Raw genomic sequence first — 72,089 nt, forward strand, 5'->3', positions numbered from 1 at the left:
GGATGGAGAGGGGCCGGCTGCAGGGCCCCTAGGGGCCTCCAGGAAACCACCAGCACACAGCTATGAGTTGAAATGCACACATTGTTTCACTCAGAAGCCAGACCAGAGGAACTCTCCTCATGAACCTCCTGGAGGGCTCCAGGTCCTGATGAAGGGCCACTCCTACCCCCACGCTGCAAAAACTAGTAAGATTAAAAATCTTAAATTGAGTACACATATGCTTATTTTTTTTTAAAGGTAAGATAATTCTTAGTTTTTATGCCAGAGAATTCCTCTTGTTTTAAGAGTATTTTTGTTTTGGGAAGTCTTCTTCTGTTGGCAGATAATTTATCTTATTTTAAGCAACATTTACCTTATTTTTGTATATTTTTTGTTTTTTAAGGCTGAGTTTTTGCAGTGTAGTTAATGTGCTCCTTCTAAAAACTGACAACAGAGTGATTAAACGAGTATCTTCCAACATTCAAGATCTTTATTGTCTTTAAACTCGCAGTGAAAGTTTGAGGCGTCTCGATTGATTATCCTTCCTGACTACCAGTAGTTCAATTTGTCTTCTGTGGAGGACCTTTGTAAACCTAAATATTTTCATCTCCCTGAAGGCTACTGAACTAACACCTTTTGGTCTTTAAAGAGGACATTTAGTGCTTTTAAATGGTACCTCATGTGTGGGGGTGGGGCTTTGTGAAAAATGGCCTCCATTGCAACAAGCATGTTTTATGGGAAGAGCAAAAGTGCATAATACTTTTCTTTTTGCTGATTTTTACTTTAAATTTTGTAGTTATATTTTCATTGAAAATCTTATAAACACATTAAATCATTTCTTAGATAAATATAACTATATTTTACCACAATATTTAAAAGTTTAAGCACTGTCCTCCGTAGTGGACATTTGTAGTTACACATTTTTTTTCCTGGTAGTCAGGAGGGTATCTAAGAAAATAGAAATATTAGAGGCAAATCTAGATAAGTAAAAATAAAAATATCATATAAATAAGAGATAGAAACACGCCTATTTAGAGGAAATGAAAGAAAATGTTTAAGATGTATATAAAATAAAACTGAGAAATGTGATGAACTTTGTGATAAAAAAAAATCTGTTGCGCAAAATATCTTCATTTTTGTTTCATATTATGAAGAAAAAACATCCAATTAAAAAAGGAGAAAATGTGATCAGGTCCCCCGACATGCCTGTCTGTAGGAGGAAGCATGCGAACACGGTAAGAACATGCAAACTGCACACAGAACAGCGTGGAGTCAGAGCCGAAACTCTGAGCTGAAACTCTGGGTTAACCTAGTCTCACGTTCTGCTTCCAGATCAGCAGCTTTCAACCCAGAGCTCGGCACCACAATACAAAACCATCATCTCTGACCCCTAGTCGCCATGGTAACTGCTGACAAAAACAACTACCAGTTATTACATCCCATTGGTGGGTTGCGGTCAGAAGTTCTTAGTCTACAAGAACATGAAGGTTTAATGTTAACGCTGCTGCTAGGCAGAGAGATGCATGATGGGAGAAAACTGCTGCCTGAATTCATGTGGAAGTTGCATCTTTTCTCCACGCAACATCCAGAGGAACCAAAAGATGAAGACTAAAAACATCGAATGGCAACGTAACAAACCACACTGAACACATTCAGTCTGTTTCTGCCATTTAAACCCCTGCAAACCTCCAGAGTCGGCAGGAAACCCCGCTTCTGTCACATTCAGCCACATGTGGTGGCTTCAACATCATGAAACAGACTGAGCTCCTTCATGGCAGGAGTGAGGAAGAGGATGGCGAGTAGACGCCGTCTGCTGGGATCCAGATCCGTTTGTTGGGATTTAAACGACTGAGGTAGAAATAGACACCGGATATTTACTTTGTACATCAGCCAGTGTAAAAGAAGCTGGAAGAATACGTTACTTCTCTAAAAGATGTTTTTATTTCTACTTTGCTTTGCTTCACGGCTCTTCTCCAGTGGGTTAAAAGTTTCACACACGTGCAGTTTTAAGAAGTTAAACAGCTAAAATGAAGTGTTTTAGAAAATAAGATTATGATCTTAATAACAAATGATCCTTCTGGAAGCACGAAGCTAAACTTCCAACTCTGTAGCTGATTTTAACGGACCGGTTTATCTGACTTGGTAGGAAAACATCCTCATCAGACCTTCTGTTGTCTGGAGGCACCATGAGAAGTCGCTGCAGTGGAGGTTTTTTCGCTCCGCTCCGTCTGTTCTATCTGGTGATAATGAAGATAAAGGCTTTAATTAGCAGATCCAGGTTCACCAGCTGTTAGCAGCTGCCTCTCCATCCTCTGCTCCATCGTCAGGTAACAGCTCACCTCCACCCACCTGCTGAGGGCTTCTGTCACGCTGAACGCCTGGACTCGGCACGGTGACACGACGAGCGGATGTTTGGATGCAGGCGGAGCAGCAGATTAAAGCTGTGAAACATTTCCTGTGGTGAAGTTTTCATGCCGCAGCTGTTGATGAAATCTGACCTGGAATCAGTCTCATCCTGCAGCCTGACGCAGGTTTACACCCAAACATCCTGAGGAAACTGGAAGCAGAACATCTTCATGCTTTTGGCTTTACGGAATCAGTTTGTCAGGGTTTGTTGTTGCTGTTTTCTGCAGAAAATACACAAATATAAATAATCCAGAATAATCATTATTATATATTTTTGTGCAGATATTCAAAACGTATTAAATGTCTTGTGGCCGGATGGTCAGCGGTTCGAGTCCTGCTCCCTTACACAGCTGCAGCCACGAGGAGGACTGTCCTCTGAGGGCCGGTCCCAAGCCCGGATAAATGCCTCAGGATAAATACATGATGGGCGGAGCCTCCGTGACGTCACCCGTAGGTTTCTGAAGATCTGAATTGAAACTCGGTGGGCGGTTCCTACCATCGCCATCTTGGGAGGGGCATGCGCGTCGTCTCGCCCGGAAAATACAAATATGGGCAAAGAGGTGGAGCTGAGAGGGGGTCTGTGAGCGTCATGGTGGATGATTGACATCGATCAAACTCAGAGCTTTCTGTAGCTAAGAGCTAACTGAGCTAACCTGGAGATAACAGGAGCTAACCAGCTAACGGAGGTAAGCGGGCTAAAGCTAAGTCACGTTGTTAACCGGCTAAAAGCCACAGTTGTTCTACGTTCTTCTGATTTGAAGCGGGAGATCGGGTACCTGTCAATCAAAAGGACACGTGCCTAAATATGCCGAACTTCAAGATTAAATTACTTTTAAACGGGCGAATTAGAAAGAAATTCACTCCCCCCACAGCTGACATGAAGGTAAACCTGACCTATTAAACCTAAAATGGATTTTTCAACCAGGCTGTAAACATGTTTTTTTCTGCTATAAACATGTTTATTTCTGCTGTGAAGTTGGTCTTTTTAACATGGGAGTCTATGGAGATTTGCTTTGTTTTGCAGCCCCTAGTGGATGAAGGGGGGACTGCAGTTTTATGCACTTCCACATACGCTTCACTTTTAACCGCCGGAGGTTGCAGCTTGGTCAAAACTGGCAATGATGTCACGTCAGCATCTCTTTCAGACTCGCGTCAAAACATGACTAAGACGTTACGTCAGCGTCACCTTCCGACTTTGATAAAGATAAAACTCCTGCATGTGGATGTGGTGCAGCAGCAGGTCAGCCTGAAAAGCTTGGATAAGACACATTTTACTGTGATTGGTTCCTCTGTAAGCAGAAACAACAGATTCTTTCCTTCCTGGAGAAGCTCGTCCAGCAGTCAGCGTCTCACATTTACGTCCATCACCACAGACAACAAACCAGCGGCAGAGTCAGTAACTCATTACCGATCTTTATTAGGTATTTTTCATTAAATTATCAGAAACTACATCAATAAAGAGACGCAGCAGAGCCGTGAAGTCTTTTTTTTTTTTTTCCTTTTAACTCTGATCATTCTGTTTCCACTATGGGAATAAAATAAGGAACATTTGGCTCCTCTTCCTTCAGCTGTGAAGGGTTAAAGTCCACATTCGCCAACAGCAGGTGAATCCAGGCGGCCATTCCTCCTGAAAATGTTCCCACTGATGACTTCTACATTTTTATCATCGTCTCAGATAAATAGCATTTTTTTAAAAGCCGCCGTCTGGACTTCCAGACGAAGCTGAAGCTTCCTGGACCCTCTTGAGAGTTCTGCCCCCGCTCAGTCCGCAGGGAAGACGTGATGAAGGCAGCGCGGTGAGTTCACTGACCTGTCAATCAGCACTTTTATTCTACCTGAAACGTGGCTTTATAAATCCTCACTCAGTCTGTAGCGGTCCGGCTGATTCCAGCGTGGCCGTCGTGCTGGTAACTAAACCGTTTCCATGACAACCAACCCCCGTTCCCCTCTAAGCCAGGAGACACCAGGGCGTCTGGCTCTGGTCGCACAGCAGTTTGGTGTTGATGATGCTGCACGGAGCGCCGCTAATGGTCAGCTCCTGTCGGGACTCCACCTCGTACTGAAGGTTCGTCAGCCCCCCCTCAGGGTCCACTTTAAACTGTTCCTGCAGGACGAGGAGGAAGAGGAGGAGGAAGAGGAGTTTAACACTTGGAGAGGTGGAAATTATACTTGTTTTAAAAACTACAGAACGCCGAGCTGGCTCCAGTCTGAACCAGACGAAGAGCTGCTGCTTCCTGTCGATCTGAAGATTGTCTTTCCACACGGCGACGAACAGAGAGAGTGTTTGCTTCTGCTCCCAACTTCCCTGTGCTCGCTTCTCTGCACTGGCTTCCAGTTAGTTTTAGGACCCAGTACAAGATTTTATTGATTGTTTTTAAAGCCTAAAATGGTTTGGCTCCCTTGTATCTGGCAGAGTTGTTACATCAACATGCTCCAGCCAGGACTCTTAGGTCCTCTTCTCAACTATTACTTAAAGGTAGAGTATGTAAGATTTTCAATATTTTCAAAATAAATTAAAAAAATAACTACAATCATAGATTTAAACATGTAGGTTCCAGTCTGTCCATATTTGACGTGTTATTAAATTACAAGTTTTATTAATGACAAAGACCCTTCTTGAATGTTTTCTGACCAGTAAAAAATAAAGTACTTTTTTTCCACCAGTAGGGGGAGTATAAGCCCATTTATTGCAGAGCGGCTCTGAGCTACAGCTCACAAGCGATTCCTGCCCTCATTGGAGCTGGAAAGGAGGAGGGGTGAGGGGTCAGTTTTGCTCATTACTGCCAACCTGTGGTCGTTTGTGGAGGTAGCAGTTTTGTGGTTTTGCTCATGACCTGGTGTTTGCCACCTGGTGGTGGAAAGAATCGCCTTGAAATCTTACATACTCTGCCTTTAAGGTCCCATTGGCCTGATTAAAATCCAGGGGTGATAGAGCCTTTTCTGTTGCAAGCTTCCCCTTCACATCAGAGCTGCTCAATCTGTTTTTGATTTTAAGTCTGTCTTTAAAACCCACTTTTTTGCGCTGGCATTTGGTCATACCGGAGCTTTTTTCTCATGTATTTTAATTTTTACTTTTATTTTAGATTTTTAATTTGTGTCCAGATTTTTTTTTTTTTTAAATGTGCAGTGTTTAATTTTAATTTGTGGGGTGTGTTGTTTGTTGTTTTATTGTTCAGCACTTTGGGCAGCTGCAGCTGTAGAAATGTGTTATATAAATAAACTTGAACTTTAACAACTTCTTAAAAAAGCTACCAGTACCGGGGACACAGAGGTCTGGGAATGTAGAGAAGATTAAAACACTGACTCAGTTCCACGTGATCAATACGATGCATCAGGAAAACATCACAGGTCAGGCTAATCGAACACCACCAGATGTTTCCCCGGCGCCATAAGAACGGCGAACAAACCCTGGAAATAACGACGTCTCCTCCACCGAAGACCTCCTCAGTCCCTTCTACATCGTAATGTCTCCTGTATTGTTTTTAATTATGCTTATTTATTTCTGTGTCTTGCACAATGAACTGGCTGCACCTTCATTTCACTGACAGCAAAGAATATTTTATTCTGTTTTATTCTATTGCAAAAAAAGAGTTCGGCACAGTAGGAAGTGTTTTGTTCTGTTGGATGATAAAACAACATAAGATGATGATTCAGGACAGATTCAAGCTGTCTGATGTTGTTTCACCCAAAACTATACACCTTCAGATGGGTCGGGGATGGCTGACTGAATCTTACAGCTGACTGGCTGCATGTTGAACTGAAGAATTGACCATATAAAGCATGACTGCATCCAAAATCTGAACATTTCTAACAGATCTGATCAGTTTCAAAGTGCCATACCTGCTTCTGAGCGGCGACCCGCTTCTGGTCTCTCTTCCTCCAGGCCGGGTCGTGGATGTGGAGGAAGGTTTTGTATCCTGTCGTGATGCCGCTCGGTCGGAAGAGCTGCAGAAGACACATCATCATATTTCAGCTTTAATAAACAGAGTCTAGATTCCGGTTTGGCCTGTCTGCAGGTGAGAGAAGAGTTTTACCTGTAACTCAGCTTTTCTGAGCCGCCTATAGAACTCGTCATCCTCTCTGCCCCAACCCCAGAACCGGTTCGACATCCCGTTACACTGCACACACACAGAAAGAGGAAAAATAATGTGTTTAGCCAAAAAAACAAAACAGTAACAGCAGATGTGAGAGGTGAGATGACCAGCAGGTAACTGGTGCCAGACCAGCGCTGAGGTTTGTGGCCTTCTTTTCTGCGAACATTTTCACCTGAAAACACAAACTCAGGTGGTTTAATAATAAATCCTGCCTAAATGCAGCTCTCATTACACCTGAACAGGTGAAATATCTCAACCAATCATCAGCAGGGAAAAGGTTCTGCATGCGGCATCAGCTTCATCGTTCAGCAGGGGAAACAGCACCACCTGGTGGAGCGTTTGGATCACTGCATCACATCTAAACCGGGACCTTTCCAAACAGAATAACTTATAGTTTGATGGGTTTTTTTTCCAGATACCTTTTTGGAAACAGACTTTAGAAACGCTCAGAATGCCTTCTAGGTCTAAGACGGGTTTGTTACCATGTGGTAATGCCTCTTAGTGAGCAGCAGGATTCCTCCCACGTAGGTCTTGTAGTGATACAGCGGATGCAGCTCCGGCGAGGCCACATGGAACGGCCCGTCTGCAGGAAAACCGTAGTCCAGAGCCTCGTTCTGTGGCAGCAGGTCCACGTCATGCATGGCCAGGTAGTCGGTGTCGTTCCCACTCTCCAGGTATCCCACGTTGATTAGAGACGCTCGATTAAACCTGAAAAGAAAAGAAAAACACGTCAGAGTCCGCTGGTTGTCGTGGAACCCTCCACCATCCTGCTCTGGACCCAGTTGGAGCCCAGTGTTGTGTTCTGGTCCCGAGATGGACGCGGTTCCCTCACCTGTAGTGGTCCACCTGGTTGACGACGAGAATCTTGTGGCGAATCTTCTTCTTGTTGAGAAAAGTGTGCATGAAAGGAACGAACACCAGCAGCTCCTCGAAGCGTTCTCTGAACGGGACCACCAGGGCCAGTTTGTGAGGACCCCAGGAAGGGTCGTCCGCTGCAGATGCCATGTGTTCGGCCGGGCAGGGCGGCGGTGGCGGCGGCTGGGGGATGTGCCTGGCTTCGTGGGAGGCGGAGGACATGTCCCCTGAACAGCTGAGCTGCAGCCAGAGCAGAGAGACCAGCACCAGAACCATGCAGAGTCCAAACAGCTTGTAGACCGTGCACTTCCCTGACAGCAGCCTGGAAAGAACGGGAGGGCGTTAAAGGGGTCTGGGATCTGGTTTCATCATGCAGAGCAAAGACAGAACCAGAGCTGGACGTCAGAACCGACATGACATCTGACGAGCTTCGGGGAAGTTCACCTTTAACCTTTGTGAGGAAAATAAAGCAGCAGCAGCTTCCAGGTCGGATCTGAAATACGCCGTTGTGTTTAAAGTCAGTCGAGTTTAACTAACCTCCTTTTTTCTGCCTGATTTTTCACATTCAGTTTGGAAATTCCTACTTCCTTCGTCCACTGACTGACCAGCTGGTTCCAGCTCAAACCAGATCTACAAACACCTCACAGTCTGGACTCAGCGATCCCTGGTTCACACCTGGAGAACCAGATCCGGAAGAGAGTCGCTCCACCTTTACAGTCCACACAAACATCAGGATGTTCTTCCAGCTCCGCCTGATGAGAAGAACATGTAGCCCCTCCTGCGCTGCGAGAACACCGACAGGTCTCATGGTGCCAAAACCCCCAAGAAATGAAGACCACCGACGGTCTTCATCACTCAAACTGCTTCTGTTCTGGGCCCTCATTTGTAAAATGGTGCGTAGCAACGATGACTACAGGTGGCGCACGCACGTTCCACGTCAGTTTCCATCTACAAATCAGGATCGACACTAGGGCTGGGCGATTAATTGATTAATTCGAATTTGCTGTTTATTAGGATTTATTTTTATGAAAATTTGGATTTGTTTTTTGCCCCGCCAGCACCTTTTGGGCTTCCGTACCTTATAGTGACATCAGCACACTCCTGCTGGTTTCCCACAGAACAGGGCGGCTGTAGCTCAGGAGGAAGAGCAGTTGTCAAGTTGGGGGATCGATTCCAGGCTTCCCCTAACAGGCCGAAGGTGTCTTCCTAGGGCAAGACACTGAACCCCAAGCTGCCTATCGTTGTATGAGTGTGTGTGTGAATGGGTGAATGTGACAAGTAGTGTAAAGCGCTTTGGGTGGTCTGCATGACGAGAAAAGCACTATAGAAGTACAAGTCCATTTACCATTTACCACAGAAATGCATAAACACAAGGGGCCAAGATGGCGGCTGATGACTATACGCTAATCCCAACTTTCCTCAAACTTTTGTCAAAGAAGGCTCTTACAAAAAGTGGTGATGTCAAATAACTCATTTTCTAAACGTGAGTGAAAAAGTGAACCTATTCCTGCTTATTTCACCAAGAAAACCTTGTGCAAAGAAAGGAAAAAATGTAAGAAGATACGGCCGACAACATCGTGGCAGTGTTGAAGCTAGCTATTGAGGAGCAAGGGGGCACAATCGGTAAATCTATCGAGGAACTTAAAACATCGTTACATGTTGTCGAGCTTGACGTTCATATTAACGTTCCAGATCCAGATTTTTTTTCGTCAACATCAAATAAGCATTTTACAAATTTTTGTACATAATGGTAATCGACAACATTTTGTGTGGAAGTTTATATATGATTTGGAACAAATGTCTCAGATTTCCCACTGTTTCTTTGGTTCTATTTTTCTGCAGGTGGTGTCGCCGTTTCCCACCAGGGTCAGAGTTGGCGTGTAGGTCGGGACATTTTACCGCCAAGTCGTGTTTTCATAAACCCATACAGTTGACAATAATTTGCACCCGCTGGATTTTGTGCGTGCGACTGCTTTATAAATGAGGTCTTTAAATGTCTTTCCAGCAGACCTGGATCCATGCAGGAATTTGCTTTTATTCGACCCGGCTGATCTGAGACTTTCTCATTCCGAGCGGATGACACAACGACCTCTGACCTTTTCCTTTCAGCAGTCTGGACTGTGAGAAGCTGCCACTGATGTCCGTCTCATCAATGCTTCATTTATCAACATCGTCACCATAAAACATAAGATTTCCAGTTCCAGACCAGTCAGAGGTGAAACTGTTCAACCGTTAAACATGGAGACGAGTCCAGACGGGTTTGTGACGTTAATGCTGATCATGCGTTCACACAGCAAACCAGAGTTTCCCAGACTGTGGCTCACCATCTTTGTGATCAATCACGAATTTCTCTAATCAATCACATCAACTTGGTAACTTATTTTCTGAAAACAGTAAGCAGCTTTCTCTTCATGCAGCAGCGGTTAAACGTGTCCTGGAAGTCTATGTGGGATGAAAATGTCAGGATTTATGAGTTAAACGTAGGATGAATAAAGGTGACGACCTCGAACCGGTGCAATGATTCAGCTAACCTCCAGTTTATCCTAAAGTTCTGGTTACGACACAAACGGCAGGAGATGACGTGACATCACAACATTTAGTCTGAACTTATTCAACAACTTATTAAAACATAAAATCTCATCTGCAGCAGGTCACAACCAGTAGCCAGTAGCATCCCTCCTGATACCAGGGATACTATTGATATCTGGATCGATCCAGATACTATCGATTAATCACTATCGTTCCACCCCAGCGTGATGAGACTGACGGTTTTCTTGCATTTTTGGCAAAAGCCAAAAACGTGATTTTTGTTTTTTTTACATCTATTGACTTTTCATCACACATACAAATGCCAGTTTTGCAAAGAATAAGTTGTTTTATTATTCTGTTACACTGTTGAGTTTATAAGTATATTTTTAAAACAAATAAAAAAAAGCTGGAATTAAAATTTCTCAGTTCTTCCATTTTCTTACAAATGCTGCTTTCGTACATAGGTACACACACACACACACATACATATATATATATATATATATATATATATATATATATATATATATATATATATATATATATATATATATATATAAAAACAAAAATAAAAAGCAAAATAATTCAGTTTAACACAGAAAAATGGCAGATTTAAAAAAGAAAATCAGTTGTCCATGTGAGGGAACCGGACAAGTGATGAACATAGGAAGTTTTAGGACTTAAAAACAAATAAAAATAAAAAATAAAACCGGATCTGTCTGGAGGAAATAAACGGAATGTGAACGTGGTGACATCTGGTTTAAGTCTGAAGGATGGTGAAGACATGACTTCTTACCTCCTCTCCTCTTTGAAGTAGAGCACAGGTTTTCTTCTGGATGAGTACATCATGTTTACAGACTGTCAGCTGATCCCAGGCAGTAAAAACAACAACAGCAGCAGCAGTGCGCATCAGAGGAGCCACATTTCTCCTCCATCCCTCCTCATTTGTCGGTGTGGACGGAGACCAAACTGTCCTCCATGCTGGCTCTCTGCACACCGCTCAGTGAACCGGTAAAGGCCATGTCCCGAACCGAACCGGACCGGTTCTGGACGCGTTAGTCGGGTGGAGCTAACAGGCTGCTGCTGCTGGACACGTAGCAAGCAGCGGTGCACACGCACCGCCGCTCCGGGTCCGCACGCTCTGATTCCCGGCTTTGTTTCGGTTCAAGACGCGACACTGTTTCTCATCCACAGCCAATAAACATTTCAGTCCGTTTTATGGCTGCGGTTTACAGAGCAAGAAACGTCTGAGGAAATAAATTAATCCAATTATTCTCTGGCAAATTTGCGACAAGGCGTTAAACGCGAGTTCCAACCTGTATATGAATCCGAGAGAAACAAAGGGTTTGCTAAAGGTTCCTACAGGGTTTCTCCCCCCCCCCCCCCCCCCCCCCTTTTTTTTTTAACCGCGTCAAGAAAAACTAAACGTACTTAATTTCTTTATGTACTGTTTTTACTAACAAAAACTATTTTTTAAATGTTACAATTGTTTCTTATATAAAACATTACACAGGAAAGTAATATTTGCCTTACAATATTTTGTATGCATTTGTTTAACAACCTTTCGCAAGAACTACACTTAAAGAAATTAATAATTCATTGGTTGGTGTAAAACCGAAATAATTTTTTTTTTTTTTTATCAGTTTTTTGCATACAGTTTTAGTATGTACTCTATACCTGTGTTTTGTTCTTAGTGTTTGCCGTAGATGATGCCATCCAGTTGGTTTACTTTGAAATGCGGATTAGGTAGGATTTATGATTCTTCTTCCTAGTCCAATTTTCTTTTCTTCTTTAACATGAAATGGACTACAATGGTTGTGTAGCAGTTGTAACTCTAGAGTATATTTTCTGTAGTTTTTTGGATTTGCCAATGTATTATGGAAAATAAAAGAGAATAAAAATGTTGAAATGAAAAAAATTAAGTATGAAGTATATCAGCACAACAGCTTCAATAAGAAAACCTTTACTGACAGGAAATAATCCAATGAACCATTTAAACAGTAACTTTTTTAATTTTATTACATTTTGCAGTCAAATTTCAAATTGGTTTCAAATATATTTCCCCTCAAAATACAATAATCATAAAAACCTCTAACAGCAAACGAACCTTGTTTTGCTGTGAACTTTGAGAAAAGACACTGCGGATCAGTCGCATCCTTCGAAACAAAAACCTTTATCCTGAGTGCAACCTCTGAGCAGTCTCACGTGCACTCTAACATATCACTTCAAACCTCTCTTCCAAAACAAAAGCAAGAAAAACCTCACCATGCGATTTCAATTCTGCAACAAAATATCTTTTAAAACATGGAAATCAGCAGATTCTTAAAAAAGATCTAAAAAAATAAAAATAAAAAAAAAAACAGGAGGAAAAAAAGAAACAGGAGGGTTTAAATGTCAAGTGTGTGCCGACAAAAACCTTCAACTAACAGGTTTAATCAATAAATGACAAGTTACAGTTTTAAAGATGAAAAAGATCCCAGTTTGTATTTATGGCAGAAACTGGATCAGAATGGCTTCCTGAAATGTTTATTCTGGATGTTTGCTGTCAATCTGCAGCTCTGAGGGATCGTCTGAATTTTACATTGGAAACCGCAGACGGAAGAATAAAAAAATAAACATCATCACACAACGTAGGAGAGGAAAGGTTCTGCTTCTCGGCTGCAGGTTTTTCTGCAGGATAAAATAAAGAACGAGGTTCACAATCTACAAAACCTTTTTTTTGTCGTCCTCTTACTCAGACGAGTCAAACATCCGTCTGTGTTCATCTGCTGCTTCTGACAGGGTTTCAGGAGAAAGACGGCGTCAGCATCTGCTCCAGTTTCCTCTGAGCCACATCCAAGCAGAGAGCTCAGAGTTCAGCCACATCGGTCTTTCCCAGCCGTCAGGTCACATCTGGCCGGAATAAGTAGCCTAGATCAGGCCCAGATGTGTCCTGGAAGCCAGAAAAATGGAGATTTTTCTCTTCCTGGGTCAATCAGGATGTTAAACTTGTTGATGGACTCATACATGCAACACTCGGGATAAACAACAAATAAATACTTTAAAAAAAAAAAACAACTTTAATCTGTTTAATCATTTCTGTGATTCATGACCAGAAGTTTAAACGGTGGAAATCTGTAGCTGAGCTGAACGGGGCAGTTTGAGAACCCAAAAATAAACAACAAAAAGAAAAAAATCTTTTTTAGACACAAATCTGTGAAAGTATTTTAGTTTCTGCTCAAACTGATTCGCTGAACAACTTCTGTCCACGTTTCCTGTTGGTTGGATTTCTATCGATGGATCTGGATGCCAAGGCGCCGCTCTGAACTCGCCTTCAGTAAACACACTCGTAGTTCTCTCAGTAATCCGATTACATCTCAGACGCGTTTCGTTTCAGTGCAGCAGGAAATCAGCTGGAGCAGAAAATATGAGACAAAGTTGTTTTGTAATTCGATGGATCTGCTGAAGAAGAGCCCTCATTAAACCTGACTTCTGCTTGTTTGTCAACATCTCTGGTGGCCAGTAACACGGTGGGTTCAGGAACCTGAACAGGGAAAGCTTTCCCCGCCTTTCGGTGACACACACACACACACACACACACACACACACACACACACACACACACACACACGCTGAAGTCAGCTGCAGGTGTGACGGGCTCGCCACAAACAGGACTGCGGAGGAAAACAACAAAGATGCTTTCAGCTGGACTTCTCTGCATCCGTCTCCTCTGCGGTCTCTCACCCGACAGCAGCGACCTCCGCCGCTCAGAACTGCATTCATGAGCAGAGACAAAACATACACACACACACACCCCAAACACACACACACTTTCCCATGGAGTTACACCAGCTTCTTGGCCTCAAAGAAGCTTTTGAGGTGTCTCATCTGCCAGATGCCGATGGCAACCAGGATCAGGGTCTGGACGATGGACCACCAGAGGACTCGCTGGTTGGTGCTCTCGCTGGTCTGACGGAAACGCTCCTCGCGGTACTGAAAGGACAGACGGATGGCGAGGCATTAGATAGTGTGAACAATGATGCATAAATCTGTGATATTTCTACAGGAAAAACTTATTAAAACTATTAAAACTTTACGAGTCACCTCTACAGCAAGGCGTAGTGTGTAAAGATCCTGTTTCTGTGGAACGAACAGCTAAACATGGCGGGGATGCCCCCAAAATTCCTGCAGCATTCCCCTGATGGTAAATTCCTCTGTAGGTAATTATTCTTGCTCAGAATTTCTTCGTGGACCTGATGATGGCGCATCTGCATCCTATGCGCCCTCTCCTATCCCAGAATTCATTGCTGTCCTGATAGAAAAGAATGAGCAGCAGAGCGCCGGTGTAGGTACCACACCAGCCAGACCGTTTATTTATTTTTATGTATATACACACACATATTTATCCCAGCAGACAAGCTGGGAGGACAGCAGCATTGTGTCCAATAACCACAAATGAATTTCATTCCAGTCGTCCTCAGATGTCTTCGTCCCCTTTCGTTAAACAAAAGGCTGAATTTATTACAGTCACTCAGATAACTGGAGACTGGAATAAGGAACAATAATTAAAAATGTGCTAAATTATAATTCAGTGATATTAGACACTGTTTTTTCATTTAATCGAGTAAAAGGAGAAAAACACACAAATCAGTCTTAGACAAATCAACAGGTGCAGAAGTCTAACTGAGAGGAACAGAAAACACCTGACTGGAGTGGAAACATTAAAGGACTGTTTTGAGTGATGTAACGTGTTATTTTATCATATTGGTTTGCTTTTTAAAACAAACTCTTTCTATTGAACCAGAATTAGAAAATGTCATGGTTTTCATAACACGTTTATTTATTATTACTATTGTCAGTTTAATCTCATTTCCCAGGCAGCAGTTTTCTCCTTCTTTAATGGGAGGGTATGAATACATATGAGGACGACTGTACATGTGTCCAACAAGGATTATTTTCCACTGAAGTTAACGTCAGATTGACAGGATGAGCTGTCAGCCAGAGGAGAGCTCGTCTGAACCGCCTCCTCCTCATGTTTTTACATTTAAGACACAAAGGAAAAGGAAAGTTTAATTACTGGCACCATTTTGTGAAAGAATGGGATCAGTAATTAGATGAACTTGGCATACGTAGTTGCTAGGCAACGGAGGATCGGAGCACTATGGGTAATTCTCGTCCACTAGATAGGCCGTCTCATTTTACTGGCAGTAATCACACTTCGGTGTGTGTAGACCACGTAGAACACTTCGTTGCCTACGCAGTCTGCGCACTTGGAAGTGTGCAGACCCTGAATTGAGAAACACCCGTTGAGTTAACAGTTCAGTCCTCCAGACTTCCTTCCTGTTTGTCTCAGCAGCTCTTTCTGCTTTTACATCAGGCTGCAAGATGTTATGAGAGCATGAAATATGTGACAGCGATGTTGAAAGTTACCACGAAGATATTGACAATAAATAAAATGTGTGCAGTTTTCTCATTCAGAACTTTCCTGGTAAAACTCGAGCATGGACGTCTGTTGAACTTTCTAGCTTTGCTTGACTAAACGTCTTAACGTTAGCTTAAACAATGCAGTTAGTGAACAACTTGTGTTTAAAACCACAGAAGCTGTGTAAACCCTCTGCACATGTAAAAGCCGCGCAGATGGGATTCCTGTAAACACAGTATCACAACATGCTAGTTTAGCTGCTAACAAAACAACTAACCCACTAAATTCTCATTCTCTGGTTTGTATAATAGTTGAAAAAAGCTGGTTGGTTTGTAAACAGGGTCCAAAGGAACCTGCACAACCAGGATCACCAGGTCTGGACGACAGCATCCTGCAGATATTGAATGTTCCCCTACAGCAACACCTGATTCACATAAAATGGATCAACATCTATTTAAGTTCTGCATAAGTCTGTTAATGACTCATTCATGTGAATCCAGTGTGTTGCTGCGGGGACCTGCAGGATACTGGCCCTCGAGGACCAGATCTGGAGATCCCTGACTGGCCGGTCAAAAAAAAAAAAAAAAGACAAACTTAATCGTAAGTAAACTCACTTTTCTATTTAATGCTTTAATATTTAGGGTGTGTGCTGTAAAAAGTAAAACACACTCCGGTGGGAATGATGAAAAATCGTGATTTTTGTTATGCTCACACGGCGTCGGAGCTTCACATCCCACTTCCAACAACATCCCACTTTCCTCAAGTCAGCAGGAAAAGGAGAAGGAGATTACCAGAGAAGGTAAAAGCTTGTTGCTGGTCAGCAGAAGATTACAGCTGTATTTTCTGCTTCCACTTCCTCTGCATGCCCCCCTGACTGATCAGCACACAGAGAGGACCTCGCTGGAGGTCTCTGGTCATGTTAAACTCAGAGGAATTTAATAAAACAGAAGAGTATAAGAAATAAAAAAAAAAGAATAAAAGTTGAGAGTCATTGAATTTTGCAGGGACCCACTCATATCGCCCCCTGTGGGTCCCAGACTCGCAACACTGAAGACCCACCAACATCATGGGTAAATGTGCGGTTTTTACTCAGGACTTCAGGTGAAATTCCCAGGTAAAATAAAAAATGTGGTACATTTCAAGCCCAAAGTCTTAAAGAGTCTACATTCAACTCGGTCCACAAAGGTTCCTGAATGATTATTTATCTTTACACTAAACCTGCAGCCGGTTGGACTTTTCTCTGCTCGTACACCCCATGTTTTTTTTTAAAACAAAACACAGAAACAGATAAGTTTGTTTAGGATCAACGAGTCTCTTTCATGAACATCAAGTAAACACTTTATTTTTACCTTTTGGAATGAAAACAGAGGTATTCCTGCAGCTACCACCACCTCCCAGAAAATGAATCAGTAACTATGGCAACATGGACAGATGGCGTCACATTGATCCTGCTGGTATGGACCAGATTTTAGATAATCATGACTCTTTAAAAAAAAAAAAAAAAAAAAAAAAAAGGCTTTATAAGTGTGTCCTGCTCAGGCCCAAACCAACCAGGTTGTTGTGATACTGCCCTCCAGTGGCGACACCATGCAACGACATGCAGAGATGCATAGTAAAGCTGGTTCTGTTCCAGCTTTACAGATCAGAGTAAAACATGTTTTGGCTGATCAGAACTTTTGTTTAAATGTCAAACGCAGCTGACAGCAGATGACGGAGGAAGAGGATGTTTTACTGTAACACAGCTGCAGTGAATCTGTTTATAATTCCTTATTTGATGCTTCAGCTGAGTGAAGGTGAAGGGGCCAGAAATCACCCCTGAAACTCCTTCAGCATCGTCTCCAAAGTCGATGTCTCAGCAGACCTAAAACACTTCCTGACTCACCCTCTGATAGTTCTGCTCCTTCTGGATCTGGTCCACCTGCTCCACCAGCTGTCGGACTCGCAGCTGCAGCTCCGTCAGTTTGTCCTTAGCAGCGATCTCAGCGTAATTGTTGGCGTGCTCGCCCACCTGGATGTCCAGATGAACTCTCTGCAACAAAGAAGCGGTGGTCAGTGACCTGCAGACCAGAGTCCAGCTTCAGGAGCACCGAGCTCCAGCTGAACACGACAGGTCAGCGTTTACGGGTCAGAGCAGATAAAAGTAAGCATCTGGTTGTCAGGCAGAAACGGACGCTCTGAGCCGAGTCTGAGAAACTTCTAGGTCCTCAGTCTTCAGCATATGTAGCGAACGCGTGCGAACCTCCTCACCAGCATGCCTCCAGCAAACAGCGAGAACTTGGAGGAGTTGGAGTGGAGGCATATCTGGTGCTCTCCCGGTGTGTGCGACGTGAAGGTGAAGCGTCCCTCTGAGCCGTACTGCCGAGACAGAATCACCTGCAGGAAACAGAGAGGTTAAAATCTGGTCGCCTCACTGGGATCAGGAAGTCCTCTTACAGCAGAGACCCGCCACAGGAAGCATCAGAACAAACATAAGCTATAAAACATGCAAGTAAACTTCCTGTTTAGGCCTCTGCCACCTCCTGGGTGGATGCATGGTTTGCTTTGCTTGGGGACGGCCGCCAGCTGCCCGGGCCTCGGGTTTCTCCCGGCCTTCCTCTCGCCTGCGTGTGGGCAGGGCCACATTGTGTGGGCGGGGTCACATTGGCATGATCACTCTTCTCTGAACACGTTCCACTCTGTATGTTCTGCATGTGACACAGTCACTGAGTCGTCTGCGGGTTTATTTACCAACAACTGCTGGTTTTCTTTCTGTGTGTCTGATTTAGCTTGGGAGTTCTAGGAGTGTTGATGGCTTCACCCTCCCGCAGGGGGAACATGACTCCAGTGTGTATAAGTGTATGGATGTGTGTATATATGAGCGGGTGTGTGTGTGTGCTTATGTACATACAAATGTTTGTAGGTTGTTCTCTTTCTCTCTTTTTCTCCTCTCTTTCTCTCTCTACAAGGTGTATTTCTGTTTTCTCTTCTTTTCGATTCTCTTTCTGTTGCTCTTCTGGCCTCTCCGGTCCGTTCCAGCAGTACAAACTTTGTAATACAAACAATTATGCAAAATAAAAAATTAAAAAAAAGATAAGAACCCAAAATATCAAGGGAAGCATATCTACGACGCTTCCTTAGGCAAAAAAAAAAGTTCCTATTTAACATATCAGATGCTTGTTTGCAGGATGCCAACAGAAATAAGAGGTAGCAGAAGAAGAAACCAATTACTGGTCTCCATCAGTCAAAGAAACCATCTTAGAGGAAGCGCTTGGCGATACTGGACTGGGTGAATATAGACATCATCAGTTCATTTTAATTCATTGTTGATGAGTTGGGTTTCTGTAGTTGAGAGTGGACTCAAACATCCCCTCGCTTTCAACAGACACAAAAAAAAACTATCCAAAATAAAAAAATCACTGTATAATCAGTTATTAGAAACTGGTGACGTTTTGCGACCTTAGACTTAAAACAAGCAGCAACTCATTAATAAAGTAGTTTACAGGTTGTTTCTACTGATCAGTCATCATCGGTTTATTTCGTGCTGCTGAGTGGGAGAAATGGCTGCGATCAACTGAGCTGACACTTATCACAGCTTATAATGGAACCTGATGAATTAACCATGACATTTCAGAAATACAGGTTCATCTCAGAAAAGATTAATATCTCTGAATATTAGGAAAAAGTTAATTTTTTGTCACACATTTCAGAATGTGAAGCCTAAATATTGTATAGATTCATTACACATAGAGTGAAACATTTCAAACATTCATTCTGTGAACTTTTGTAGCTTATAGATAATAAAAACACAAAATGTCTCAGAAACTTTGAATATTGTGAAAAACTTCAATCTTAGAAAGTCATGGTGTCACATCTTGATCAACTAATTAACTAAAAATACCGGCAAAGGTATCCTAAACATTTTATTGGTCTCTCAGTCTGGGTCAGATGGCGACACAATCATGGGGAATACTGCTGACTTGACGGATGTCCAGAAGACGATCATTGAGCCTCCACAAGGAGGGAAAGCCATTAAAGGTCATTTCTAAAGAAGCTGCTTGTTCACAGAGTGCTGGATCCAAGCATATTAATGGAAAGTTTAGTGGAAGGAAAAGGTGCACCAGCAAAAGACAGAACCGCAGCCTGGAGAGGATTGTCAAGCAACATCCATTCAGGAATCTGGGGAGCTTCACAGGAGTGGACAGAAGCTGGACTCAGCGCATCAAGAGCCACTATGTACAGGCAAATCCTAGACGTGGGCTACAAATGTCCCATTCCTCGTGTCAAGCCTCTCCTGAACCAGAGACAATGACAGAAGCAGCTCACCTGGGCTAAGGAGAAAAAGGACTGGGCTGTTTCTCAGATGAAAGCTAATTTTGCATCTCATTTGGAACCCAAGGTCCAAGAGTCTGGAGGAAGAGTGGAGAGGCACAGAATCCATTTTTCTGGAAGTCCAGAGTGAAGTTTCCAGTCAGTGACGATGTGGGGAGCCATGTCATCTGCTGGTGTTGCTCCACGGTGTTTTCTGAAGTGCACAGTCAACACAGCATCTACCAGGAAACTTTAGAGCACTTCATGCTTCCTTCTGCTGACCAGCTTTATGTAGATGCCTTTTTTCCCCAGCAGGACTTGTCACCTGCCTATACTGTTAAAGGTACCAAAAGCTGCTTCAATGACCATGGTGGTGTTACTGTGCTGGATTGGCCAACAAACTCTTTTGTATTGTATTGTCAAGAGGAAGAAGAGACACACCACACCCAACTATGTAGATGACCTGAAGGCTGCTGTCAAAGCAACCTGGGCTTCCATGACACCTGAACATTGCTACATGCTGATCGCTTCCATTGCCACGCCGCATTCAAGCAGTAATTCGTGCAAAAGGAGGCCCAACAAGGTACTGAGTGCATGGAAATGAACATACCGTTCAGAATCCTGACATTTATGTTTAAAAATCCTTTTTTCATTGATCTTATGTAATATTCTAAGTAATATTCTGAGACACTGCATTTTTGGGTTTTCATTATCTATAAGCCACAATCATCAACATTTCAACAAATAAATGTTAAATATGTCTCACTCTATGTGTAAAGAATCTATATAATATATTGGTTGCACATTCTGAAATGAGTGATAAAAAATATTGAACTTTTTCATAATATTCTAATTTTCTGAGATGTACTTCCAAGATCTTTATGTTACTTCTGCAGAGTAAAGTCTTCCTTATTTGGTTCTGGTTAAGCTGGTGTCAACGCGGGCCGGTTCGCAGGAAAGCACCGACGTTCAGAGACAACCGAACGGAGTCCAAGCCAGAAGCAGAAAGCTGTGTCTGAACGCACTAAAAGATTCACAGCTAAACTCATTGTTGGAATTTAGCAGCACATTGACCACAGTGAGATATACTGCCAGGTAGTAGATGAACAAGACAAAAGCAGCCCCTAAACTCCTGCTAACCAGCATCAGAAGAACCAGATTTACAGAGTATCCAGCCTGATGTAAAAGCCACCTAGAGGAAAGGCATCATGGATACAGCTGAAATGCATATCAAGATAAGATATGTTACTCTTTTAGGAAGTTAAAAAGACCCATTTATTTATTATTTACAAAAACTGTTGATACAAGAGACACAGTTAACTAAAAAATAGTAAGATTAAGATTGAGAATTTCACATTTTATCATGACTTTATCTCTTTGTGTTGTTATTCTTATGTTTACCTTGTCATCAGGGTCTTTGACTTCAACGAACATACCCAGACCCTGAGTGGCCGGCATATACTCCTCTTTTTGTTTATCATACAGCTGAGTGCGATAGTTGCCTGCACAGAAACACAAAGAAAAACACTAGAATTAATCTCTTATATGGAGTCAGGCAGCAAAATAACACCAATATTCTTCACAGAGCACTTTCTGACCATGAATATGGTCTTTTAAGTCTTTGCTGTGTGAATCATCTCTAACTAGTACTACAGATCTGTGACTTAAAATGTAAACTTTGTGTCAAAACAACAAGAGTGATGAAGGAAAGGTGTGAAAGTAATTGTTTAGAGCAGGTCCATTCAGAATGAGGTGTGCCAAAGACTACATCCAGCCCACTTCCTGACAGCTGCTGCTGGTGGTGCCATGAACACACCACCAAATAAGTCATTTAACATTGGCACACAAACCAGTTCAGGACCCGTAGAAAGCTTTAAAACTGCAGGGACATGGAGAACTTAATCATTATGTTTACATATAAAGTTTATGGATAGTTAGTGGTGTGAGAAAAGCACGAGTTCTGTACTAAAACCATCTAAATATCAGCTTAATCGTACACTTTTGCCATTACGTTTTGGTTCTGATATAGTAAATACAGTAAGGTGATATAATTTTAACTTTTAAAACAGATACAACGCTTAATGGGTAAATAAGAAGCCTTGAGTTCAGAGTTTGTAATCTGAGGACACGACAGACAGGTTTAGCTAAGTTAGCCGACTAGCTCACTAGCAGTCAGCATTAGCTGCCGTCACTCACCAATAATCATCGTCTCATCTGGAATTTCCTCTATGAAACATTTCTTCTCGGTCTCTCCGATGTGAAAATACAACGAGGAGACGCAGCTGTAGAAAACGTTCAGGAGTAAAACTGAAAACACGCACGGCTGCATCCTGATCCTGACTGACACCATCTTCCAGCCGGGACAGAGGTCAAACTGAGCATGCGCTGGACCGCTGTGCCACGTAAGCCCTGGTAGCACCACAACCAATCAGAATGCTGCAAGAGTATGCTGGGTGTTGTAGTTTTTAATGTTTCGCAAAACGCATTTGGCAAGCATTGAAATTTAATAGACTGTTAATCATAATTCACAGGTCTAATTGAATATTTATTGATAATTTTAATGGGTAATTATTAGTATTATTATTGAAATTTAGCTTGAGATATTGTACGACACAGAACTTTCATTACTGAAGTTGCAAAGATCAGTTGTAAAACAATATTTTACTGGGAAATATACAAATATTCTACATTAATTTTGAGAGGTGTACAGTCAAAACTTCAATTAACTTCAATTACCAATAATGTGATACAGGTTGTTTTATTTATATATATATATATATATATATATATATATATATATATATATATATATATATATATATATATATATATATATATATATATATATATATATATATATATATATATATATACTAACGTGTGTGTGTGTGTGTGTAAATTCACTGCCTTGTTTTTTTCTCGTTCAAAACAGCAAAAAACCAAGAATTTTTTCTATATGTGTATTGTATGCCGAGAGTTGATTGAAATAAAAAAAAAGTTAAAACATTTATTTTCTGTTAAATTATTTTTCTTCATATTTTGAAAATTAATCATGCCCATATTATTCCACTTCATTTTGGCTAACCAATTTCTTTATCTTTTATAAATTTATTTTATCGAGCCCTTTAACCAATCCATGCTTTCACTTGTCAAAACTCCTTATTTCCCATATTTTACATTTAAGTTTGAATACTTTAAAATTATACTCCCACACACAGTTCAAAGCTTGCAAATCCCATATTCTGTGATAAACTTTAATGTTTGTTTGTTTTTTATTAAAAAGAAAATTATGAAATTTTATTTTTATACAATTTTATTTTTTATAACCTTTTTTTTTATAAACTTTATTTTTACTTTTATAAAATGTTATTTTTATTTTAAAAAAATATGAAAGATTGACTGACTTTTAAATTATTTACTTGGAAAATTAGTGTAAAACAACGTTAATGTTTCTCACCTGTAGGGGACCTCATTCTCAATTCCTGCAGTTTTATGCAGCGAAGAAGAAGAGAACTTTTTGCTGAAGCTGTTTCCCCGGCAACCAGACAGAAGCAGACATGGCGTCGGGTGAGTGTTGACTTCTTTTCTTCAGATAAACCGGTGGATTCACAGCTCTATAAATCATTACTTGTTATTCACTGTAAAAACATCAAAACAGTTAAATAAACTAACAGCAACCGAGAAGAAAATAGGACGTTTGCTTCGTTATTTTAGCTCCAAGCTAGCAGTCAAAATAGCGGTAAAAAAATAAAAGATAGAGTGCAGAAAGCTTCAGTATTACAGAATATAAAAGCTATCTAATATAATAATAATAATAATACTAATATAATAATACAACAGCTATCTAAACACCCAGTCACTATAGAACAGCAGTTATATCTTTTACTGATAATATTCTTGCAGTACTTCAACTACTACATCTGTTCATACCTAAAAAGCACGCAATTCAATTTCAATTCAACTTTATTTATATAGCGTCAAATCACGGCAATGCCATCTCAAGACGCTTTACAGACAGAGGGGAAAACATAATGAAGGCCAATTCATAATAGCCTATATAAGGAAACCAACAGATTGAGTTGAGTCCAACTCAATCTCCCATCCTGAGCAAGCACACTGGCAACAGTGGGAAGGAAAAAACTCCCTTTTAACAGGAAGGAAACCTCCGGCAGAACCCGGCTCAGGACAGGCAGCCATCTGCCTCTGCTGTGTGGGGGGAAGAGGACAGAAAGACAACAGACAACAGGAACTGCTACTCCCGGCCAGGGAGACCTGCTGAGACAGGAGACATACATGTTAATGATGCAACACTGTTATGGGGGGGGGGTAAAAGAAAGAGATAAAGAGAAAAAGAAAGAAGCTCAGTGTATCAGGAAATGTCCCTCAGCAGTCTAAACCTATAGCAGCATAACTAAGGGATGCTAACCATCCCTAGCTATAGGACTTATCAGCATTAGTACAGCCCAGAAAATACATATCTTAAGTTATTCATTTTAATTATTAGTTATAAATTGAAGCCCTACACAGTACCTGTCATGCATCTTCTATACTTTATTTTGGCTACTTATAATTTAAGCAAATAATAATAATAATAATAATAATAATAATAATAAATAAAAAGCGTAATTAGTACATCATTTTCTGCATCATTTAATGTTGCATCATTTAATGGACGTGCTGACGTTGCGGTAACGTATTGTCATTTCCTGTTTCCCCAGCCTGTATCACTGCGGATTGCTACGAGCCGTTGGCTCCTTTAACTTCTTTCTAACTTCTATCTATTGTTAACCAACCACTCACTTTAGCGCACAATGTCTTCCCAAACCACTGTTCTATATATTGCATTTATTTTTGGGATCTTTGGCTTTCTGTTTACTGACTTAAACAGCTCAAGCACTCGGTTTTAGCATGGCTGCTAGCTCTCTTCCCACACCCCGGTCCCCTGCCTTTTCTTGCTCGGTGTGTCTGATGTTTAGCTACTCCTCCGCCTCCTTTAGTGATAACGGTAGGTGTATTAAGTGTAGCAGCTTGGCAGCCTTGGAGGCGAGGCTCTGTGAGTTAGAAGCCCAGCTCCGCACTCAGTTAGGGAAGCAGTTAGTCAGCAAGCCCCCATTAGCCAGTGCGGAGCTACCAGCCAGGGCAGCCATCCCGAGCCGTCCCTCAGCAGTTCCCGCGCAGCCGGGAGCCGAGGCGGGCTGGACGACGGTCAGGCGGAAGCGTAGCCCCAAACCAAAACCCACTGGCCACCACCGACCTGTTCACGTTTCTAACAGATTTTACCCGCTCGGCGACACACCCGCTGAGGCAGAAACCCTGATTATAGGTAGTTCCATAGTCAGAAACGTGGCTCTAGAGACACCGGGGACCATAGTCAAATGCATTCCTGGGGCCAGAGCGGGCGACGTCGAATCGTATTTGAAACTACTGGCTAAGGCTAAACGTAAATACCGTAAGATTGTAATTCACGTCGGCGGTAACGACACCCGGTTACGCCAATCGGAGGTCACTAAAATTAATGTTGCTTCGGTGTGTAACTTTGCCAAGAGCATGTCGGACTCCGTAGTTTTCTCTGGTCCCTTGCCAAATTTAATCAGCGATGACATGTTTAGCCGCATGTCATCCTTCAACCGCTGGTTGTCTAGGTGGTGTCCCGATAACAACGTGGGTTTTGGGGAAAGCCTGGTCTTATTAGGAGAGATGGCATCCATCCCACATTGGATGTAGCCGCTCTCTTATCTAGCAATGTGGACTCTTTTATTAGTCAGCTAAATTGACAACTCAGGGTTGGGACCAGGAGGCAGAATTGTAGTCCTACACACTTTTCTGCAGCTTCCCACCTGCCGCCGCCCACCCAAAACCCCATTCCGACCTTATACAACTTCCCAGCAGTAAGAATTAAACAACACAAAAACTCTTCTGGGGTTAATCGTGAAAACCTCATAAAAATAAAAACAATGGATCTAATAAAATCTGAAAATAAGACAATAAAGTGTGGCCTACTGAATATTAGATCCCTCCCAAATAAGTCTTTATTAGTCAATGACCTGATCACCACATTGATCTATTCTGTCTTACGGAAACCTGGTTACAGCAAGAGGATTATGTTAGTATTAATGAAGCTACGCCAGCTAACTATTTAAACTTTCACATTCCTAGAACTACAGGCAGAGGAGGAGGTGTTGCAGCAATTTTTAAGTCAGAATTTTTAATTAATCCTAAGCACAAAACTAACTATAAATCCTTTGAATTCCTGACATTAAATTTATCTCATCCAAAATGGAATTCAGAGAAACCGCTCCTTTTAGCATTAGTGTATCGCCCACCTGGACCTTACTCCGAGTTTCTGACCGAATTCTCTGATCTCTTGTCTGAGTTAGTGCTGACTACTGATAAGGTCATTGTACTAGGTGATTTTAATATTCATGTTGACGATGAAAATGATAGTTTAAACATTTCCTTTAGCTCTATTCTAAACTCAATTGGGTTTTCACAAAATGTCAATGGAGCCACTCACTCTCATGGCCATACTCTTGATCTGGTTCTAACATATGGTATTGAGACTGATAAGCTCAAAGTATTTCCTCAAAACCCTGTCTTGTCCGATCACTTCTTATTAATTCAATTCAATTCAATTCAACTTTATTTATATAGCGTCAAATCACGGCAATGCCATCTCAAGACGCTTTACAAGACGCTTAATATGTGGACCAAAGGACAGGTCAGGGTCAAATATTACTCCAAGGTTTCTCACTGTAGCACTGGAAGCTAAAGTAATGCCATCCAGGTTCATCACAAAACTGGAAAATTTAGCTCTGAGTTTTTCAGATCCAACGAGAATTACTTCAGTCTTATCTGAGTTTAAGAGGAGAAAATTTCTAGACATCCAAGTCTTTATGTCTATGAGACAATTTTGTAGCCTATTGGGCTGATTTGTTTCATCTGGTTTAAAGGATAAGTATAGTTGAGTATCATCTGCATAACAATGAAAGTTTATTCCATGCTGTCTAATAATTTTGCCTAAAGGGAGCATATATAGCGTGAAGAGTATTGGTCCAAGTACAGAACCTTGAGGAACTCCATGACTTACTGTAGTTTGGGAGGAGGACTTGTCATTTACATGAACAGGTTACTAAAACAGCCTTCTTTCATTTACGTAATATAGCCAAAATTAGGGACATTCTGTCTCAGAGTGATGCAGAAAAACTGGTTCACGCTTTTGTTACTTCGAGACTAGATTACTGTAACTCTCTATTACTGGGCTGTCCTAAATATGCCCTGAAAACCCTTCAGCTGATCCAGAATTCTGCAGCCAGAGTCCTGACCAGAACCAGCATGAGAGATCATATTTGTCCAGTTTTAGCCTCTCTTCATTGGCTGCCTGTTGAATCTAGAATAGAATTTAAAATCCTTCTCCTTACATATAAAGCCCTCCACAACCAGGCACCACTATATATCAAAGACCTCATTGTTCCTTATATACCAAGCAGAGTACTTCGTTCGCAGACTGCAGGCTTACTTGTGGTTCCTAGAGTCTCAAAGAGCCAAGCAGGAGGCAGAGCCTTTGGTTATCAGGCCCCTCTCTTATGGAATAAGCTCCCAGTTAGTGTTAGGGAAGCAGACACCCTCCCCACCTTTAAGACTAGGCTGAAGACTTATCTTTTTGATAAGTCCTATAGCTAGGGATGGTTAGCATCCCTTAGTTATGCTGCTATAGGTTTAGACTGCTGAGGGACATTTCCTGATACACTGAGCTTCTTTCTTTTTCTCTTTATCTCTTTCTTTTACCCCCCCCCATAACAGTGTTGCATCATTAACATGTATGTCTCCTGTCTCAGCAGGTCTCCCTGGTCGGGAGTAGCAGTTCCTGTTGTCTGTTGTCTTTCTGTCCTCTTCCCCCCACACAGCAGAGGCAGATGGCTGCCTGTCCTGAGCCGGGTTCTGCCGGAGGTTTCCTTCCTGTTAAAAGGGAGTTTTTTCCTTCCCACTGTTGCCAGTGTGCTTGCTCAGGATGGGAGATTGAGTTGGACTCAACTCAATCTGTTGGTTTCCTTATATAGGCTGTTATGAATTGGCCTTCATTATGTTTTCCCCTCTGTCTGTAAAGCGTCTTGAGATGGCATTGCCGTGATTTGACGCTATATAAATAAAGTTGAATTGAATTGAATTGAATTAATAAGAAGTGATCGGACAAGACAGGGTTTTGAGGAAATACTTTGAGCTTATCAGTCTCAATACCATATGTTAGAACCAGATCAAGAGTATGGCCATGAGAGTGAGTGGCTCCATTGACATTTTGTGAAAACCCAATTGAGTTTAGAATAGAGCTAAAGGAAATGTTTAAACTATCATTTTCATCGTCAACATGAATATTAAAATCACCTAGTACAATGACCTTATCAGTAGTCAGCACTAACTCAGACAAGAGATCAGAGAATTCGGTCAGAAACTCGGAGTAAGGTCCAGGTGGGCGATACACTAATGCTAAAAGGAGCGGTTTCTCTGAATTCCATTTTGGATGAGATAAATTTAATGTCAGGAATTCAAAGGATTTATAGTTAGTTTTGTGCTTAGGATTAATTAAAAATTCTGACTTAAAAATTGCTGCAACACCTCCTCCTCTGCCTGTAGTTCTAGGAATGTGAAAGTTTAAATAGTTAGCTGGCGTAGCTTCATTAATACTAACATAATCCTCTTGCTGTAACCAGGTTTCCGTAAGACAGAATAGATCAATGTGGTGATCACCTATCAGGTCATTGACTAATAAAGACTTATTTGGGAGGGATCTAATATTCAGTAGGCCACACTTTATTGTCTTATTTTCAGATTTTATTAGATCCATTGTTTTTATTTTTATGAGGTTTTCACGATTAACCCCAGAAGAGTTTTTGTGTTGTTTAATTCTTACTGCTGGGAAGTTGTATAAGGTCGGAATGGGGTTTTGGGTGGGCGGCGGCAGGTGGGAAGCTGCAGAAAAGTGTGTAGGACTACAATTCTGCCTCCTGGTCCCAACCCTGAGTTGTCAATTTAGCTGACTAATAAAAGAGTCCACATTGCTAGATAAGAGAGCGGCTACATCCAATGTGGGATGGATGCCATCTCTCCTAATAAGACCAGGCTTTCCCCAAAACCCACGTTGTTATCGGGACACCACCTAGACAACCAGCGGTTGAAGGATGACATGCGGCTAAACATGTCATCGCTGATTAAATTTGGCAAGGGACCAGAGAAAACTACGGAGTCCGACATGCTCTTGGCAAAGTTACACACCGAAGCAACATTAATTTTAGTGACCTCCGATTGGCGTAACCGGGTGTCGTTACCGCCGACGTGAATTACAATCTTACGGTATTTACGTTTAGCCTTAGCCAGTAGTTTCAAATACGATTCGACGTCGCCCGCTCTGGCCCCAGGAATGCATTTGACTATGGTCCCCGGTGTCTCTAGAGCCACGTTTCTGACTATGGAACTACCTATAATCAGGGTTTCTGCCTCAGCGGGTGTGTCGCCGAGCGGGTAAAATCTGTTAGAAACGTGAACAGGTCGGTGGTGGCCAGTGGGTTTTGGTTTGGGGCTACGCTTCCGCCTGACCGTCGTCCAGCCCGCCTCGGCTCCCGGCTGCGCGGGAACTGCTGAGGGACGGCTCGGGATGGCTGCCCCGGCTGGTAGCTCCGCACTGGCTAATGGGGGCTTGCTGACTAACTGCTTCCCTAACTGAGTGCGGAGCTGGGCTTCTAACTCACAGAGCCTCGCCTCCAAGGCTGCCAAGCTGCTACACTTAATACACCTACCGTTATCACTAAAGGAGGCGGAGGAGTAGCTAAACATCAGACACACCGAGCAAGAAAAGGCAGGGGACCGGGGTGTGGGAAGAGAGCTAGCAGCCATGCTAAAACCGAGTGCTTGAGCTGTTTAAGTCAGTAAACAGAAAGCCAAAGATCCCAAAAATAAATGCAATATATAGAACAGTGGTTTGGGAAGACATTGTGCGCTAAAGTGAGTGGTTGGTTAACAATAGATAGAAGTTAGAAAGAAGTTAAAGGAGCCAACGGCTCGTAGCAATCCGCAGTGATACACGCTAGGGAAACAGGAAATGACAATACGTTACCGCAACGTCAGCACGTCCATTAAATGACGCAACATTAAATGATGCAGAAAATGATGTACTAATTACGCTTTTTATTTATTATTATTATTATTATTATTATTATTATTATTATTATTATTATTTGCTTAAATTATAAGTAGCCAAAATAAAGTATAGAACATGCATGACAGGTACTGTGTAGGGCTTCAATTTATAACTAATAATTAATATGAATAACTTAAGATATGTATTTTCTGGGCTGTACTAATGCTTAATAAATACTTGTTAATCCTGATAATTTTTTTAAACATTGAGACCAAATCTTAGTTAAATGTTTTCCACTGTCTCGTGTCTTCTAGAAAATCTGAAAGCTTCCAGTTTCAGCAGTATATTCGGGACAAGAAACTGAAATGTAACACAGTTCTGTTGGCATTAGTGGTGATGATGATCATTTAGGAGCGTGTTTCTTACAGCTGTTTTTCTTGTTTGTCCATAGGGAGCCAGCCAATCGTATCCTTCACATGACAGTAGTGCAGAGTTGCTGGTCATTCTGTCTGTCCTTGTTTTCCTTGACTGTTTCTTCTTTAGCTCTCGTCCACTCCGCTGCAGGTGCTTCTCTACCTCAACAGCTGGTACTTTGCTGCTTTCTACCTGGCAGAGATCCTCATGTTCATCTACAAAGGTCTATTTCAGATGGGTTCTCGGTCTATACAAAGTTTGAACCATCAAACATTGTGACTGTAACTCACAAACACCCCTCACTGCGGATTCACCTGACACCCAAACCACCCAGACTTTTTCATGCAGTCAACAACTAAAGCCACTTAATGAAAAGATTTTTATCTGCATTTTGAAAATGATAATCAGGAGGAAAGCAGAAGCATTTTAGATGTGTGTAAATATAATAGACATGAGGAGAATATTTTAACTAACCATAACACTTTAAAGTTCAAGTTCACTTTAGGGAAAAAAACAATATTTAATTCAATTCAATTAAACTTTATTTGTATAGCGCCACTTCACAACAATGTTGTCACAGGGCACTTTACATAGACATCATTTCAAGCCAATTCATACATACCCTATAATAGAAGCCAACTGATTGCATTGGATGGTGATCCAATTCACCATCCTGAGCTGCATGAGGCGACAGCGGGAAGGAAAAAACTCCTCTTTAACAATACACAAAGTTTCTTTGCCTTTTTTCATTACTATGGACTATAATGATAACATTAAACTATTTGTGATAACAGTTAATAACAAGCAACAATAGTGAAATGGTCAAACTTTAAACAGCTTTGAGATAACAAACACTTACTTTTGGCTTTACATAACAAAGCCAAGTGTAAGACATGATTCAGACAGGTCTATTTCCTAAATGATTTAACATTCGGTAAGCGTCACCGAAGGATTTGCTTTACTAGGGTTAAATTGGTCAATCAGGTTTTGCAAAACTAGAAAAGGACTGGGAGAGCACAAACCTTTGCAAAGCATATTGCGATTGACACCCAACATAACTTCAAAGTGATCCAGAATCCAGGATCTCTTCTAGATCTCCACCAAAATGTGACCATTTGTTCCCTGTGAGACCCCCAACATATCCTCAAAATTTCACCAAAATCCATCCATAACTTTTTTAGTAATGTTGCTAACAGACAAACAATCTCAGACGAAAGCATAACTTCCTTGACGGAGGTAATAATACAGCGAAAGGGTCAGATACCATGTTCACTTTGCTTTTAAAAAACATTTGCAAAGGAACTTTGGCATCAACTCCACCAGCTCTCTACTCACACTCATTCAGTACCAGAGCTCTGTAAAAGATCATTTATCATCGCAGTCCGTAAGAAAGCATGTCTCTAAGTCAGGGGAAGGCAACTTAAGTTCTTGAGAGCAGGTATTAGATGTTTCCCTGCACTAACACAACTAGTTCTAATCAAATGGACCCCACAGCCTTTCAAAGTTTGGCATAGTCAGTCATTCATTTGAATGAGATTTGGTGAAACAGGGAAAAATCTGAAACTTTCATCTCTCAAGAACCAGCATTGTCTACCCATATCCCCATGTCCCAGGTGAACAAGTATTTTAGACCAGTGGCTCTCATCAACATCACAAAAGCACTGAAGAAAGCTTTAATCCAAGTGCTTCATATGGAGGTGAAGCCACACCTGGATCGTAGGGCTGGGCAATTAATCGATTTAATTGATTAATTCGAATTTGCTTTTTATGAAGATTTATTTTTATGAAAATTGGGATTTTTTTTTTGCCCCGCCATCACCTTTTGGGCTTCCGTACCTTATAGTGACGTCAGCACACTCCCGCTGTTTCCCACAGAAACGCATAAACACAACATGGCAGCTAGCAATGAACAACAAGTGCCCCCTCTGCGTTTCCATTACATTTTTTTGCAAAATAAAAACAATATTTGTAAGTTTCGAACAGCAACAATTGTGATTTGCAGGTGTTTCCATTGAACAGTGTTTAGCACATTAGCATCACGTTTCGTAAAATCTTGTTTCTCTCATGAGATTTTACAAAAATTGTGGTTAACGCAAAGTGGGCAGGTAGCATTATTTTAGGGTTTTCTAGTTGCTGTGGAGAATTTGCTTCGGATTTTTGAAGCTTTTCTCTCTCACTTTATTTTTTAAAATTCGCTGCTTATTCCACACCACGCCATCTTTACCGGGAATTAACTGGTCACGACCCCCGTATCTGCGGACACGTAAACGCAAAAAAAGTGTTTACATTACACTTTTGCAATATATTTCTATATTGAAATGTCTGAAAAACCACCTCTTGAGATTGTAAAACCTTTTATAGCAGCAGGTTTTATGCCGATATTCAATTTTTGCGCAGTTCTCAGTGTCATGGAAACACAGGGTTTTCAGTGTGGGAGGAGGCACTGTCACATGCCACAGGGGTCTGAAGCCAGATGCAGCTGACAGGCTCGTCTTTCTTGCCAAAAATGTGTAAATTAAACAAAAAACAGCAAGAATGTAATAATACATGTATTAGAAATATAGCTTTAATTAACATTCAGGGATTATTTTAAAAATAGTATTTTCTATCAAAGAGGTCAATTTTCTTGAAACAAGTGTAAAGAAACATTCATTTTTAAAGGAACTGTAACAATTTCATTGTAGGAAATGGTTACGGTTATTTAATGTCAAAATACTCTAAAAGGAATCACTAATTTTCTTCCAAGAGGAGGTACTTCTATTTATTTATTTTTTATTTTGAAATAAAGTTACACAAGTGAGGCCTATTCTTAAATGTATGATCAAAAGTTAAAAAATATATCACAGTGGAAACCACGAAGTGTAAACATGTTTCTTATAATGTTTACAGTTACTGCGCCTACATATCTTTTTACAATCTTGTTTAACAGCTTGTTTAGCTGCACTTTAAATTCAGGTAAATTCCTAGGCGAATTGCAATAAAAGCATTTTGGAAAAAGAATAATTTTTGACGTTTTTTTCTTTACAGTAAGGGAAAAAAAATCGATTAAAATCGGATTTGGTTTAAAAAAATCAGCCAGTAGGGCTGGGCGATATGCCCAGCCCTACTGGATCGGCTTCAGGTGTTTCATATGGAGGTGAAGCCACACCTGGATCGGCTTCAGGTGTTTCATATGGAGGTGAAGCCACACCTGGATCGGCTTCAGGTGTTTCATATGGAGGTGAAGCCACACCTGGATCGGCTTCAGGTGTTTCATATGGAGGTGAAGCCACACCTGGATCGGCTTCAGTTTGCACATGAAAGCAAACCAAGTGAATTTGATGTCATCTGTTGTACAGCTAGTTTTAAAGCTCCCGGAGGAACCCTCTGCATATACTAGATTAGTTTTTCATTGATTTTAGCTGACTTTTAATTGCATTTGGTCACACACCCTTCCTAAAAAAAAATGTTACAGCTGGATGTCAATCTATTTTTAATCAAGTCCTGTCGAACAAACCTCAGCGGGTGAAATTCAACTCTGTTATGTCTGAAATTCATTTAACACCATTGGTTCTCTCAAAGCTGTGTCATCCCACTGTTACTCAGCAGTAATTCTTAGTCTGCTAAAATCTAATTACAATATTATAAAACACACTTTTCTTTTATTTTGCATCATGTCAGCAATGCGTAAAATCTAAAATAGAATAAAATATCTAAAATAAAGCATTTGTTTTATGAGACGTTAGTGGGGATGCAGTTGATCAGAATAAAGTCCAACCTTAATATTTATGACAGATTTTCTGTAAAAAAGACAAATACCAAAACAATAAGGTTAATCAATTCTGTTTCAGCAGTTGCTATGGTTACGAATGATTTGCATGAGACCACTGTGCCTGAGTGAAAACCATAAACCAGAGAGAGGAATAACTTCTGACCCAGAAGAAACTCAAAGAGCAGAAAGTTAGAAATATTAAACGACCTTCAGACATTGTCTGCAGCTCGTCGTCCAGATAATTGAACATTTTATCTCTGGAGGCCAACGACAGAAGATGGTGAAGGTCTGACGAAGGAGAGCAGCACAGGTGGAGACGACCAGACAAACATGCCTGATGTTTTTATCAGTGATTCTCTGTCCGGTTTCTCTGCAGGGATTTTACTGCCATACCCGTCAGATAATCTGGTGCTGGATGTGGTGCTGCTGCTGCTCTTCCTTGCTCTGGAGACGATGCGGCTCTTTTATGGTGAGAAATCCAAACAAATATTTTTCATTCATGCATTTTCTAAAACTGCTTAGTCCGATTAAGGATCGCAGGTAGCTGGAGCCTCTCCCAGCAGCCTTCTGGCGAGAGGCAGGGTACACCCTGGACAGGTCGCCAGTTCATCGCAGGGCCCAAACAAATATTTAGATGACAAAAAGGAAGTATTATCACTTTAACAGTCTAAAAGATCCCCTTTGTGTGGAATGAAGACCCTTTCTCTGTCCTGAGTTTGCATTGTGCTTGTTCGAGTGATGACAAACTGTTAGCCGACAGAGAAATGGACGACACTTCTGAGTTGAGGTTCCAGATTGTTAAGAAAAGAACAGAAATAGTTCCAGTCATGGTGATGGATGAGGTGAACAGTCTGCTCTTTGACTGAATGTTGTGTGTTTTTCCAGGCTGGAAGGGGAACCTTTGTGAGCGCTCCCTGTCCACCTGTGTGTCCATCTTCATCCTGTTTCCCTGCACGGCGTTGGCTGTTTACTACCTGCTGTTGCAGACCTTTGTCCTGCGGCTGGAGTTCATCCTCAGCGCCATCCTACTCTGCTTCTACAGCCTCGAGTTCCTGCTTGGTCTTCTCTCAATTTCAGCTTTCTCCAGGTAACCACCCTGCAGCTCTGGTCCTGGGTCTCCTCAGAGTTTTCATTCAGTTGTTTTCACTTTCTTCTTTGTTGTATTTCTTCTGTAGGTCCAAAGTGTACTGAGGAAAGACCAGCAGAGACTCACTCAGCCTGTAAAAAGAAATCCTTTTATTTTCCTAAAGGTGGAAGTTTGATGTAATTTTCTAATAAAATTTATACTTTTTTTTATAATAACCCAAAGCTGTACTGAGGGTGCTCATTTTTTTGTAAATAAATTCTGGGCTTAGTTAATATGACCCAAAGATCCATCTGTATCCTTAAAAATCAGTTATGGGATCCAAGAGGGACATACTTCACTATCGTGTCACACTAAAAAGTGCAAAGGGAAGGAGCTTCAGTTTTGTTGTTTCATTTTATGTCTGAAACTGACATCAGAACTCAGAGGGGAGCTGTGTACTGCCCTCTAGTGGATGCATCGCTTAGCAACCACGCCTTGCAGTATGCTTGCATTGATGTTTGATAATGTTTGAAATGGATGTTTATGGAGATTAATGGAGCATAAATGGGCTTTGAGTCTCATTTTCGATGTCACTTTCAGTATTTTGTGAGTTTCATATTTTTTTCTCAACCTTTGATGCAGGGACCCTCAGTCCTGATCCTTGAGGTCCTGCAGTATCCTTGCAGGAAAACACTGCTATCAGGAGTGTTGCAGTGGGGGACTCTTGGAAAGCCTTCAGGACACTGGCCCTGGAGGACCAGGATTTAGGACCCCTGCTTTAATGCATCATTTGACATTGTTTTAACAAGGCAGGTGATTTATAGGAGGGGTCTTAAAATCTGGACCTCCAGGGCCGATCTCTGGCAGGTTTTTGTTGTTTTCCTCGTCCAACACACCTGAATCTAATCAAATGGATCAAACTGCTTCTTGTCAACTTCTACACACTGACCCATTAATTTCAGTCTGGTGAGTTTGACCAGGTAAACAATGAAAACCAGTCAGATACTGGCCCTTGAGGACCGGAGTTTGAGACCCCTGATATAAAGGGTCAGAATTCAGGGCAGGTTTATCATTTTCTCGTCGCATTTGCTTGTTATTGCTCACACTCCACAAAGCTTTTTTTTTTTTCCTGAAACTGCAGCCTCTGGTACTCACAACACGCCGCTCTAACAAGGTGGAGCCAACGTCAGATGAATGACAGAAAATCTAATTCGGTTCAATTCAGATTTATTCATTCTGCACCAACCCACACAGACACCGCCCAGTTCATAACAATGACCGAGCCAAGTAAACCATCAGACTGGGTCAAATCTTCTCTTTGATTCAATCCTCCATCCTGAGCTGCATGTGGAGACTGGAGCCGGAAATCTCCACCAGAACCACAACCAGAAGGACGGACATCTGCCTGGTCCGGTTGGTGTGGGAGAAGACAGGGATATCTGCTGAGAAGGAAAAAGAGAAGCACAAAGAAACAGCAGAGCATCTTTTATAAAAGGAAAGAAGAAAATTCCAGTAAAATGAACATGCTGGCTGAAGACCTCCATCCATTGTGTTGTCGGTGAAGCATACACCCGTTATAATCCATACTTCATACTGACCTGAAGACACAGTCAAGAAAATGCCAAAAACTTCACCAACTATCTGACCATAGTTCTTCATTTGAAACCAGCAAAGGCTCCAAAGTCCTGACAGGATGAAGGAGTTGTGAAAGCAGCAATCAAACCTCCAACCCGTCACCATCCAAGTCAGCCCAAGGCAGAAGCACACTAAACAGAAGCTTACAGCCCCCACGCCATCAGGCTGGTGACAACAGTAACCCGACCACGGCTATGCTTAATTTTCGCTTATGCCACTTGCGTATGCACATAGCTGCTTCTGGAGGGCAGGTTGAACTGCTTAAAGCTCATTCTACAAAATCACTCATCCCATTGCCTGAAACACCTCACCAGGGAGGTCCAGGAGGCATCCTGACCAGATGCCCGAGCCACCTCAACTGGTTCCTCTCAATGCGGAGGAGCAGCGGCTCTACTCTGATCTCCTCCCGGATGACCGAGCTCCTCACCCTATCTCTAAGGGAGAGCCCGGCCACCCTGCGGAGGAAACTCATTTTAGCCGTCTGTATACGAGATCTTGTTCTTTCGGTCACGACCCACAGCTCATGACCATAGGTGAGGGTAGGAACGTAGATCGACTGGTAAATCAAGAGCTTTGCCTTCTGGCTCAGCTCCTTCATCACCACGACAGACCGGCGCAGAGTCCGCATTACTGCAGACACCGCACCGATCCACCTGTTGATCTCGCGCTCCATCCTTCCCTCGCTCGTGAACAAGATGCCAAAATATTTAAACTCCTCCACTTGAGGCAGAACCTGACTCCCGACTGGTCATCCTATTTTCCATCTCTATAAAGGACACCATCAAAATAGCTAATCCACACTCTCATCATCACATGCAACTTTCTGTGGGACATTGGCTTCTTGTGGAACATTCCTTTTTTCTGGAAGTGAACTTTCATGAGGAAGTTGTCAAGCTGAAGCCTAATAACACTTAAACAAATGTAGTTTTCACAGGACAGTTAGATTATTAGCAACCCAGACAAACACGAATCATTAAAACAACCAGCAAGTCCAGAAAATGAGATGTGAAAATACGAGGAACAGGAGTGCCGTTTTCTGCTCTCACTTGCTGGAGGGAGTGTCCTCTGAAAGACCCTTATAAACAGATCTGGGATCAGCTGAAGAGAACCAGAGTACACAGTACATACTGACCATAGCAAACTGCACCTGCACAACATGTTTCTGTGGATTTCCAGGTGTGACGAGTTTGTCATGATGAATTATGCAACATCCTTCATCATTGCAGGTACTGTTTATCCTGCCTGCTCAGTGTTCAGCAGACATTTATGCTGGCAGCATGTAGACACCACAGGGTGGCAAGAAACTGTCCAGCACACAGATGTGTATCATCCCAGAAGAATCCAGAGAGTGGAGTTACCTGTGAAACAGCAAAACAACAAGTTGTTGCAGAACATATGTTTCAGCAAAGTAAATATCTAAAACCCGCAGGACACTGGTGATCCCTGGAAGTCCAGAACTGGTGATTCCTGATGTAAAACCTGCAGGACACTGGTGATCCCTGGAAGTCCAGAACTGGTGATTCCTGATGTAAAACCTGCAGGACACTGGTGATTCCTGATGTAAAACCTGCAGGACACTGGTGATCCCCGGAGGTCCAGAACTGGTGATTCCTGATGTAAAACCTGCAGGACACTGGTGATTCCTGATGTAAAACCTGCAGGACACTGGTGATCCCCGGAGGTCCAGAACTGGTGATTCCTGATGTAAAACCTGCAGGACACTGGTGATCCCCGGAGGTCCAGAACTGGTGATTGCTGATGTAAAACCTGCAGGACACTGGTGATTCCTGATGTAAAACCTGCAGGACACTGGTGATCCCCGGAGGTCCAGAACTGGTGATTCCTGATGTAAAACCTGCAGGACACTGGTGATTCCTAAACTAAAACCTGCAGGACACTGGTGATCCCCGGAGGTCCAGAACTGGTGATTCCTGATGTAAAACCTGCAGGACACTGGTGATTCCTGATGTAAAACCTGCAGGACATTGGTGATTCCTGATGTAAAACCTGCAGGACACTGGTGATCCCCGGAGGTCCAGAACTGGTGATTCCTGATGTAAAACCTGCAAGACACTGGTGATCCCCGGAGGTCCAGAACTGGTGATTCCTGATGTAAAACCTGCAGGACACTGGTGATTCCTGATGTAAAACCTGCAGGACACTGGTGATCCCCGGAGGTCCAGAACTGGTGATTCCTGATGTAAAACCTGCAGGACACTGGTGATTCCTAAACTAAAACCTGCAGGACACTGGTGATCCCCGGAGGTCCAGAACTGGTGATTCCTGATGTAAAACCTGCAGGACACTGGTGATTCCTGATGTAAAACCTGCAGGACACTGGTGATTCCTGATGTAAAACCTGCAGGACACTGGTGATCCCCGGAGGTCCAGAACTGGTGATTCCTGATGTAAAACCTGCAAGACACTGGTGATCCCCGGAGGTCCAGAACTGGTGATTCCTGATGTAAAACCTGCAGGACACTGGTGATTCCTAAACTAAAACCTGCAGGACACTGGTGATCCCCGGAGGTCCAGAACTGGTGATTCCTGATGTAAAACCTGCAGGACACTGGTGATTCCTGATGTAAAACCTGCAGGACACTGGTGATCCCCGGAGGTCCAGAACTGGTGATTCCTGATGTAAAACCTGCAAGACACTGGTGATCCCCGGAGGTCCAGAACTGGTGATTCCTGATGTAAAACCTGCAGGACACTGGTGATTCCTGATGTAAAACCTGCAGGACACTGGTGATTCCTGATGTAAAACCTGCAGGACACTGGTGATTCCTGATGTAAAACCTGCAGGACACTGGTGATCCCCGGAGGTCCAGAACTGGTGATTCCTGATGTAAAACCTGCAGGACACTGGTGATTCCTGATGTAAAACCTGCAGGACACTGGTGATTCCTGATGTAAAACCTGCAGGACACTGGTGATCCCCGGAGGTCCAGAACTGGTGATTCCTGATGTAAAACCTGCAAGACACTGGTGATCCCCGGAGGTCCAGAACTGGTGATTCCTGATGTAAAACCTGCAGGACACTGGTGATTCCTAAACTAAAACCTGCAGGACACTGGTGATCCCCGGAGGTCCAGAACTGGTGATTCCTGATGTAAAACCTGCAGGACACTGGTGATTCCTGATGTAAAACCTGCAGGACACTGGTGATTCCTGATGTAAAACCTGCAGGACACTGGTGATCCCCGGAGGTCCAGAACTGGTGATTCCTGATGTAAAACCTGCAAGACACTGGTGATCCCCGGAGGTCCAGAACTGGTGATTCCTGATGTAAAACCTGCAGGACACTGGTGATCCCAGGTCAAGATCTTTTTCAGGTTTATTTGTGGCATTGTGTGAAATTATACACAACGTTCTACCACAAGGTGGCGACATTAGACAATCGCATTTAATTGATTTAAATGAGGTTCAGCTGGATTTAAATTTGCACCGTCTTCCAGCTTTGCATGACAAAACTGTTCAGCTTCTGTTTACATGTTTGTCTATTAGTGCAAGAGGCTACATTCTGAGCAATTATTGAATACTCCAAAAAGAACCAAAATAATTTAATTTTCAGTTTAATCATGAGTTTGATTAAAGACTGCAGTTTATGGCTGGTTGACTTTTCTCAGACGTGTTGATCTTCAGAATCTCTCCACATCATCAGAAACTCAATTTTTGATTTTCTTACTTTGGCAATCTTTTGACGCCTCGTCCCAACTTTTCAACACGTTATTGTTAAACATGAGCTCATATTTTTCATGAAATAGTGAGATGTATCATTTTCGATGGTTTCTGTGTTCTGTTGTTAATTAAATTTAAACTTGTGAGCTTTGTAAATAATTTCATGTTTTTTTCATCAGCTGAATCATAAAATCAGCTCATTTTCAAATCCTTTTTTTTTTTTTTTTTTACTAATCATTTGAGATCACATCTCCTTGAAATTAAATGAAATGATCTTAATAATCATCTTTGTGACTATCTGGCAGTCCTCCCTTCGGGATACACTCACACAAGTCCTGCCTCTTCATACACCAGAGCTGCTTAGCCGGTGTGTCTTATGAGCAACTCATTCCTAAAGGGACAAAAGCTTTGTCATCATATCATGGCAATACTCAAGACAACAGGTGTGATATGTGATGAAAGGTGTGAAATGGAGTGTGATCGCTCTCCTAATTTTGTCTCACCAGTGTGTGAAGTAAAGTGTGACCTTAGGTGTGATTGAACTACAAAGAAAATCAATTTCATATACACATTTTTATGAGTGCATTGGGTTTTGATATTATTTATATATATTTTAATATTAAAGGCAGAACTGGAGATGTTTTTCTGGGAGCATTTTTTTCTACATTAGATAACATTTTCTTAACATATAGATTGTCTGTGGAACAGACAGAACACATAAACGCCATCCAATCATTTTAACCAATCGGTTTGTTTGTTTATTGTTGTTTCGTCAAATATACATCACAAACAAAATTAAAACATAAACATAAAATAACATGACTTTCATAATTTTCATTTGACCATAGGCAGAAGCCAAGGCTTATTATACCTACCCTTCTCTCCAAATCTAAAGTATCAAATGCGTTGGAGATTCGTTTACATTCTATAATTAATATATAAAAAAAATTTCAACAAATTTTTCATCATCATGATCAATACATTCCACTTAACAAGAGGTAAGAAAATTATAAACCTATTAAATATTTCTCCATCACTTTCTTCTTGGAAATGTTTTTAACTGTAATATGGAAGTATCATCGCAACAGTTGTTCCACTAAACAACCCCTTTATTAGATAGACAATCTGTTAATGATCTGCATGGTGATATGTTTATAAAACTCAACTGCCTCTCTCCCCTTAAGCCCCGTGCACATACCCTTCTTTGGGCACTAACTGCACGCTTTCAGCCCTTGTCCTCCAACCAAAGTGAATATTTGCGAATACTTCGTTTGCATGTCTGCATGTGGACATAAATAACTGTAGTTTTAGGTTCTGAAATGTCAACATTTGCAATAAAAGATGCCATGACATCACATATCCAAGCTTTTTTTTCAACAGCGTGGATGTCCTCTAAACTGTTGGCGTTATCCAATTTCCAGGCGCTTTGTGTTTGTTGGCTTTAACATTGCCGTCAGTACCGCTCAACACGGACGACCAAAGGCGAAGGACGACATTAAGGACAGTTATTTTCCACCACATAAGCAGCTCACATTTGAGGCATGTTTTGTGTTATGTGGTAGTGGCGTTATGAGACAGAAAGTTATTCTGATTGGATAGGATTAGAGGCGCCACTGCTGCCTAAAGGTTTGATATGCTTATGAATGTGCTTAACAACGTGGTTATGGGGATATGTGTGGATTGATTAGTTTTTGGAAAACAAGGTCGAGTGGATTTTTTTTTTTTTTTACTGGCCAAAAGGGGGAAAGATATTTGGTTTTACAAAAACCCGGGTACATTTGTCCATGGTCTCAGAGGCTTGGAACCCAAGCGGCAATCTCTGGCAGATAAAAGTAAAGCCTAAGAAGAAGTTACAAAAACTGCAGTTCCTCCATCATCCACTAGGGGCTCTTAAAGGGAGTCACTCACCATAGACTCCCATGTTAACAAGGCCAACTTCACCGCAGTAATACTCATGTTTACAGCCAGGTACAAAAAATCATTTTAGTAGCGATGGCAAGATGGAAACGATGTTCCAGCCCGTACTGAAACTAGGGCGATGCAAAACAACTTCCATGATCTGAATTGAGACGTAGTATCCTCCTTCTCACTATGTTTTTGCTGTTTCCTGACAGGGAGACTAAAGGAATTGAACAAGGGACTTGTCAGCCTGACCTGATTGGACCCACAACCCTTTTTAATTGTGGACATTGACGGTTTCAGGATTTTTTCATGAGAAACTGGACCCCAATTACATTTTTCCATTCAGAAATACACTGGAATTATGCTGAAGTCCATACTTCTATACTGACATCTGTAGAAACTAACAAAAGTTACAACAGACCAAACACAGCAGGACACAGCAAAACGGTACATTTTATTGAGTTCAGTAATTTGGAATCATAGTTTCTGGCCACTAGGTGTCACTGTGGTAATGTGTTCCGAACTTCCAAAAGATCAATTCTTTTATTGGGACAATTGTTCCAGACTATTTGATCTTGTGAACATTTCTGCCATCACTACATTGTAGTTTCAGTAGGTCAGGTTTATCTTCACGACAACGGTGTTTAAGAAGCAGAGGGTAACACAACCGCAATTTTTAGTAGGCTAACAGTGTGACTTAGCTGGTTAGTTCCTGTTAGCTCCCATTAGCTCCTGTCTTAGATACAGGCAACTTAGAGTTTGATAGGTGTCAGTCATCCACCTCTGTGTTCACATCTCCCATTTCAGCTCCACTTCTTTGCCCAGTTTGAATCCTCCGGGAATAACAACCCACATAATGCTGCCAAGATGGGAACTGCCCACCAAACTTCAATTCAGTTCTGTAGAAGCCAGCAGGTAACGCCATAGAGGCTCTGTCCATCTTTCTAAATACAGTCTATGCTTGGAGCACTTGTAAAGACAACGAGGCGAGACCTAGAGCTTGGCTAACTAGCTATGTTAGTTAGCATACTATGTGCACGTTTCTGTGGTTTGGAGGTGTCTTTTGTTGGGGAGCAGTCTCATGAAAGGGGCATTGGGCTTTATATTGTGTAGTTTTGAGCTCAAACAGTTTTTCCAGGATCTCCAACCTTTAAATCAATTTTTACCTCCTGCTAGGAGGTCATGTTTTTACCGGTGTTTATCTGTTTGTTTGTTTGTCTGTTTTAAGATAACTTAAAAATTTATGGACGGATTTTCATGAAATTTTCAGGAGTTGTTGGAAATGTGAAAAAGGAAGAATGGAATTAATTTTGGTGGTGGTCTGGATTACTGTTTGGATCCAGCAATTCTTTAAAGGATTCTTTGAAATTGTGAGATAAGGCCATTTTCAACAGTTGTGCACTTAACACCAACAGATATGGTCTAAGCACTAAGGAAAAAATACAGGACAAGCTTCCTACAGGTTGTAAGATATATCAAAGACTGATCCAGGTAAAGGAATTATTCCGGATACGATGATCCAGAATATGAAAAAATAGCGGGTATTTGGAATTTTCATAGAAAACAAATAATTACAACATGGGGTGAGCTGTGGCCCTTGACAGATGTTCTCTCCGAGGGCTTTTCTAGTTGAACATGCTGTCATTTTTTGTTATAGATAGATAGATAGATAGATAGATAGATAGATAAATAGCATTTTTCATTTTTTCTTTTAGTGTTGTGTTTGTTGTGTGAATGTTTGTCATGAAATGACGACCAGGGTGTATCCTCTAGCCTGACCGCAGCTTCTTAAATCCTGCTGTCACAAACCTGGGTTTTAAATTGGACAATGATTTTTAACTGGATGGGCAAATTAAATCAGTGGGAAAGTCACGCTTTTTTTAACCTTCGTCAACTTGCAAAAATAGTCATTCATAATCGCCCCACAATTTGAGACAGTAATCCATGCCTTCATCACTTCACGGCTCGATTACTGTAATGCACTTCATCTGGGGCTCGCCCAGTAGTCTCTCTCTCGTCTCTAATGGGTCCAAAATGCCGCTGCTCGTCTCCTGGTTGGAGCACGTAAGAGGGAACACATTACACCTGTTTTTGCATCACTTTACTGGCTCGCCGTACATCTTAGAATTAATTTTAAAGTTCTTTTATTTGTTTTTAAGTCCCTACTTGGGCTGGCCCCTCTGTACCTCTCTGGGCTGCTCACCCCATACTTCCCAGGCCGGTGCCTCATATCAGCTGATCAGCTCCTCCTGGAGGTACCGAGATCTCGGCGGAAGCTCAGAGGGAACAGAGCATTTCCAGTTGCTGCTCCAAAACTGTGGAATTCTCCACCGCTACAAATTAGGGAAGCCACATCTCTGCCAACTTTTAAAACACGCCTAAATGATCTGGCATTTTATCCAGTTTGAGATTCTGCTGTTTATTCTCTCTTATGCACTGCTTTATTGTTTATTGTTTTAATGTTTTTAGTTTCTTTTACTTTTGATTGCTTTTATTGTTTTATCTTTTATTCCTCTAACTTCTTTTGTTATAATCTCCTGCATGTTTAAATGTTCAGCACTTTGTTGCAGCTGGCGTTGTGTGAAAGTGCTAAATAAATAAAGCTGAGCTGAGTTGAGGTGAGTTGGATAGCCCTCAACACCTCCCCATGACCCTGAATTTGGAGCCCCAGAAAGCCTCAGCATGGCCCTGGTCACCACAATCACCTCCACTTGTTTTCATATTTTTTATGCTTCAGCTAAATTATTCCAACTATTTGATTCTGCTCTGAATTTCCTCTTCTGTTAAGCTGACTTGCTTTTATATTACTGTTGTTTTTTCTCCCCTATCATTAAATTATGACATTTATCCACAAAAACGGGTAAAGAAACCGTCTCCTTGTTAAAACTTCGAGGAAACTTCTGAGATGTGAAACGCAGACAAACTTCCATGCATTGTTTTTGCATATGTTCAGTATACATGACATTGCAGAGCTTTATCAACTTTTGAAGGGAAACTTTTTCGCCTAAGCCGTCTCTAATCTTAGATGACTAATTTAACAGTAAGCGAACAAGCAGAATGCGACTGCCTGCGTTGCAAAGAGGATCAGGAAAAGTTGAATTCTTCCTTGGCCATCAGCGCCGCTCTTCCTGACCTGCACATGTTTGTGCTCGCAGGGCATTTGTTCTGCTTGTCAAAGTTACCGTCCAATTGGGTGAAGCTCGTATTAAAGAGATCAGTGTATTTGCATGTCTCCACGATGGCTGCTCTGCTCGTTTTTCTTTGTGAATATAAAGTAGACAGAACTTAAAGCTGAGAGGTTTCATTACCGAGGCAGCTCTGCCACACAAATTAAATCGTGCCGCTTTGTTGAACACCAACCTCTGTTCATAACTGCAGCTTCATCTCCAGGAAACGTTCAAGCAAAACCATGAAAGTCACATTTTTACATGTTTTCTTAAAACTCAGTAGATTTCACAGATCAGCTTTTGGCTCAGTTTGAGGTTTCGGATCACATTCTGGTAGAGAGAAAAGAAAATACCTCGAATTCTTCTGAAAACGTGAAGCAAACATGAGAGATGAAACGACAGTGACAAGAAAACCACACAGGTCGGAGAATTGCAGCAGCACAGTTTGTAATGATTATCCACTGAAATCGTCCTTTGGACTGAAGATGTTTTGTTTTAGCTCTAAATTTGATTTATTAGATCTGTATCCATAATCTCAACATACGCTGCTGTAAAAATAATTTATTTTATCATGTTAAGTCATTTCTTTATGTCACTGTAAGTACACTTACTGTCAGAGGGAATCTCTGTACGGAGGGGACAAGGCTTCAGTTGCTTCTCAACATTTCCCAAAACATCGAGACTTTGTGTCAAAGTAAACAGAATGTATAAATTTTCAAATCAAATCAACTCATTTTATGAACATAAACAAAACATCAGATGTTGAAACTGAGGCTTTTTGTCCATTCATACAAATTACTAGCTGAATTAACCAACTTTAGTGGCAGCAGCCCATCCCAGAAAAGTTGGAACAGGGTCTGAAACCTGGGTCAGAGGCAACAACAAAAGTAAAAACCAACTGGACTTGATGGAAATATAGTAAAAAATTACTCAATCTGAGGCTAAATTAGTCTAAAACAATGTTTTTCAACCTTTTTTTTGTGCCAAGGCACACTTTTTTCACTGAAAACTCACAAGGCACACCACAAACCAAAATGTTTTATTTATTTATTTTTTTAAAAAGCACTTATCATCAATATAAAGTCCATCTTGTCAAAGTCACCTTCAATAGAAATAAGATAAAAACAAGAAAAATAAATGTCATTATTACCTGTGCCCTGGATGAACACAGAGCTGCTTTTTAGACTAATCAGGTGAAATTGGGTCATTTCTCAGGGCACACCTGATGATCCCTCACAGCACACTGGTTGGAAAACACTAAAAACTCTGGAACAATTTTAGACAAACGTTCCTCAACATAAAAAGTGGAAGGCCGTGAAGATCCCACCGTCTCATATCATCAGATGATGTAAATCAGGGGGAATCTCTGTATGACAAGCCTGTGCAACGTGTGCATAAAAACCCAAAACAGACGACTGGGGATTAAAAGTGAAGCTCAACTGGCTGGAAATGGAGTCAGTGTAAATGTCTCAAACCAAGATGGACGATCCATTTTCATGTTCCTCCCGAGGATCAAACGCCTGACTGATCTGCAGCAGGTGTGTTCCAGTCATCTCAGTCATTTCATTACTGAAATCTTCGTATGATGATGATGATGACGGCTTACTATAACTGACTTAATGCGGCTGATGGAATTCAGATCCATATTAACTTTATGATTAAACTAAAATGAAGTAAAATGTTAGTATGAAACATAAAGCCGGAGAAGGAAACTTATCTCATCAGCTGAGTTTTACTTTTTGTTTTCTTTTATTTTGTAAAAAAAGTAAAATCTAACAAGTTAAAATGGTAAAAAAGCAAAAATGGTGCTAATAAAGCATTAATCTTGTCAGTTTATAGCCTTAGTTAATTCTCAGGAAAATATCAATTTTTCCTTTTTTTTATTATTTGAATGTGATCATTTTAATGAATCCTGGACAAACATCAGGATTTTGTTTCGCTCTGAACAATGAAAAAGAGTTTTTCCTCAACTCGCCATGACAACAGAATGATGGTCTGGCTGCCAAGTTGTACTGAACATCTTAACTCTTCCAAGTGGAGCATTTTGGATACGATGCTCCTCTTGATTCCTAAATTTTATCATTTACTTTATAATTTACATCATAAATATGTTCTTTTGTTTTATTTTTTCCTTATTTAATGGGTGTTTTAACGATCCGTTCAAAACAAAAGCAGTTAAAAATGTGACGTTTTACATTAAAAATAATAATCTGAATAAAAAACACTGAAACAAACAAACAGCTGCAGACGAGATTCTGGGATTTTCTCCATCAGAAACATAAAATGAAAATTTCCTCCTGATTATTGTGAGAGATTTTACCTGAAGAAATAATGAATGACATATTCACTTATTTATCATAATCAGCCTGATAAAAATGAAACTATGGATTTACAGGATAAAATGTTTATTGATCATTTCTATAAAGTGATGCTTTAAACACAACACTTTGTTTTACATTAAAACATAAAGCTGAACAAATATTCAAGTCATGTTGAATAATGGCACAAATTTCTGACAAGTTCAACATTATTTATTAATCATTCAGGATATTATCAGTTTATGTAATGAAAAAGATCATTATTTCATCATCATTCACTTCTCTGAAACCTTAAACTTTCATTTTGTATTTAGAAAATATTAATACTGTTTTATACTGATTAAAACTTAACATCAAATCATTGCAGCAGAGCAGCTCCTCTCGCCGTTTAAACATCATCATCATCATCATCATCATCATCATCATCATCATCACGATATAAAATAGATAAAAAATAATTGGCATGAAAATGGATAATTTCTAATCAGTTAATATATTTATTAACGTTATGTTCACATCAATATAATAATAATAATAATAATAATAATAATAATTATATTATATTATATTATATTATATTATATTATATTATATTATATTATATTATGTTATATTATATCATATTATATTATATTATATTAAATTATATTATATTATATTATATTATTTAGTATTATTAATAATAATAATAATATTTTTTTTTGTAAAAGCAAAGCATGAACAGAGAGATAAACCAGGTGTTTTTAGAGTTAATATTAATGACATATATGGTAATGATCCATCCTTCAGGGATGTTATAATATTCTAGCAGGACTTTTCACATGTAAATTATAAATATTTTAACGAATAATAAAGTAAAACTGTAAGTAAAAATATTTCAAACATGAGTTTAGAAGCATCTTGTTCTCCATGCGTTCCACATGATGGGAGTTCAGACAGAATCCTGCAGACTGGAGAGGAGAACAGAATCTGCCTGATGATTAGTGAAATAAACTTTTCTGTTTAGTTTCTGATAGAAAACATCTGCAGCTCATCCAGATGTTGCTGCTGGAGCTTTAACTGGGAAAACATGTGCACATCGCATCAGTTTCATCATCTTTCCAATGGTTTCCAGTCTGTTACTGGTGGATTTAAAACCCAGCTGATGGTTTACGATCCCAGAACGGCTCAGATCCAGAATCCTTCTGTCATGTTCAGAGCATATAGACCTGCAGAGACTCAGGTCACCTAGTCCAGACCATTTTCCAGACCAGAGTCCAGACCAGAGACCAGACCAGAGTCCAGACTATTGCTTTTAATGTATTTACTTTAGTAATTTTATTCTTTTGTAATATATTTTTTAAAATATATTTTAATTTTTATTTTTATTTTTAAATTTTCTGCATTGTTTAGTAATTTTCTTTCTACCTTATTATATAAATGCATTAAAGCGCTTTAAAATCTCTTAAATTTTAAACAACTAATTTTTTAAACAGGTTATATGGTTGTTTATTACTAGATTGCAGTAAAGAAATCCAGAAAAATAAACGTGTATTTTTCTCTCAAAGATACAATTTTTTCACTTTATAGAACAAGCTGATTCTTACTTCCAGCTGCCCTCCACGTTTTCCCTGTTTTACTCTAAATTATTACCAAAACTTCCTAAATAATTTACAGTAAATTAACAAATAAATATTTGCATCCATGAAGCAGACTTGGAAAGGAAAGATATTTTATATTTTTTGAGACTTTTTTTTTTTTTTTTTTAACTCCATGTTTGATTTCTAACAATGTGTAGTTCCACCAGTCAACCAGCAGGTGTCAGTGAAGCTCCACCAGTCAGCAGGTTAGACCGCATGGAGAGGAAGAGGAGGAGAGGAAGGTGAGTTTGTCACTACACAGGCAGAAAGGAGACAAAACGTGATGCTGCTTTAGATTGGACATATTTCATTTATATTTATGGAATCTGTAAATAAATCATGATTACAAGAAAGACAGTTGTTTAAATAGATAAAAAAAAATGTAATAAAACAAAAATAATCAGCAGAGGGATTATCGGAAATGAAAAACCAAAGGATGAAGAGTAATGAATCCGTCATTAAGTTAAAAGAATATAATTATAAAGATTCCATAAATAACAGTATTATTCATTATAAGCAGAAAGAAAGAGATAAAAACCCGCAGTGACCTCTGATCCTCCACCATGTTCCAGTTCTCTGACAGAAACATGGCTGCTGGCTCCGACGTACAGGTGGTGTGTTCAGGTGTCATTTTCCCAGACGATGGCAGTGTGTGGACACATGTAGTACTGAAAGGTGTCATAATAGGTCTTTTTTTTTTTATTGTTGTCGTTTTAAAAATGAGTTCAGCAAGTTAAACTAACTAGTTCTGGGGGGAGGTTTAAATGGTCTGTGTGGGGTTTCATGTTCTCCCCGTGTGTGTGTGTGTGCGTGTGTGTGTGTGTGTGTGTGTGTTGGTTCTCCCTGGGTACTCCAGCTTCTTCCCACCATCCAAAGACATGCATGTTAGGTTAATTGGTTTCTCTAACTTGTCCCTAGGAGTGTGTGTGTGTGTGTGAATGGTTGTTTGTCTCTCTGTGAGGCCCTGTGATGGACCGACGACCTGTCCAGGATGTACCTGCCTCTCTCCCAGTGGTTACTGGGATAGTTACTTCTGCTGAAAGCTAATACCTCAGCTACAGTTTCCAAATAACTTCCTGAACTTTTTCACTTGGATACATTTTAATGAGCTGAAGATGTGGAACATAAAGGTTTCTTGTAACTTCCAGATCTCTGATTATCTTCCGGATTAATGGACTGTTGTGGCTGATTGTGCTGAAAACGGGAAGCAGGCAGTCAGGCGACTGAAAACAACCAAGGTTTACATGTTTTTATCTCTTTGATAAAAGATCTCTCTTTATATCCAGTCTATGGTTTTTATGTTGTGTCTGCTGTTTTATTTAAAAAGGAAACTATCAGGAAAGTCCACAGTTTGCTGTTCTTGTGTTGTTAAAAAGAAAACATTCTTAGACAATGATTCTCCGGGGTGTCATGATTGTGAGTTATTCTGTATTTTTTAAACTCAGCAAAGACAACAGATTATTTGATCACGCTTACAGCACGCAGATTTGGTCAGGCGGTTGTTAGACTGCCCTCTGCTGGACCACAACATGCTACTTTAGGTAGACAAACTTAATACTTATTGGTTAGATCAGCGCTTCTCCATCCTGGTCCAGAAAGTCTTCTGACACATTTGATTCACATTAATTAACCACCAAGTTCTTTGAAAGCCCATAAATGAGACTGATTTAATTCAGGTGTGTTACAGTAGGGAAGCCTCCCATACAGTTGTGCTCATATTTATTCATACCCTTTCATTAAAGAAGGAAAAAAAAACAGCTGCCTGTAAAATAAGCTGAAATTGACTAAAGTAATAATAAATAAAAATTTTATGAAAATCTTTACATTATTTTATAATTCTGGTTAAACAGTTTTTTTTTATTTTTAAAAAAAAGCAAACAAATAAGATAATTTATTACATATGACATCACTCATAAAGTAATATTTAGTTGAACAATCCTTTAATGTTTCCGCTCCAGTCAGGTGTTCCAGTCAGACTTCTGCACCTGTTGACAGGTATTTTGTCCCACTGTTAAACAGGAAAGTCTCTAATTTGACCAAATTGTATGTGTTTTTTTTTTCTTTCTTCAACTCAATTAAATGAAAAAAACAGTCTCTTATATTACTAAATTATATTTTTGCAAATGTTTAGTTATTGTTCCTTTTTTAAGTCTCCAGTTATTTGAGTGACTGCTGTAAATTCAGCCTTTTCTTTAATGAAAGGGGATGAAGACATATGAGCACAACTGTACATGCAGGACAGTGGTACTGGAGGACCAGAAATGAGGAACGCTGGGTGAGGTGACACGGTGAGGGAAGCAAATATCTCCAGACTGACAGCTTTTTAATGTAAATCTTGTGGAAACTGAGTTTAATAATGCTGCTGCTGCTTTCCATAAAAAGAAGTTTTGTGTGATGATGCTTTGACAGATTTAACGCCACAACAATAAAAACAGAGTATATTTCTACATTAAACCTGCATGGAAAGAGTGAAGCATTAATTATCCAAAATGAAGCCATTAATTTGATTCATTAATGTTTTCATCACTGCAGCTGCTAAACATGCAGTTAATTCTGATTACTTTTAATTTTCTTGCCACATTTTGTCCGATATATTTTCCATTATATTCCAGATTCATTACCTGAATCTGGTATTTAGCAGCCATTGTAAAGTAACTGAATATATATATATACTTGATGTGCCTGTGAACTGCGCAGGAGGAAATATACAGTGCCCTGATGATTCGGTGGCTTTTGTAACTATATGTAGGCTAAAATTGATTGATAGATTTTTAAATGACTTTTTAAAAGCACCAAGAGAGTCATCAGTTATAATTATGCAGCGAAACTGTGTAATATTTGCGCTTTTATACTTAACGAGGTTGGGAATTGAAGCGGCCAATCAGAAGTGAGGCTGCCTAACGAGCTGCGGTGTTGACAGAAAGCAGAAAATGATGATTTACTAGGTGAGCTTTTATTCATGCCTTGTCCCAGATGAATAAAGATCAAATTAGAGGTTTATGAGCTCCGCTGTGTATCCTGACATTTATATGAGCTCTGGGCTCGGCTTGCTGTGATTTATGTTTACAGCGGCACAGGAGGGAAAAAAATAAATATAAAAACAAATGAAGTAGCCTGAAATCATTTTCTAATGCCCTGTCAACCGCAGCAGAGATGCGGAGAAAGATGATGGAGAGGAAGATGAAAGGTGGAGAGAATACTTCAAATCTGAATGATGAAATTCACCAAAATACCTGGAAAACATTCAGGCAGGAACGTCTGCGAAAGCTGGGTGAGCTGTCTGCAGCGGCCGCTGCTGCGAAACAAAATGTTCATTAACCAGAGGAGGGCTCCGCCTCGCCTTTACCGGCTCATCTGCATTCATTCTTGGTGTTTTTTGTGACATATGACATGATGGCATCATGAAGTTGCTGCAAATTTGTCATCTGCACATGTGTGATCCAGATGTGGTCCAGATATCTGCTGCATGTTCTTCTGATCATTCTCTGTAATCCCTCCAGATGTAAACACTCAGACCAGCAACTGTTTTAAGTCACTTAAATGTCCTTTTCTTCCTCATCCCGATGCTCAACTTCACCATGGCGACATGGCTAAATGCACGGTTGCTGCCGTGTGATTGGCTGATTAGATATTTGTGTTAGCTAATGGAGCTATTGAACAGTTTTTCATCAATCTGCTGCTGAACTATAACTTAAAGGTCTGCTAATCTCAGATGAACCAAATGCACCATTTAGCTGTGTGTCTGACAGCTAGAGCTAAAGCCAAACCTGGGACTTCAATTCCAAAGGAATAATGCCAAGAACTGGATTGATTGTGCCAAAGGTGAAGTTTACATACAACAGTGGAGGGGTTGAAGGAGATACGATGATGAAACCAATCAATGAATAGACTGTAATGTATGGGAGCCACATGCAGAGTGCAGAGCTGAGGAGGTGGAGATGAATCTGCCCTAAAGCAGGGACGGAGAAGTTTGCAGCCACTTGATGGCAGCAAAGCACTGTGTCTCAGTAGTGGGAGGGTAGACCGCTGGATTCCTGATAAAAATGGTGGTGAAAGAGAGGTGGAGGAGGATGAAGAGGAGGACAAGAGGCTGGGAGAGCATCCATAATGTATGCCATCAGTCAGAGTGAAACACTGGAGGAAGATGCATATTTACAGGGGTTATGATACTCATGATGACACAGATGCTGAAGCCTGAATGAGAGAGTGCTTCCTGTCTGTCACTCAGAGCAAGCCCGGTTCTGCTGGAAAATGTCCGTTTGAAGCAGTGTGGTCCCGAAATCTGCCAGACTGGAAGCAGGTAAGGAGAAATCGGCCACAACGTCACCTGAGGTGAGGGTCACTTTTATTTATTATGTAGATGAAGCTCTGGTAGAATGGCAGTGTGACAACTGTACCATCAACACAACCCTTCAAGTCCATTCAGTTCTTGTAAAAGCTGAAAAAATGGCATGTAAAACCCACTTACTATAAAAAAAAAAAAATCATTTATTAACAACTGTAGCTCAAAGTTTGTAGCTGGAGATTTAGCTGCTGGAAGTGCTAAATGACACTGTGTTCATATAGTTAGCACAGTATTACCTTCTGTCAGAGAGGAGGATAGACATGTCCTATTCTATTCTATTCTATTCTATTCTACAGTTATTTGGCAGATGCTTTTATCCAAAGCAACTTGCATGTGATATGTGATCACTTAACCGTAGCGATCAACCGAACATGCATGTTTTACGGTCATTTACTCAGACAAAGTAACAAGCAACCTTTCTGACTCATTCACACTCCCTGATGTCCCAAGACATCTTATAAGAAGATGAACCTGTTTTATTGTGGCAAAAAAATTCTTCTGTTTATGAGGTTTGTCTGAAAATATGGAGGATTAGGGGTTTGGAAGTTTAAAGGACAAATGTAAAACCTTCATCATTGCCACCACACAGGCTCTTGCGTGCTCTTAGAAACTCTACAACATGTTACTGTCAGTGTTGACTGAGTAAGATTTATTTGGTCTTTCAGTGTTGGTGACAGAGAAAAGCACTGATCAGAAATGGATTCTATCAACCCAGGCTCTGACACTGACCCTTTGTCACAGATTGTGTTCGGTTTGGTGGTCTCAGGATCGGGTCTCTGTGTTTGGCAGAGGAGATGGTTCTGTTTGCATCATCAGGAAAGGACCTCCAGCTGGAGCGACTTGCAGGCAGGTGCGAAGCGGCTAAAAGGAGGATTCCCAACTCCAGTGGGTGGACTGACCTCTCCGGGCCGAGAATGAGGTCCTGCCCCAAATGGAGTGCAAGCATTTCTGGGTCTTGTTTATGAGCGAAGGAGGAATGGAACAACAAATGTGGCATTTGCAGTGATGTAGATCCTGCACTGGTCTGTTGGAGTGAAGAAGGAACTGGAGCTCCTTATCTACCAGCTGCTCTACGCTCCTAACCTTCACATATTGTCCCGGTGAGCTGTGAGTAGTAACTGTAAGAATGAGATTATGGATTGCCAAAAGTGGCCAAAATGGGTGGGTAGGGTCTCCCTTGTTGGAGAGCTCAATCATCCAGGAGGGCTACAGAGTAGAACTGTTGCTCCTCCACCTTCAGAGGAGCCACATGGGGCAGGAAGGATGCCTCCTGGCTGCCTCTCTGGTGAAGTGTTTAAAACAAGTTCCCACTAGGAAGAGTTCCTGTGGAAGACCCAGGACATACTGGAGAGACTATGTCTAAGAATCGTGTAGGAATGCCTCAAGATTCCTCTGGATCAGCTGAAAGAAGTGGTCAGGAAGACAGAAGTCTGGATAGTATTCTGGTGCTGGTTCCGCACACAAAAACATGGACAAGGGGTAGAACAGGGGTGGCAAACTCGAGAGCCGCAGTCCTGTTTGTGTTCGCAGATTTAGTGCTGCAACACAACTGACTCAATGTCAACGGGTAAAGAGCAGACTTGTGCAGAACTTGACATCAATCTCTGCAGAAGTCTCCTTTTTCAGTCTGATGTGTGTCAGGTATGTTGCAGCAGGGAAACTCGAACATATGCAGGACTGCGGCCCTCAAGGACCAGATGGATGGACGGATGGATGGATGAATGGGTGGATGGATGGATGGATGGATGGATGAATGGGTGGATGGATGGATGGATGGATGGATGGATGGATGAATGGGTGGACATCGTGTTTATGGACCGATGGATGGATGGATGGATGGATGAATGGGTGGATGGATGATGGATGGATGGATGGATGGATGGATGGATGGATGGATGAATGGGTGGATGGGTGGATGGATGGATGAATCCAATCCAATCCAATCCAGTTTATTTATAAAGCACCGTTAAAAACAACAAAGTTGACCAAAGTGCTGTACAGAAGAAACAATAAAACATACATATGGGTGGACATTGTGTGGACATCGTGTTTATGGATGAATGGGTGGATGGATGGATGAATGGGTGTATGGACAGATGGATGGATGGATGAATGGGTGTATGGACAGATGGATGGATGGATGAATGGGTGGACATCGTGTTTATGGATGGATGGATGGATGGATGGATGAATGGGTGGATGGATGATGGATGGATGGATGGATGGATGGATGAATGGGTGGATGGATGGATGAATGGGTGGACATCGTGTTTATGGATGAATGGATGGATGGATGGATGAATGGGTGGATGGATGATGGATGGATGGATGGATGAATGGGTGGATGGATGGATGGATGGACGGATGGATGGATGGATGAATGGGTGGACATCGTGTTTATGGACCGATGGATGGATGGATGAATGGGTGGATGGATGATGGATGGATGGATGGATGGATGAATGGGTGGATGGGTGGACAGATGGATGGATGGATGAATGGGTGGACATCGTGTTTATGGATGGATGGATGGATGAATGGGTGTATGGACAGATGGATGGATGGATGAATGGGTGGATGGACAGATGGATGGATGGATGAATGGGTGTATGGACAGATGGATGGATGGATGAATGGGTGGATGGACAGATGGATCGATGGATGAATGGGTGGACATCGTGTTTATGGATGGATGGATGGATGGATGGATGAATGGGTGGACATCGTGTTTATGGACAGATGGATGGATGGACAGATGGATGGATGGATGGATGAATGGGTGGACATCATATTTATGGACGGATGTATGGATGTATGGATGGATGGATGGATGGATGGATGAATGGGTGGACATTGTGTTTATGGACGGATGGATGGATGGATGGATGGATGGACATAGTGTTTCCCTACTAATGCTGAAATCTGATTTATTTGTAAGCGTGTAATAAAAATGATGATAATGAATTTGATGTCTGTTGTATCACCAGACATTTTTACTCTCTTCCAGCGTTCAGTCTGAGGATAAAAGTAGTTCTGGTTTTTCAGGAACAGAGACAGTGAGGTGGTCGCTAACTGGAAAATAAGCAAAGATACAAATGACATATTAATCATACATATTATTATTGAGATGGGAGAAGATTCATTATAATAACGATAATAAGTTGTATTTTTTCTTTACAAACCAGAAGGAAACAGGAAATACGATGACACATTTCTCCACTGCTGGGAAAACGATGTGACCCTGTCAGTGTGGAGAAGCCACCCTGTCTCTGGATCTGCCTGCGTGTGTTTCCAACACCATCAAACCTCCATTTGATCTGTGATGAAAGAAATATGGACTCAGTTAAAGCAGCGTTATGAGGGGATGCTCCTCTGACCTGCGATCCCTTCAGATGTTCCTGACATGAAACACGACATCAGAAGTGATGTGTCTGAGATGTAGAGGAAGTCATGTCTGCCTTTTTTTTCTCATTTAAAATACCTACACATCAAAAAGTTTGGTCAGGGTCACTGAGGTGATTGTTTCTCTGATGATCGCAATTAAAACCCCTTAGTTCCATTTTCCACTTCAGGTTTGATATCCAAGTGTTAATAAGCTAATGAGAATGATGTGGAGTTTTCCATGGAAACAAAGACGGGCTAAAACCAGAACAAGTACACAAATGAACATTCTTTATCTTGGATTAAAATCTTTAAAAGGACACTGAGTCCTTTTTAAATCCATCATATAAAAAAATCTAGTGGATAGTTATAAAAATGGAGCCAGATTAAATTCGGTCACTGTTTCATGGTAGAAAAAACACCTGATCTTGTGTTCAAAACAAAGAGCTTAAGCTTCAGGTAAAAGAGCAGGAGTTATCCTGATCTTTTCCTGGTGTTATGCCATTACATTCAGGGACTGCTGGATTTAAAGGGAAGTCTTAGTCCCGTACAGAGTCCATCTGGCGACATCAATGGAAAACATATCAGTCCATGACTATAACAGCTTTACTATTTTATTGCTCCCCAGGAACTTTAAATCCCCCAGACACAGGTAACACTCTGTCTACAGTAGCTCTGTTGGGACATAAGTCCTGCTAAAAAAAAACCCCAAACATGTCAAGGAACAAAATGGTGTGTTAGACTAATATCCTGAGATCTCTGTGATTAATCTGACATAACTTGTAAGAAGCACTTGAGGTGATTAAGGTGCAGAGGTGAACCTCTCCATAATGAAGACATTTTATTCTGCCTCCTGTCTGAAATGACAAAAACCTGAAATGAGTCGGATAATTCTTCACAACTACAGGGGTGTTCTACATGGGTGTTCTTGTATTGTATGGTTGCTTTGGATAAAAGCGTCTTCTAAAGAATAGAATAGAACAGAATAGAATAGAATAGAATAGAATAAAGATATGTGTCAGAGAAAATTCACCTGGAACACAGCAGAAAATGTAAATGTTTATCTGCCAAAAGAAAACTTCCTTACTGTTAAATAAATAAATAAATATAAATAAAGAAATAACAGAGGACAGCAGCTGAGTTCATCTCTGAAGTAGAAATGGCATTTACATTTGTCTGAACCCTTTAGGCGCCAGCGTTTGGAAAGTTTTTAAGGCATACTGTACATGAGTAAAAAAGTTGGATATGAACTAAATTATGGTAGTCAGAATACTCATCTTTTTTATTAGGGGTGGGACTCAATTATAGAAATTAATCAAATTAATTACAAAGCCTGTAATTAATTTGATTAATTTCTACATTTAAATCGCATAATAAAATGTACCTAAAAAAAAAGAAACTTTTTTTTTCATTAAAATGAATTTTAAGGGATGATTAAATCAAATAATAGAATAGATTAACATTGTAAACTCAAGCTATATTAATGTATGGAAAAATGCTTTTAACTTTTAAAACAGTAAAAAAAAAAAAAAAACTAAAAACATCCCTGGCAAAAACCCCTGGGGATTTCGCAGTCGCTGCTGATGGAGAAGAAAAACAACACATTCTTTTAATGTAACTCGCCAAGAGTCCCGATGACTACCAGAAAAAGACGCCAGACTTGTTGATGTTTGCCTTGTCTTTAAATAGACTTAATGAAGGCGTCTAAAAAAAAATGGCTAAATTTAGCGCCAATGCTGTCGAGTTAGTAGCAGAGGTACTGTGTACACATAGGAAGTTGTGTGACAACACAAAGAAATGTACACCGATAAATGTTCCACAATTAAATTTTTAACGCGGTAATTTTTCTGTAACTAGTTATCTGTGATTAACACTGTAAAGTCCCAACCTTGCTTTTTGGATTTGGTCATCACAGGTTGGCAGCTTTTTTAGACCTCATGACTTTCAACTGGAATTATGACTTTAGTTTCTCCGAGGAGCTTTGCTTTTGCAGCAAGGCGGCGGTGGAGGCGGCTAATTGTTGACAGATGAGTCTTATGTCTGCGATCTAGTGGTGGGAAGTGGTAACAATTTTCAGTTCTCATTTAGAAAACTGGCCTGCAATTGCTGCAATTTTGCAACTTTAGTGTTTAGGGGGTTAATAGAGGTGTTGCATGGGTAAATATCTCAGAAAGCCATCAATCAACATTGATGAAGAACAGCTCAGGAGAATCCATGAAAAAACCCTTAGAAAGGATCCAGAACAACGTAAAGCTCAAGGAAGAGTATCAGGGAAAGAATACTTTGCTAAAAACACCTTCATCTTCATGGAAACTGAAAGAACCTTCATGGTTGATTCAAAGACAGTGGTTTTTTTTTTTTTTTGTTTTTTTTTGTTTTTTTTTTTAGAGCTGGATGTATTTATTTTTTTAAAAATTTTATTTACCTTTATTTAACCAGGAAGTCCATTTGAGATCTTGAATCTCTTTTACATGGGAGACGGGGCCAAGGTAGCGGTCATACAGAGTCAAAACTATATGAAACAAATACAGAATTAAATACAGAAAAGCCAGAGATGACTTTTTAAGAAAAGACATTAACATTCCTCCTTCACTGCAAAGTCATTAATGAATATGAATGTTTTTAATTTAATAAGTTTTGGAGAATATTCCATGACCATGGTAGGAAAATGTTTGTTTTGCCAATGGCTCTGTAAACCCAAGGAACATTTCATGGCAACAGTTGGGAGGCACACACATAATAAGTACAAAAAGAGATAGACGAAAAGGTACTGAGGTATTCTGGAAGGTGAACTTTATAGACAAACATACACCAATGTTGTCTACAAGTAGTTAGTGATTTCCAACCAACTAAGTCATACAGAGTGCAGCGATGAGCAAAAGATTTTGCATTTAAAATAAATCGTATAGAAGCATGATACGCTGAATCAAAGCCCTCAAAGTGGAGCAAGCTGCATGCATGTACAGTAAATCACCATAATCAGTCACGGACAGAGAAGTGGCTTCCACATGTTTTTTCTTCGCAGAGCGTGTAAAACAGGATTTATTCCTTAAATAATCCATCCATCCATCCATCCATCTTCAACTGCTTATCCGGGGTCGGGTCGCGGGGGCAGCAGCCGAAGCAGGGAAGCCCAGACTTCCCTCTCCCCAGCCACATTTGCCAAATCTGCGGGGCGGATCCCAAGGCGTTCGCAGGCCAGCAGAGAGATATAATCCCTTCAGCGTGTCCTGGAAGAAAGGTTTTTGTTAATTAAATTAGAAAAATTTACGTTGAATGAAAGCTTTTTATCAATGCAAATTCCCAGATACTTCCAGGAAGACACCTGTTCAATCATCATCCCATCACATGTCGACATTTTTAGCTTATCAGTATTTTGCAATCCAATTTTTGATAAGATAATAAACTTTGTTTTCTGGGTAATTACATTTAAATGTTTCCCCAATAAGCAGCAAAAATAACACATGATTAATGATGTAGGGATTTTTTAAAATTTTTAAAATTTTTTTTTAATTTGGTTAAAAAAAAAGAACCTTATTTCAGCTTTATTCATGTGTCCAAAATAAGTCCACATGGTTTCTCATGTCCGTTACTTCGGCCTGGTTGTTCAGAATTCACCTCTGAAATCTGATGTCAGTTTCATTGTAAACATGTTGATGGTGGAAGAAACCACGATCATGTACATTCTCACAGAATATTGTAGACCTACTTCTTCTTTGTTCTTTTCACCAGTCAGATATCAGCTATACTGCTCCATTCTGCCCCAGTGGTCTCCAGTGGTACTATCCCGTTTGCTATATCGCGGTACGGGGCCATAATTTTTCTGAGAACAGAAATTTCCATGTAAATGAGGCAGATTATGATGCAGCTGATTGCTGGGATAGACTCCAGCTTCAAACGAAGCTGAACGGTTAAAAGTAAAGTAGTTAACGGTAAGAAGTAAATGGTTAAGAAATTGGATGGATGGACGATGATGCAGAAGATGGACACAAGGCTTGGTCTGTGTGTAGAGTTAACATAGAACATAAAATAAGCTCAGTGACTTCAGGTGGAAGCCAGGAGAAATGTATTTTTCTTGAATAAAATCAGTTTTTTATCTACAAAGAGCAACTTTTTGGAAAGTAGAGCTTGAAGAGGTGTGTTAGCCGCTTTTCTTCCTCTTGAAAACACTGTTCCTGACTGAGTTTTGGTGGGATGTTTTAAAGCAAACTGATTTCTTTGTCAACAGGTGTGTTTATGTCCTTGGCTCATTACATTTTACACTTCTGTCTGTAACTATCAGCAATAATAGTCACTCAGGACTCTAAATAATAGACGTATACTCATTTTTATTTATTTATATCATTCAGAGTTTCTTCCTTCTCATTTTACTTAATTTATTTAAAGCATTTTGTTTCGATCGATTACATTTCATGTATCAATTCAGGACACTTTAAAATTTCAGACTTAAAGACAGCACAATAAAGTAAACACAGGGATGCAATCAGCCTGAAAAAACCGCGAGCAAAACGCCACGACCGCTGTTTCCTATTTGTTTCATCAAAGGCCACATCAGCATGTTGCCGTGGAGACGTTTGATATGTTCATTTCCACTGTGAGGAAAGACTAACTGAACTAATAACAGAGCATTTGGACTCATTTTGAGTCATTTCCTTTTTCTCTGTTATAAAATTCAAAGTAGCCTCAGAGAATAAGACGGACGTCCGTGCATCCGTCAGCGCGGAGATACTGTGCTCTTAATGCTCAGCCTTATTAGACCGGACGCCGGTCATAATTCTCTGTCTCTCACCGATGTTTAATTCATGCTCCTCTCAGTCTGACACATTCAGTTGCATTTCAGCTCCAACAAAGAGCAGCTACTAATAGTCTTTTTAAAGAGGAGGATTAAAATAAAACTCACCGCTGAACAGGACAGGGGGGAGGACAAGCGGCTAGAAAAAGAGACGGTGTCAGAAATATATTAACTGCTGTATGTGGGGAGCTTGACCTTTGCAACAGGGAGGTCTGTATCAGAGAAAATGGACTGAAAACACGGGCTCTGTTAATTAGCCTGGTGGTACTTTAATATTTATCTTTTCACCTCAGAGTCTATAGTTAATTCAGTAGGCAGACAAATTAAAAGTTCCAAGTGCTTTTGTGCATTTAGTGTGATTTGTTTTTGCTCCCTGTCACTAATTACAGTGCTATGAAGAAGTATTTGCCCCCTTCCTGATTTCTTACTATTTAGCAGATTTGTTACACTTAAATGTTTTAGATCATCACCTAGACAGGACCTCCGTAAATCCAAGATGCAGTTTTTCACTGGTGATTTTGTCTGTTGAGTTAAGTATTTCCAAACCTACATGACTCAATGTGAGAAAATACCTCTGTTCAGGTAAGAAATGGTTTAAATGGAAGCTGTGTTAGGAAGATAATCAGGCTGTAAGAGCTAGAAAAGAAACACACCATGCCGTCATCCAAATCAGTTCAAGAACAAATTAGAAGCCAAGTGATTGATATCTATCATTCTGGAAAGGGTTACAAGCCATTTAAAGGCTTTAGGGCAACAGCCAACCCCAGTCAGAGCAATTATCCACTAATAGAGATAACTGGGAACAGTGGCAAACCTTCCTTGGAGTGGTCAGCCTTCTGGAGGTCACAAAGAACCAGAACATCTGAAGAACTGCAGGTCTTACTGGCCTGAGTTAAGGTCAGAGTTCATGGTTCAACCCCCCCTCCTCCGCTAACCTCCCAGTAAAACATGCTACCGCTACGCTACGTTTTTATAAGTTGAAGGAAGCTAATGAGCAAAGCTGTCCTGAGAAAACATCTGCATCATCAGCTCATCCTAGAGGCTGAGTTTAGAATTATTCTGGATTGAACTCGGTAAATGACAGCGAGGCCATCATTGTTTTGACTGCTGTTCAGCGCATGTGACAAAGTGACCACTTGCCACTGTTGCTTAACACAAAAACAGCTAACCATTTTGTGTTTGAGTTACTGATACTTTTCCTCATCCTCTCAGTGGTCAGCAGACACCAACTATCCTGGGTTTGTTTGTGTTTTGTATTTGAGTAAAGTTAAAATATGCAACCCCAAAGATGCAGACCAATAGAAATAATTTGGTTTAGTATTCTCTTTGCTTTGTTAATGAAATGTTAGTATTCTTGACTTACTCATCATACTTATGTTCTAGGACCAAAGGGAGGAAGAGCTGCTCATGTCCTGCATTTAACTGGTGATGTCACTGGATGGTACCAAGTATGGGGGTGGGGGGAGATTGTATTGTGTCACAGGAATTGGTTTGTCTTTTATGGGATAGGTATTGTGCCAGATGTTTGTGGATGGGGAAACCGTTTAGAGTTATCTGTGGTAACGGGGAAAGAATGACTAAGACATTATTTAGCGCGCGTACCTGAAAGGTGGAAGATGCTGGGGGCAGCCATGTTGGGATTCAGGTGTGAGGGTATTTAAGGCCGGCATTTAGTTTGTCCGCGAGAGCCGATATTGAGGTAGCAGGGTGCATGTTAGATTACTTTAGGTTTATATGAGTTTAGTTATGTTTAGTAGGTAAAATGTAATGTGCGTAATGATAATTTTCCATTATGGTTTTCTATGTATTTTAAAGCCTGTTCCATCCTCCACGAGATGAAGAACTGAGTTCTTGTTCTCGAGGCTGCAAGAACAAGAAAAAACGTCTTGTTCGGCAGGTCCATACATCCTCCAGGAGAAGCAGCGGGGAGGGATCACTGCGGGGGTCGATGTCTGCTTTCATGTGCGAACCCGGTTGTTACCTCCGCCGAGGAGGTTGTTTTCCCCGGTGTCTTTTTGCTCAAGATGACTTAAGAGGTTACGAAGGGATTTTTATAAAAATTTCCAGAGTTGTTGGAAATGTAAAAATGAAAAACTGATTAAATTCTGGTGGTGATCCGGATCACCGTTTGGATCCAGGAATGTTTTAAAAGGATTCTTTAACATTGTGCTTGGTGGAGGTTTTCTCTCTCTGAGTGCTTTTCTAGTTTCATATTAAACGAGCAACTTCGTTCGCGGCAGGGCAGGTCGTGCACGCGGCTGGGTCCGAGTGTTTTAATGACACATGTAAAAATGTTCCTATTTTCTCACCACCTCGATCAGCTGTTTTATCAAAACAATCCGTTTTGCCTGCAACAGTAAACACACGGAAGCAGCAACTCCGCTTCATGCTTTCTCCGTGTTAACCACGCCCACCTCAAATGTCCGACCAATCACACGATACTTCTCTGTCAAGAAGTGTCCTCAAACACGTCCGCGAGAACAAAATGACGTCATTTTCTTGTCGGAGCCTCGAGAACAAGAAAAAAGTTCTCGCTTCTCGTGGAGGATGGAACAGGCTTAAGACAACGTGCACCATTGCACAATAAATTCTCAACTTGTTGGAGGACGTCTGCTGACTGCCATCTGTTAGCCACTCTGGTCAACCTACAACAGCGCAGTTAGTGAGGTTAATAAATGAGAGCTTACCAACGATGTAGAGCTGATAGAGAGGATGACATGGTACACTGAAGAATTGTTTCTGTTTGATTTGTTCAGTTAAACAGGGATGGAAACAGTTTTTCTGTTTGATGAATCACCATGGCGACCCCTTCAGAGGGACAAGCCGAATTGGAAACTATTCCAGTCACAGAGGCAACAGGATGAGGAAAGACACTGAGCAACACTCCCTAGCTCCTCCTGGGCAGCATTAGTCGGTTCCAGCCCCCCCTGTCCTGCATGTTTTATATGCAACCTACCTTAACACACCTGAATGACATAAAGGCTCATTAACAGTCGGGGTGGGAAAATCGAATCGAAAAATCAAAAATCTGGATTTTTATTTGCTTTTTGTTAAAAAATTTTTTTTTCAAATAAATAAAAATAATCCATGACAAAATGTTTTTCATTTTTATTGTTTTTATTGATCTTTTTACTTGTCTTCTTGGGCTTTATTGCAGCAGAATGATGGTCTCGCTATTGGGTTGTTTTTTCCTCATTGAAATGAGCAAAAAAAAAAAAAGTTTTATACATTTATTGTTAACGGTAAGATTTATTTATTGTTTTTAATCTACAAAAATCATCAACATCAAAGAATTGTGAGAATCGCAATTTAAATTGAATCGGCACCCAAAAAAAATCTGAATCGAATTGAATCGGGACAAAAGCACATCGTCACAGCCCTCGTTAACAGGCTGCAAAGAACTTGATGAGCGAGTTAAATAATCTGACTCAGGTGCTTTGGAGGAGGAACATGTCTAAAACATGAAGGGCAGAATGGAGAAACACAGTCCTAGAGGTTCTCTGAGCATTCCCACGTCGATGAAGACAACTACTAACTAATCTCCAACAGCCAAGTTTCAGCAAATGGGAACTCCCATCCCATAAAACCTGGGGCCCAGTGGTGTAGCGGTCCCTTGAGAAGAAGGTATACTCTAGATTTTTTTTTTACCTTGTTTTAAAAAACAACAAAATACACAAACAAAAATAAGTTTCATAAAAAGTGACATTTAAGACTAATTTATTTAGTTCACCCCAAAAATCCATCAGTGTATTTGCTCGTTGTCACATAATTTCTGCTCTTCGGTTTCAGGGAGGATGAGTTATGAAGTTACTAAACCAGTACTGGCACATAGAGCTGGTTAGAAACAGGCTCATACACATATATACATATATCTTTATTATGTCTATGTTCAGGTTAAAGTTATTGCAGCTGATGGCTAACTGCACCAGTGTAGCATCGGTAACCTTAGCTGAGCTGCTGGGCGACGTAGGTTCATGTGTAAAGATGTTTGTCAAAAGCGAAAGCAAAAGCAGCATCATAGGGAGTTTAGAAGTTTAGAAGTGGGTATACTCTATGCTGACTGAAAAAGAAGTGGGGATACTCCGTAAACCCGCGTATACCCTGGACTGCACCTCTGCTAGGGCCACCAGCTACTTCAAAACTTCCACCATGGTAAAATGGTGAAATCAGTGCGACGGAAAACTAAAGTTTTGCCTTTAAAAGTTCACTTTTTGTGTGGTTCCAGTGAACGTCTCACGTTTGTAGTCTAACCTTCAAATATCGTGCTTTTCACACTTTGTTCACCTGTTTGGTTTCTGGGTTCGATTTTCTGACAAGGCGGTTACGCTGTACTTGTCTTTACTTGATGTGTCCTTGAACACACCACCAAAGTAACTTTGTCAGGAGAGATGAAGCTCACTGTGGGGGATTGTTCAGCTTTCACACATTTCATGTCTCAGCAGGTAAATTTTTGTAACAAGCGGAGAACATTTCAAGCTGCTCAGACGTGAAATATTTAACACTTTTTAATGCAAATAATTCTGATGTCTAAAGAAAGAAATGTTTCTCAAACTGCGTGTTTAAGAGATTTCAGATTCAGATTTGTTGCATTTAGAGACACTTTGTAATCATGTATGGCCAAAGTTGTATTGACAAAAATATATGAAAGGAGGAAAATTAAAGCACTTAGTCAGTTCTTGATGCGTCCTTGAATGCACCATGATAGAAACAAAGGGAGACAGAGCGTGTCCTGTGAAATCTGGCTGAACTGGTGGAAATCTACCAGAGAACTGGTTCAAAATGCTCAGCGGTGGTGTGATTAATCCCAGTTAGCTGTTACTGGAATAGAGGTGGTGCAATCTGCGGTGGAAATGTTCACGAGTGACAGGCAGCGTCTCTTCAGAAACAAATGTTTCCCCGAGAACCCCCACACACACCAGTCTCTGTCGATAAGTGACATTTTCCATCACACAGCTCCTCTTTTAACATTAAATCATAAAATTCAAATGTGGCTCGATGAATCTGAGCCTCAAAGCGGCGGCTCCTCTCACATGGTGACATCTCTCTGAGACTCGCTGGTTTTAAAGTTTAAACACAGACGTGAGCCTGCTTCGGCTCACTTTCTGAATATTTTAAGGAGAAACTCAACAGACGGAAGATGAAGGATGAAGGTGAGAGGCGGCTGCCACCAAGATTAAACCCAACGCATTAAAACCGACTTAAGGCAGACCCTGCACTCAGGTGTGATGGTTTTAATCCAGCAGCTGGATTTCCAGATAGATCTGTCTTTATCAGTTCACCGCACGTCATTTAGGATCCATACACCCGCGAGGAAGAGCAGCTGAAAGAAAGTTTTAATTAGGCCAAACTTCTCATGTTCTTGCTCATAAAGGAAACAAGAGAGTGCAGATCAGACATCGCCCAAAGACAATAAGATGAAAAGGTGCTCGAAAGGCTGCTTGCTTCAAAGAGGCTCTGTTATGATGAATGAGTTTCAGAGTGACGAGGCTTCGTCTGAGCGCATGTGCTGCGACCACACACCGGTCTGGGAATATTACTTTCAACACCGCTGCTGCCGCCAGACGAGCAGGGCATCAGCTCCGCTTACATCCCACTTTCTGGAACTATTGTGGAATCAGGCAGCTCCTTGAATCTGCTCTTCATGAAAAAACACATCCAACGTCTAGTTGGCTTTTACAAAAGCACTTCTGCATATTTTCCTCAGTGAGACGCCCCCTAGCGACGGGACATGCATCTTGTATCTTACCAGTAGTCTCAGCTCTCTCCAGTCAGTACTTTGTGGTATGTGAAAGTGCGTTACAAATAAAGTTTAGATCGATTGAGTAAATCCAGTGTTCAGTATCGTCTTATCCCTTTCCAAATTCTTTTCCTAACTTCCTTCTTCTGTTACATCAATAAATCAGCCGTGGCGTGTGTTGAAAGCGGCTAGTATTTGATTCAATTCAGCTTTATTTGTGTATTGCCACTTCACAACGATGTCGTCTCAGGGCATTTTACAGACACAGCAATTCAAGCCAATTCAAGCTAATATGTTGCTAGTACAGGTGGCCCTCGGGTTACGCAGTTCTTAACTTATGTAGTTTTGACTTTACGACACTGATAAATGTAAATTGAAAAAATAGAGCAAGTTTCAAAGTTACGAGGGTTCATATAGGCGCATGTTATGACGCGTGACACAAAGGCTGAGATATTTTAATTGCCTGTTCTGATATTCTATTATGATGTATAATACTGTATTTAGATGGTTATTTAGTGATAAAGGGGGCAATATGGGGAATTTAAGGACAGAAATCCGACTCCAGAATTTCGGGTTACGTCGCAGTGAAAAGGTACATCAACTTCACACTGAGCGGGATTAAACTGGATTTAACCGCCTTGTTTCAGGCTTCTCCTTTATCATTATTTTATAAATTATTTTATAAATGAAAAACTCAACCAGAAATTATTCTTTTTAAATAATTATACACAGCATCATTAAGGCGGCGCCGGTAAACTGGCTGCAGGGCCTGAGCTTAAGCTCGGTTCTGTATTACTCTTTTGTCATGAATGTTACATGTCTGTATGTCAAACCTTGAATGAGCTGGCTTGAACTCTGAATTTCCCCTCGGGGATGAATAAAGTATCTTTGATTTGATTTGATTTGATTTGATTTGATACCACACAACCCATAAAAGATTTGATTTTTTTATTCCGATTTTTTTCTTTTTCTTAAATTCACAGTTTTTTAGTTTAATTGATTTAGTTGTGGTTGAAATATTTATTTTCTGAGGTTTTTCTACCCAGTTTTTGTTGTATTGTTGTTTGGTTGGAATTTCTTACCTTTTGCAAATATTTTGCCTTTTTATTCTTTCCCTTCCTGCTGTGCTAGAGGCGGGGTACACCATGACCAGATGATGGGGCCAACACTGAGACAAACAACCACGCTTACATTCATCCCCGGGGAGAAGTTAGTGATGAAATAACCGCTGCATGTCTTTGGATGGTGGGAGGAAGCCGAAGTATCCAAAGGAACCAGATACTACACGGGAAGAACATCCACACAGAAAAGTCATCGTTCAAACTTCTTATCTGAAATTCAGTCACCTAAAGGATTCAGTTCAAAATATTCACATCACAAACTGGGCTCAAAATGGACGAGCACCCCCGTTTCATCCACTTCATGTCATTAACACCCAGATCTAATAACCAGGGGTCGCATTTATTTACTCCTAAGAAGACTGTTAAGAGGCCCTGTGATGGACTGGCGAGCTGTCAGGGTGAACCCCGCCTCTCGCCCATGGACTGCTGGGATAGGCTCCAGCTCCCTGCGACCCTTCATCGGACTAAGGGGTACAGAAAAGGAATGATTGCATAAATCTGTTAAGTGGACTTATAAGTAAAACGTTCCTCGCTTAAATTTGCACCTAAAACTTACACATCTAGTGTGTCTCTGGTGTCTCGTATAAGCGGGGTTGTGACAGTACGAAGTTTAGATGACTTCGCTTCCAAGTCTACTGAAGGGATCAATATCTTGGAGAGAAGTCGCAGTGAATCGTTAAATGGCACTTTTTAAAAAAAAAAAAAAAAGAAAAAAAAAAACTATACAAAATATATACTCTCATGAATAAAAAGTAAATGTTTCCTATTTGAAGTTCGTTTACCTAAAACAGAAACTGAGTTGTATGTGGTTGCGTGGTGAACTGACGTCCCTTTCACCTGTCTGGCATGAAGCAAAGCGTCTCTCTCACCTCAGTACCGTTTTCTGCTGGAGCTCCTGAACATGGAACACATGTGGAGCTCTCTGAAACATCTGGAGGAGAAGAAGTGAATCTTGAGTGATTCTCAGGACTGAGATGGCGCTCCGAGCCATGGGATAGATGCAGCTTCTGAACCTGTAGTCTGTTCCACACAGCCACCTGAAGACGTGTGGACAGAGCTTCCACTCTCGCCAGGATTAAACCTGCAGGCAGCTTCACGTCCCAGTTTAAGGCGTACTGGTTTAAACCTGCCTGGTTAACTTTCATATTAAACTTGTCATCATTTTATACTCTGCTCTGATTCTTTGGGATTTTCTCTGTGAAATGATAAATAAATGTAAGCAACTTATTTACTCATCTTTTTTGGCTTTTCTTTGTGTATTTTCTGTTATTTCTTATTAATCCATTCACTTGTTTTTCCTTTTTTTTTGTTACTTTTATTGTTATTTTCCTTGAAACGTTGCGTTTTTGGTCCGTTATGATCACGCGACTTGTTTTTATTTCCACTTTCACACATTTCTACGAAGCGTTTCTACAGTTTGTTGACTCTGTTTGAATGCTGTGTTTATATTTTCCCACCTCTTCCCTCTCGCATGCTTCCATCTGTAAAGACGGCCGCCTGCACCTTTAAAGTGCAGTGGTCTGAGAGCGCTGCCACCCAGCTCTCCTCTCGCTCTCTCAGCACATGAATAATAAAAATCCCAGCTGAATTATTAATGCAGATTTTTGCACACAATCTGCAGGGGCTATTATCCAGATCTGTGATGGATCTCATTTACTTCTGACAGATTAGATGGATCCACACTGCAGCTCTGTTGAAGGAAGCCGACCTGCCGCCGTGATTACAGAGATAATCTGCCGTCATCTTCGTCAGCGCTGAGCGTTACGATAAAATTCTCCAGATGAATGAGACCGAGGTTTGTTTTCCTTTAGCGCTAAGTGGCAGAAATGTCAGCTTACTGGATGGACGGAGGGAGGGGGGTGGAAGCGGTCCCCACCCCCCCCCATCTGCGAAAAGGTCAAAGTTCAGGCGGCACAGTCGCATGAGCGCTCACATCCCCACTTATTTTCTGAAAGCTCACAAATGAGGTAATCCTCTGATTTGACACCTCCAGCAGACGCTCATTACTCGCAGCACTTTGCGAGCAGCAGCTGCTCAAATTTCACGTCAACACCAGTTTCCTTCTATTTCACTTATACGAAATATGAAGTATACAAAATATGCAGCTGAAATGGGAAGAAGGCTCACAACAACAACAACACAAAACACCATCAGACGCCTCCACACAGTGATGGTTTCACTGGGATCAGGCTGTTTGGTAGACATGGATGCTGTTAGCAGAGCTCCAAACAAGCCAGTGTTCCTGGACGGACCATCACAATGTCCGTCTTCTTTGGAGGTAAATAATCCAGATTATCAGTTAAACTGAATGGATTTCATCACATTTCCTTAAATTGTGTTCATGAAAATTGCTAAAGAACAACAAAAACAACATTTCCTCAGTCCTTACACTGTCCCACCGCTGTTTGACTTCAGTCTAAACGTCACTAGTGGTCTGCGACACAGCAACTCTCATATCCATCTGATACGGAGCACATAAAGCGTCAGCATCGTTTGGACAGAATTTGTTTCAAAGTTAAGGCAGATAAATGATCACATACTGTTGTGCTCATATGTATTCATCCCCTTTCATTAAAGAAAAGGCTGAATTTACAACAGTCACTCAAACATGACGGGAAAAGGGCAAAAGATCCTGATGTCCGGGACGTTCCTGCCTCTCCTGCTAGCTGCTGGGACGTTAAGTTATCCTTCAATTGTTGCTCTTTGTGTTTTTATGGATCAGATGAAACTAAATAACTCAAACATCTTTTACTTAAAAAGAAAAAAAATGTTGTGCAGAAAAATTTCTGATCAGTTCTGATTTGAAGCTTAAAAACAAAATGTTTGTCTGCTTTACTCATTGTAAAAAAGCATCTTCTCATGCCGGAATAAAACTTTCCAGTCAGAGAACGACGGCTGGTTTTGGTGTATCCGTTCCAGACTCCAGCTTTTTAAGCGGTGACACCACCTGTGAAGCGTCACATCGCGGCTGATTCGTGGATTCATTAAGAACATTGCAGGGATGAAAGTTTTCCGTTTCTAGTACGAAGAGGAGATGATCATCTCTCAACCTGCAAGCACCTTCTTTCTCTTCTTATTCATCCTCTTTGCAGATTATCTCTCAGCTGAGCCCCTTCACCTCCTCCAGTCTTCACCCAGAGAAAAGAGAGGCCTCGACACGATCAGCCGGCGAGCCTGCTGATTGTTGTGTGTCTGATCACGGCGGCTGTGAAAACTCCCACTGCAAATCACTGAGAAGAGGCGACTCCCCAGAGAGAGCCGACAACAGGAAGAAACCAAAAGCATCAATTAAGATGTCAGAGGAGGAGCAGGAACCGCTCCGCGCCGAAACTTTTCCGCATCCTCGCTGGAAATGTGGAGGAAAAAAACTCAAATCCTCTGAAATACAGAACAGGTGTCATTTATCTCCCAGAGCGTCTGAGGACATATGACAGAGTTTAAGGCTGTTCAGGAAACCTCTGGCAGACAACGTGTCCAAGA

At 40.9% G+C, this 72,089-nt stretch overlaps 3 protein-coding genes across 3 annotated transcripts; 1 reads left to right on the top strand and 2 right to left on the bottom strand.

Moving 5' to 3' along the window:
- Window positions 1-3,863: 3,863 nt before the first annotated feature.
- Window positions 3,864-11,166, bottom strand: b4galt7 (xylosylprotein beta 1,4-galactosyltransferase, polypeptide 7 (galactosyltransferase I)). The gene is made up of 6 exons (XM_079249536.1): window positions 10,660-11,166; window positions 7,312-7,656; window positions 6,962-7,187; window positions 6,420-6,503; window positions 6,226-6,330; window positions 3,864-4,489 (listed from the first exon to the last, which is right to left on the bottom strand). Exons 1-6 carry the CDS (start codon window positions 10,710-10,712, stop codon window positions 4,334-4,336), a joined length of 969 nt encoding a protein of 322 aa, XP_079105662.1. The 5' UTR covers window positions 10,713-11,166; the 3' UTR covers window positions 3,864-4,333.
- A 1,742-nt stretch (window positions 11,167-12,908) lies between these two features.
- tmed9 (transmembrane p24 trafficking protein 9) lies at window positions 12,909-21,910 on the bottom strand. The gene is made up of 5 exons (XM_079249564.1): window positions 21,748-21,910; window positions 20,953-21,053; window positions 17,512-17,637; window positions 17,147-17,293; window positions 12,909-13,835 (listed from the first exon to the last, which is right to left on the bottom strand). Exons 1-5 carry the CDS (start codon window positions 21,899-21,901, stop codon window positions 13,686-13,688), a joined length of 678 nt encoding a protein of 225 aa, XP_079105690.1. The 5' UTR covers window positions 21,902-21,910; the 3' UTR covers window positions 12,909-13,685.
- A 1,187-nt stretch (window positions 21,911-23,097) lies between these two features.
- On the top strand, window positions 23,098-34,936 carry tmem216 (transmembrane protein 216; the record flags this gene model as incomplete). Its single annotated transcript, XM_079250553.1, has 5 exons — window positions 23,098-23,118; window positions 30,132-30,145; window positions 30,224-30,317; window positions 34,222-34,314; window positions 34,731-34,936. Exons 1-5 carry the CDS (start codon window positions 23,109-23,111, stop codon window positions 34,934-34,936), a joined length of 417 nt encoding a protein of 138 aa, XP_079106679.1. The 5' UTR covers window positions 23,098-23,108.
- Window positions 34,937-72,089: the final 37,153 nt, after the last annotated feature.

The sequence above is a fragment of the Telmatherina bonti genome, assembly GCF_933228915.1.
Source record: "Telmatherina bonti genome assembly, chromosome: 12".
NCBI classification, from domain to species: Eukaryota; Metazoa; Chordata; class Actinopteri; order Atheriniformes; family Telmatherinidae; genus Telmatherina; species Telmatherina bonti.

What these genes read in the sequence shown, in the direction of transcription:
- b4galt7 (XM_079249536.1), bottom strand. Translation starts at nt 10,712, where the DNA reads ATGATGTACTCATCCAGAAGAAAACCTGTGCTCTACTTCAAAGAGGAG. An exon ending in TACTTCAAAGAGGAGAGGAG is followed by an intron (nt 7,657 to 10,659) that starts GTAAGAAGTCAT and finishes CGTTCTTTCCAG; the next exon opens with GCTGCTGTCAGGGAAGTGCA. An exon ending in AACCAGGTGGACCACTACAG is followed by an intron (nt 7,188 to 7,311) that starts GTGAGGGAACCG and finishes TTTTCTTTTCAG; the next exon opens with GTTTAATCGAGCGTCTCTAA.
- tmed9 (XM_079249564.1), bottom strand. Translation starts at nt 21,901, where the DNA reads ATGGTGTCAGTCAGGATCAGGATGCAGCCGTGCGTGTTTTCAGTTTTA. An exon ending in AGATGAGACGATGATTATTG is followed by an intron (nt 21,054 to 21,747) that starts GTGAGTGACGGC and finishes GTTTCTGTGCAG; the next exon opens with GCAACTATCGCACTCAGCTG. An exon ending in TGTTTGCTGGAGGCATGCTG is followed by an intron (nt 17,294 to 17,511) that starts GTGAGGAGGTTC and finishes TCTTTGTTGCAG; the next exon opens with AGAGTTCATCTGGACATCCA.